The following is a 72,089-nucleotide window of genomic DNA, read 5'->3' as shown; positions in this document are numbered from 1 at the left end:
GGGTATTCCAGGACTTGCCTGTTTTCTTTTGGACCGCCACCCAGGCTCAAAGGGATCATGAGACTATTCATACTAGAAACTTCCGGGTGCAGCCACAAGCTATTATGGTCTCTAGCATAGTTGACTAAGTCGTGCAAACTCTTACAGTGGTAGACTAGCAGATGTAGGTGGTACGGTCTACCCGATCGTAAGGTGTTAGCGCTTCTGAAAGACTATGTCTCGGTCATCCGTCTTCTCAAACACCATGTAGTGCGAGAAACCAAACGGAGGCGATCGAGTCTTGTGGGGAAAAGTGCGCAAACCTCTGCAGAGTGTAATAAACTAATAATGGTTAGCCGTGTCCCCGGTTATGGACATCTTGAGTATCTAGTACTTGGATTATCATGTGAATCTCAACATGTTACTCTAAATTAATTTTGTTGGGTTTTGTTTAATGATGATGCTTAATTGGGATTGAGAATGCTGTCAACCATTCTCAATGTTTAACAACTACCCTGATAGCTAAATAAATGTATTCCTTTGAAGTAGGGAAAAATTGGCTTTACGCAAAACTGTAACCATAGAGCTTTCCACCAGCCAAATATGCATATAGTATAGCTGTTTCATTCCATTACTCTCTATGTGTTACCTTGCCAGCATATTCCATGTGCTGACCTGTTTCGGGCTGCAATGTTAATGTTGCAGACTTTTCAGACGATGATTAAGGAGTTTTTAGGTCGTGGTTCTATACTCAGTGATGCTGTTGGAGTTGATGGACTCACTTACCTTCCAAGCCTTCCGCTGTTATCGTTATTAGATGGCCTTGAGCCATATTTATTGTAATAAGTTCTCTATTGAGACCCTCGATGTAATAAGTGTGTGATTGCTACTCTGTTATAAATCCTCCGAGTACTGTGTGGTGTCAGCATTACTGATCCAGGGATGACACCGGAGCACAGAGATCAGATTGTTTGAGGTCTGGTCGCTATAGACGCCCCCACACTAAGCCTCGGGCTGCATCATAAGTGCTAAGACTCGTACATGCCCATAAATCTAACCTCTCCTCTTTGTCATATTGACATGATTAATTATGCTATTGCAGTCCGGCCCACGATAGCTCCTAGCGATTCTCATCAAGAGGCTCGTTGGACTCAAAGGAGATGGCCAGCGGGACATCACTCGCCGCTTACTCTCCCAAGGACAAGGGAGACGATGAGGTGCTCTCCCAACAGACCTTCCTAGGCCAGGGGGAGGTTCAGGAGGCCGTCAAGGCGGCACCGGAGGGAGATACCTCGGTCGCCGGACACATGGGGGAGCGATCCCCCATGGAGACTGACAATGGGGGCTGGGCTCAATTCGGCCCCCATACGAGCACGGATCCGGAGACCCATAAGGCCACGGAATCCGACAAGCAGCTTCCTTCAAGAGAAGGAGGCATGCCCGTCCCGCCGACGACCACTGTCCAACCAGAGGTGCCGGACAATATATTGGAAGCGCTGCGAGGCACTTCCATATTGGAAGAACACCGTATCCTTATGGGTACGATGATTGAGAAGGTTCAGTCCGTTAAAAGTTGACTAACTGAAGCCTGCAGCAGCCTACTGACAGGTTTTGAGGTAAGCGGCGTTTAACCAAAAAATCGCCACATAGACAGTAGCCTGTGAGACACTGTCCGGTGTTCAGAAAGAAAAGCCAGATAGAGGATCAATTAAATTTCGCAGGAAACTAACCAAACTGTGTCTGCTATGAATAAGTAGGCGTCGCTGCTGGCTGCGACTTCTCACACTGCCGAAGTCGTCGGACTAAAGCAGAAACTAGAGCGGGCTGAAGAAGAGCTCGGCAAGGCGAGGAAGCAGCTAGAAGACCAGCAAGGTATGCAATGGCTCGCTATATATTCGGAAAGAGTAAATGATGTATACTGACCGTAGTGTCATTGTATGTGTAGGGGCGACGACCGAGGTCGCGTCCTTGAAAGAGGCCCTGGTCGAAGCCGAGGGGAAAGCTATCAAGGAGCAGGCTGCTCGCAAGAAGCTGAAGGCCCGGCTGAACGAGCTCCCGGACGCGGTGAAGAAGTACGAGACCCTGGAGGGCGATGTTTTGGCTCGAGAGACCGAACTCTCCAAGGCTCGTCAAAGTGCGGAAGCGGCTCGGGTTGAAGCCCAGGGTGCCCTCCAGGAGATCCAAGAGGCCATGAAGATCGCGGCGGGTAAGGCATTTAGTATGCAAAGCAAATATATAAAGAAGAAGTATTTCTTACTAACCCGGATTCGAAGTTCTCCAGGAGCCTTCGCAGATCTGCCGGGCAGTGTGTCCGATGCCACGGAGTTCTTCCGAGCCGAAGAAGGGAGCTCCATGGAGAAATTGTTCTGGTTGCAGTATCTTGCGCCAAAGCATCCCATGCCCTCCACCGATCAGCTGAAACAGCTGGTGGAGCTGCATAGGGTGGATGAACTAGCCATGAAGGATTTGATAATCCGGTTGTGGCCAGCCGAAGCTATGCCCGGCAGCTACTTCGGACTCGTGAAGCGACTGGTGAACGCCTGTCCTCGGTTGGACGTCGTCAAGCGATCGGCCTGCATTGAAGGTGCATGCATGGCCTTCGCCCGCTGCAAGATGTGGTGGGCGAAGATGGACGTCGTTGAGCTGACCAAGGGGCCGCCAGAGGGCAAGGAGCACCGCACCCCCGAGCAGTATTTTGCAGATGTCCTAGAGGGGTCTCGCATTGTAGCAACGCAGTGTGGGCAAGACATTATTTTTGAATGAATGCATTCATGTAGTCTTTGCCTTGTATGATGAAACAAAACTTTTATGTAATATAATGCTTGTTATGTTTTAAATTTTACCTCCTGTGCGGCCGTGTTGTATGAAATCTGAGGGTTGGCCAGTCGTCGGCTTCTGCCCCCACGTAGGAAATACAGAGGTGTTCGGGATGGAATCTAAACAATCTTGATCCAATTATATGGTCCTTGAAGGAGCTGTTTAGCGCAACGAACCAGGCAATCAGACTATGCGGCTTGAACGCCCTCACTTAGCCATAGGAGTTTGACAATAAAACATAGGCGCAGCCCCTAGTATCCGAACCAGAGTGCTATAAGCGTCTGATCGGGAAGTACCGATCCTTCATGTAATGCGGAAGAAATCTCCAACAATTTGCAACCTCCGAACAGCTGACCGGCTCTCGTCGCATCATGACAGTCAGTTTTCGGCTTTCTCTACTGAGGTGCTCCTTTGGATAAACCAAGGCACAATCGTAGTAGTTCTCCCTTTACTACCTTAGCTGATATAGCAGAACGTAAGGTAGCAAGCACAGGAGCCGGGCAACCCAACTATTGACCAAAGACATGATTCGGAGCCCATGCATATAATGCTAAATTCGGGGTGCCGAACCATACTATAAAAGTGTTCGGACTTTTGTTGTCGTAGTGTGGGGTGCTATGAAGCCCCTGGCAAACATCAAACATACCAAAGTGTACGGGCGCTACCTGATGGGGTTACCCACAGGGAAGAACAGGGGCGGACCCATGACAAAAATGACCCGGTGTCCCGTGTCCATCGCATATGTGTGGATATCAAGTAATAATATACGTAATAGTAACACACTTTAGGATAAAACCTATATAGAATATGTCATAATAGTGAATATGGTTGTGAACAAATCCAAATTGAAAATTTTCACTTGAAATGTTGATTATAGAAAATGGAACAATAGCAGAACATCAAACATGTCCAAATTATGGAGAAACTACGAAAGATGGTGAATAAATGCAACGTTAGAGCTTTGTTAGCCTACAAAACAAAGGAAGCAAGACCACATAGTAACATACTGAGTATAGTTTTGTAATAAACAAATAGTTTAGACAAGTACATTTCTAAGATAGTTTTCTAAGTTCTTTCATGGAATCCAAGCAATTAATTACCGCGTGATTGGTAATCTTCCACATTTCACCTTTCTCCACCTGACAATAAGGTTGTATTTCAAAGCATCGTCACAAAGACGATTGCGCAAATATGTTTTTACAATTCTGCTAGCTGAAAGATCTCTCAACTTTCGCAATGGCAACATGTCATACTAATACTACCTTCAAAAGTCGATAAACAAAAGGATAGGAAATATGGTTTTCTTGCCTCCACTATTTGTTTGAGAGAGCTGACAAATACTCTCTCACTAACTTAATATAAGACATTTTGTGACACACTTGTGTCAGAAAACGTCTTATGTTAAATTACAGAGGGAGTATTACTTAAAAAAGAAGTGATCATCTGCTTGGACATGAACAATGTAAAGTAAAAAATGAAGGTGATGTCTAAGATCCCATAGTTCCCCATCATGAAAATCTTTTTGATAAACATCAAAGAATTGAAACTGAAATCACGGAATGATTCTTTTGGGATTAAAGTGGCCGAGCAGATAGCTTCCATTTTTAAACACCTTTGATTAATTCAGATAATTATTAAAATTAACACAAAGAAGTACTAGGTATATAATTAGACTTACTTGACATTGTGCTTGTGCGTAAAGCTCAAGAGAATTTCAGTCTTTTTTTCAATCTCCACTTAGTGCAGATATCTAATACCAAATAAGTTTAAATTGTCTAGTCTTGTCCAGTAGCCTTAGACGCTAGTGGTCTATGGTTAGAGAAGCAAGCAAGAATTAGATTTTGGATATTATAGATCACATCGCATTGGGGATTTGGGGGTCCGGTGCAGCAGACATACCAATTTTGTTTCCACTAATCCGGTCTGCAACGAGTTGGCAAGATTTGGCGCTGGCGACAAGCAGACGAAGAGGCGGAGGAGCACATATAGATCAGATCGACATCGATCGATGTGGTGTGGACTATGGAGGACCTGGCGACCTATTCGTTCGCGGCCGATGACTCGGATCATGAGGGCGGCTCCATCTGGGCATCACGCGTTGGCTGCACTCCTTCCTGGGTCGCATGCTCACGATGTTTGTTGGGCCGATTGGAGCAGTACTGGTGTCCCTCATCATTTTTTACCAGTGTCCCTCATCATTTTTTACCGGTGTCCCTCTCTATTGGGCTCTATATGGGCATAAGGTAGAGAGATTTCTTACCCAATGTCATGTGCTACCTGCTGAGCCAACATGGGCCCGCCCCTGGGGAAGAAGAACAGAAAAAAAAGGAAAAAAAGAAGGAAAACAAAAAGGGTGCAAAGGGTGATAAGTTGGGGCTTTAAAGCTCCAGCCGCGAACTGTTTTCATTGTAATTTGATTAATACGTCGAGACGCATTGATACAAGTAGTGCGATAAGCAATAGGCTATTTAATATGCCAAAAACCAAGGGAGAGCTGCATGTGGGTCCTAAAAAATAGGTAGAGTGATCGTTAATGAAACCACCTTGAAAATCCCCTGTACGTCTGCATTTCTCGCCGTCATGGTGTGTTTATCCTTCAAGAGGACTGGTGATCAGGCCATCCGATGGGGCCTGTGGGATCGAAACCAGAAAAGGAAACGAATAAAAGTGAAAGTATGTGTGTATCTGGTGTCGGTTGAGCCGTACTATGGATCACAAACTAGATATGCCTCCGCCGATGCCCATGGAATTTTGAGTGCGTAGTTATGTACACGTGGTGTGAATGCCACTACTTGACCATGACTGAGACGGAGGGCGAATTGCTAGTCTAGCTCCTGACGAGCCGAGTTGTCCTGCTGCAGGGTAGTTTGGACCCTCTTGACGGTGTCCGTGGGCTCGGCAGCCGAATTAAGGTTCTGCTTGAGAAGGCCGCTCTATACTTCTGCTGCTAAGGCAGCTGTGTGCTCTTCTGTACGGAGGGAGCGTTCTGTATTTCCATTGACTGTTATGACACCACATGGACCGGGCATCTTGAGCTTGACATAAGCATAGTGTGGCACTGCGTTGTATCGGGCAAATGCGGTCCGTCCGAGCAGTGCGTGATAGCCGCTGTGAAAGGGGACTATGTCGAAGATTAACTCCTCGCTTCGGAAATTGTCCGGAGATCCGAAGACAACCTCGAGCATGATTGAGCCCGTACAGCGGGCCTCTACACCTGGTATGACTCCTTTGAAGGTAGTCTTTGTGGGTTTGATCTGTGATGGATGAATGCCCATATTGTGCACTGTATCCTGATAGATCAAGTTGAGGCTGTTGTCACCGTCCATCAAGACTCGCGTCAGGTGGAACCCATCAATTATTGGCTCCAAGACCAGTGCGGCTGAACCGCCATGACGGATACTGGTCGGATGATACCGGTGATCAAAAGTGATCGGGCATGACGACCATGGATTAAATTTTGGGACGACTGGCTCTATAGCGTAGACGTCCGTGAGCGCACGCTTGCGCTCCCTCTTGGGGATGTGGGTAGCGTATATCATGTTTACCGTTTTGACCTGAGGAGGGAACTTCTTCTGTCCCCCTGTGTTCGGCGGTCGTGGCTCCTCGTCGTCGTCTTCGCTTTGTGATCCCTTATCCTTGTTTTCGGCATTTAACTTGCCAGCATGTTTAAAAACCCAACAATCTCTATTGGTATGATTGGGTGGTTTGTCTGGGGTGCCATGAATCTGGCACGGACGATCGAGCGTGCGGTCCAGGCTAGATGGGCCCAAATTGTTCTTTTTGAATGGCTTCTTTTGCTGACCAGGCTTAGAGCCACTGAATCCGGCATTGACTGTCGTGTCCTCGGTATTGTCATTGTTATTTTGACGTTTGTAACTGTTGCGTCGAGACTTTTCGTTGCTATTTTTAGCTTCAGGGGTGCCGGCGGCGCTTGCATTGTTATTGCTACGGGCCAGCCAACTATCCTCGCCCATGCAAAAGCGGGTCATGAGTGCCGTGAGGGCCGCCATGGACTTTGTCTTCTCTTGGCCGAGGTGACAGGCGAGCCATTCATCGTGAATGCTGTGTTTAAAGGCCGCTAGGGCTTCGGCATCCGGACAGTTGACTATCTGGTTCTTTTTAGTTCGGAACCTGGTCCAGGATTTCCTGGCGGACTCTCCGGGCTGTTGAACTATATGGCTTAAGTCATCGACATCCAGAGGTCGAACGTATGTACCTTGGAAGTTATCAAGGAAGGCTTCTTCCAATTCCTCCCAGCTGTCAATGGAGTTTTCGGGTAGGCTGTTCAACTAGTGCCGTGTTGGTCCATTGAGTTTCAACAGGAGGTATATAATGGCATGAAGGTCATCGCCGCGGGACATATGAATGTGGAGGATGAAGTCTTCGATCCATAGCACGGGGTCTGTAGTGCCATCATATGATTCTATATTCACGGGTTTAAACCCCTCTGGGAATTCATGTTCCATGACTTCGTCGGTGAAGGAATGAGGGTGTGCGGCGCCTCTATATCGGGTTGTATTGCGACGTAGCTCTGATGGGGTCCGCCTGCGGCTCTCAGCCCGCGCATGACTAGGTTTGTCACGTCCGAACAGATGGCCGTCGTCGCATGTCGGGGCACGTCCTCGCGATCCATAGATCGATCTGGTATGTCCTGCTTTATTGTTCAGGTCATGTCGAAGGTCATATCTATGACCGTGAGCTGATTTACCTCTGCCTCTGCAATGAGGCGGGGTGGGCTGGTGTTCGGCTTGAGTTGCCACTTTGTCCCGGCCACGTGGTGGTCGATCAGCCGCATTGCGTGATGGTGGTATGTGTTCCGGCGCCTCGTCGTCAAACTGAGGTAGTAATTTGCACTTCGGGTAGCTTTTGGCCGGGCGCTTGAGGCCGTATTCTTCGGCTGCTAGGACGTCAGTCCATTTATCGTTGAGCAGATCTTGGTCGGCTTGAAGCTGTTGCTGCTTCTTTTTCAAGCTCCTTGCAGTGGCTATTAGCTGGCGCTTGAAGCGCTCCTGCTCAAGAGGTCCCTCAGGCACGATGAAATCCTCGGTGCCAAGGCTCGCCTCATCCTCGGAGAGTGGAAGATAATTATTGTCCTCCGAGTCCTCCTGTGTAGCCTGTTTACCAGGGCTAACCTGCCCATCTTCCCGTTCATCCTGTTTGGTAGCTGCGTCAACAGGGTCTTCGTTGTCTTCGGCACCTTCCGGGGTGTTATCTTCTCATGTGCCGGTGTTTCTATCTTTACTGCGGCGTGACTTAGAGTGGCGCCGCTGACGTCGGCGTTTCGATTGTATCTCGGGAGGTTTATCCTCAACTGGATCTTCTTTGTCATCGCTGCTGTTCTCCTTTGGTGCATCCACCATGTATACATCGTACGAGGAAGTGGTCGTCTAGCGTCCGGTGAACGGCGTGTCCTGGGCCTCTTCTTCTCTGGCATCATCGTCCATACCGTCGATGTCGTCAGAGCCGTAATCGAGCATGTCAGTTAAGTCTTCGACGGTGGCTATGAAGTGGGTGACGGGTGGGGAGCGAAATTCCCTGTCATCAGCTTCAAGTTCGAACCAGATATAGTTTGGCTATGAATCCCCCGCTAAGGATAGATTTTTTAATGAGTTTAGCACATCGCCAAAGGCAAGTGCTGGAAGATGTCTGCGGCGCTGAATTCGAAGATCGATAAACGATCAAGTTCGGCGTCCGCGGACTCACACGGTTCGGAGTTTATTGCCGGAGACAAGTCTGGAGTTCCGGTGACACAGATGTCGTGTGAGGTTAAGTCCATGTGTGGCTCCAACGCCAGGGAGTCTATGGCCTCCGTGGTGGGCTTGAGCCTCCGGTCCTTGGATGGCGCAGTATGCTCCGGATCTAAGGCCAGAGCGGTTACAGGAGCTATCTCCTGGATGCGGTCCGATGACAGATTTAGGTCATGTCCATCGGGGTGACCAGGAGTGGTTGTCGCGGTCTCAAATCCGGCGAAGATCAAGTCTCCACGGATGTCCGCAACGTAGTTCAAGCTCCCAAATCTGACCTGGTGGCCAGGGGCGTAGCTATCGATCTGCTCCAGATGGCCAAGTGAGTTGGCCCGCAGTGCGAAGCCGCCGAACACGAAGATCTATCTAGGGAGGAAGGTCTCACCTTGGACAGCATCGTTGTTGACGATTGAAGGGGCCATCAAACCTTTTGGGGACGGCATAGTGGAACTCTCAATGAAAGCACCAATGTTGGTGTCAAAACCGGCGGATCTAGGGTAGGGGGTCCTGAACTGTGCGTCTAGGGTCGATGGTAATAGGAGACAGGGGACACAATGTTTTACCCAGGTTCAGGCCCTCTCTATGGAGGTAATACCCTATGTCCTGCTTGATTGATCTTGATGAATATGAGTATTACAAGAGTTGATCTACCACGAGATCGTAATGACTAAACCCTAAAAGTCTAGTCTGGCTGTGATTATCAGGATTCGCCCTATCTATGGACCTAGCCCTTCGGTTTATATAGACACGAGAGGGATCTAGGGTTACACAAGGTCGTTACAAAGAAAGGAATCTTTATAGTTGGTCGCCAAGCTTGCCTTCCACGCCAAGGAGAGTCCTATCCGGACACGGGTGGAGTCTGCGGTCTTCGTATCCTTACGGCCCATCAGTCCGGCCCACATCAATAGACCGGACACCCGAGGACCCCTTAGTCCAGGACTCCCTCAAGTGTCTCCTTGAAAGAAAAACCATAGGAATTTTAGTTTCCACTTGTCCTCCTTTTCAAATTCCTGTTCATGAAGCACAAGACTAAGAGATAGTAGCATAATAGCATTATAACCGTACATTTTCTTGTGGTTTGACTTAATCTCACCATGCTTCTTTGAATCGTGTGATCTTCCAATTCTTGTGAACCAAACACTCAGATTGGCAGAAATCATGTGTTTTAAAATTCTCTGTTTTGCATGTGCATTCCTATCCTATTCCTGTCTATTTCCTATCCCTGCATTGTTAGAATCCTCAAATTCACAAGCCCTTACACAATTACTTCTGTTTCAGATATGTGTCAAAGAAAACCGTGTGTGGTTTGTCCTGCTCCTGCTGCGTTGTGTTCCACCCCAGCTGCTCCAACGACGGAAGGGTTCACCACAGCATGGATCCGCTCTCCAAACTGTCTTTTTCCACCTCAGATCTTCTTCCCCGCCACTGGCAGCCACGACAACTGCATTACCATCATCAACTAAGCAGATGACCTTGAGGACTACACGGGTCCGCAAGAGAGGTCGCACTCTTCCGTGTTTGCTTACGTTATGCATCACTTAATATGATGACATGCTACTTTATCGTCGTGTTCGCCTATTCGACTCTGAGTTAGGTCCAAACTAATGCTGAAACATGAGTTTTAAAATGGTTGTGGGGTACATATTGGGGTAGCAAACAGTACTATATGTCTACTATCTATCTACTATCTGGTTAATCTTGGGTGCCTACTATGAGTTTCATGTTGGGTGCAAACAAACATTAAAGGAGCCATTAACTGTATTTTTTAAGTAAAGCTATTATCTGCCTGCTATCATTGGTTTTGGGTCTATCCATAGTTTGCTACCAGCACTCTGGATTTGTGCATGCACTCCTTACATAACCTCACTATGTTTTATTCCTATGCATGTCAGTTATTGTACACAATGGAACCGAACATGTAGAGCAAAAGAGACGAGCCTTGCATGGCAATAAAATTTCATACAGACGTCGCTCCATGGTGGGTGCAAAGGAAGCCCCCCCCTCCACCCATTTCGGATTGTAATCAAGAGGAAGATAACTGTTCTGAGGGGGATTCAGAAGGAGAAGACCACTCCTATTTACCCCCTGAGGTCTTCGCTCTAACTTGGCATGCTGATGTTGGTAATATCATGCATATGGTTCCTTGCATTGCTTACTTTATACATCAAATATGTCATCTTCTTAGTTTAGACATGCTTTGTGTGAATGCCATCTGTTTAGTTTCTTTATCGTATATGTGAATCATGTAATGCCATCTTGTTTAGCCAGGTATCATATATGTGAATTTTTCAATGCCACCCTAGTTAGCCAGACATCTTATATGTAAATTATATCATGCCATCATTTTTTATTACGTGTTAAATTAGTCAACAATTTTAGTACATTCAATTACTCTTCATGTGCATCAGCCATTCAGCACGGTCATGGAAAAATCTGGAGTGGAAACAAGGTCTTCAGAACAGACAATGATGTCTGACGAAGCGCATGTCTTGCTGGTTACGGATAGCTCCTCAGAGGAGGATTCAGAGACAGATGACCAGTCCTATCCCCCCCCCCCCAAGGTGCATGCTCCAACTTGGCAGGGTTATGTTGCTCAAATCGTGCATATGGTATCTTGCATTGCTATGTCATTTGCGTAGTTTAGACATGCTTTGTGTGAATGCTACCTATTTAGTGTCTAATTACCATATATGTGAATTATGCAATGCCATCTTGTTGCAAGACATCATATATGTGAATTATGCAATGCTATCTTGTTGCAAGGCATTATATATGTGAATTGGGAAATGCCATGCAGTTTAGCCAAACGTCATATATGTGAATTATACCATGTCGTCTTTTTTTGTATTTCTCGTTGCATTTGTCGACAATGTTTGTATATTCAACTGCTCTTCCTATGCATCAGCCATTTGAATTGGTGATGGAGAAATCTGGAGTGAAAACAAGGTCTTCAGAGCAGACAATGCTACCTGCTGAAGTAGATATCTTGCTGGTTATAGATAGCTCTTCGGAGGAGGATTCAGAGGCAGATGACCAGTCCTATTATCCCCCTGAGGTGTATGCTCAAACTTGGCAGAGTTACATTACTCATATCATGCATATGTTGTATTGCAATGCTTAGTTTTTACATCATATACACAATATTGAATGCCATCTCCTTAGTTGACACATCATATATGCGATTGCCCTCTGCTCACTTGCTTAGTATATAAATCATATATTTGAATTATATCATGCCATAATGTTTACATAGACAGCATGTATCTGAATTATGGCATGCCAGCCCATTTTCTAAAGACATAATATAGTTATATCATCTCATCCTATTTGCATAGCCATCATATTTTGAATTATGTCATTCTATCCGTGAATTATATCATGACATCATGTTTCCATCGACGTCATGTTTGTGATTTATGGCATGCCAACCACTTTAATAGACACATAGTATAGTTATATCATGTCATCGTGTTTACATAGTCATCATATTTTGAAGTATGTCATTCTATCATGTTTAGTTAGCCATCATACATGTGAAATTGTGTCATGTTATCCTGTTTAATTAGCCATCATATATGTGAAACTATGTCCTGCTATTCTGTTTGGTTAGACAACATAAATGTGAATTATTTCATGCCCTGTTTTCCTCCCTACTGTCCATTGCACATGTCTATCTTACAATGTATGTACATTCAATTACTTTTCTTGTTTATCATCCATTTCAATTAGAGGGGGTGATGGCAGTATCTGTGGGAGTAAAAACACGGTCTTCAGAAAAGATCGTGCTACCTGTCGATGCAGATAGAACCACGGTTGTACTTGCCCAAGAACCAGCCCCACCACACATAACCCAGACTCACGCAGATTGTACTCCTACCCATTTGGACAGAGAACCAGCTACACCCCTTCTAACTCCAACCCCAACATATAGTAACCTAGTTCTAGTTGACACGGCACTGTCTCCACTATAGAGCACCCAAACACGATCAATTAGTAAGGCAACTGCAGTGCCCAAAGCACGAGGACCACCACTCCGAACCCCAAGTCAACGCTTAAAGCAGAAGAAGAACTGTTCTCAGGTCAGGTTCCGTATCTATGGTTCGTACTACTTTGCTCTTGCATCACTGTATTTACTAATACCAACTAATTTCAAATTTGAAGGATGCAATTGAAACTCCAATGGCGCAACAAGTATGTTTTAAACCTGTTTCTTTAACGTGTTTGCTGTTGTAACTTGCTCTATGTTGATTTCAGTTTCAATTGAATAAACAGTTATGTTCTCATCCCATGCACATTACAAGTGTTGTTATTGTTGTGTAGTTTCCCACACTTATCCTCTGTCTATGCTGCTTTGTATTAAATAGATATGATTCGAACTATCTCTATCTTGATTTGGCAACATAAACTAGAATGATATAGACCATACAGTGACCATACTACATAGATATTTGTTTGTTTCGTGTTGTTATCCTGTCCACCTTACTACTGAACTGGTTTACCAAAATGAGTTTCATATACAACATGGTAAACCTGTGATGTGTTTGTTTGTTTCTCTTTTATAACATGGATAAAATATTGGAGAACAGTACCCCGTTATGCAATGGTAAAGGAAGTAATGCAGATAAGGTTCAAGATAGTGAGACATCCCTGTTGGTCTCCAAGAAAGCTGATAACAACTATACTGAAGACACTGAGACAACCCCAAAGTCCTGTCTTGATGTAGTGTCCGAGTTACTCGCTACTACTGCTGGCACCAGCTCTTCGAACTCGCTGCCCGAATCAATCCGGCTTCTTGAGTCTCAACTTCAAGTTGAAAGACATCGATCAGATGTTATGTGACAGGAAGCCGAAGGACTGAGGAAGTCCCTGCAGAATTCAGATGCATACTTTCTGGTGCAACAGCATGTGCTGGAGGATTTAAGCACCAAACAAGAGAAAGTTAATATGCTTGTTAAGGATCGTGCCAGCATTATGGGTACCCAGGATATTATTTCTTGAGCTCTTCTGAAGTGGATTCAGTTCTGTACTTGTTTTGCTGCGGCGTTGTAACACCCCAAAAATTTGGATTTGGTTTTTATCAAATTCTTTATTTAAGTGGAAGGTGGTCATTTAAAAAAAATTCTAAGCGACTCTCCTTCTCAAAATTTTCATTTGTGACAAGTATTTTTTTATGGGTTCTTCCAAATCTTGATCTTTGGTCTTAAGGGTTTTTCATCTTATGTTGGCTCAATGCAAATAACTTTGGAGGGTTTTTACAAATCATTTCCATTAAAAAGAATTCCTATAAAATTATGGATTATTTCTTTCCATTTAAAAAATTTCTCTTTTGCCATGGCCTATGTAGAATATTTTTCTTCCAAAACCCACCTCCCCACTCTGGATCAAGCCAAGCATCCTATTCCAGGAAGTCTCAACCTCTTTTAAATTTTATTTCTATTTATTTGATCCTCAAGATCATTTCTTGTCATTTATTTGGACTATGGTGGTTTACAAAGGAACTACCAAATTTCCTTTGAATCTTGATCCCAAATAAACTATTCTGGCTAGTCCTTAGTACCCTTAACCTAGATCCATCAAGATCTGCTAGTCCACAGTTCAAATTTTTCAAAATTTGCTTGCTGCAAGTTTGGACCAGATTTGCCATTTTTGGTGAAATTCATTCTTTTCTTTTTCCTAAAATTCTGAGATAATTTAGGCAGTCTCCAGATGCATCAAGATATCACCTCACCAAGTCTCAGCTCAAGAAAAATCTTCCACGTGCTCAAATCATTTCGTCAAAAAGTTGGTGTGCACTGTTTCTGTTCAAATTCAGATTTCAGAGTTTCAGTTTCAGAGACAGTGTCATTTTCGTCAGTCCGCGGCGTCAATCTCGCCAGTGCACGCGTTGGCGCCTTGCTCCCTGCTACTCCTTCTTATCCAGTGTGCCGCACGGTCGTTTGGACGGGCGCAAGCATCGGTGGCGATGTGTCTTGCAAGCGCCGGCGTCTTCCGCAGTGGCAGAACCGCCCGTGGCAGTCAGCAGGGACCAGCCCTGCCATACGGCGCCGTCCAGCACCGCCCACACCACCAGGAGCCTCCGTGTGGCCGTCCTTTCCCCCTGTGCGTGCTGCAGAGCCGTCGCCGTGGCCTGAGAGGCGCAGAGCGCGCTCTCAACCGCCGACGAGCCCGTGAGGCCGTTCCGTCGAAACCACGGGAGCAGATCAAATCCGACCAAGGTTAGCCATTGGATGGTGCCAGTGGACCAATCCGCAGCTGCCCAGTCACCTAAACCGCCTGCCCGAGCACTGCCTCGCCGTAATCACTCGCCGGAGTAACCCCATTCTCAGAAACCACCTCGGGCCGGCTATAAATGGAGGCCCCGAGCTCGTTCTCGACCCAGCACCTCCCCTCCTCGCCTCAGAACCTCGCCACGCTCATCAGAAGGCCTCGGGAGAGCCTTCTTCTCCGACTCCGGCCGCCCTGATCCGCTTCGGGCTCCAGCAAAATTTTCTCTAGTGAAGGCACCCCCGCCTCCCAGACTGTGCCAGCAGCCTCCTAGTGCACCCACTCTTCTAACCCGAGCCCCAATCTGATGTTTGCAACCCTCCTCGGCGAGATCCATCACCGCCCGAACCACCATCCGCCGGAGTGGAGGCCGTCGTCGATGTGGTGCTCGCCGACGACCAACTCCACCACCCATAGACGTGGGAGAGCTCCATGAGTCTGTAGTTACCATCCCCTCCCCCTACCTCGCCATGGATCAACGCCGGCGACCACCGCAAGCCTCGGGCGCTAGTGGACTCCGTTTTGAGTTTTAAACCTGGCGGGTGGGACCCCCTCGTCATCCTCTCCTCTCTTATTCGAAGCGTTATCTGAAAACGCCTTTGGGCAAAGAACGTTTTTCTTTTGGGTTGGCGTATTTCTAACCGAAGCGTTTTCTGTTTTTCTAAACTAGCCCCTGAAAAGTTTCTATTTCATCACAGATTAGTCCCTAGACTAAAACCTTTATAACTTTTAAACAAAAGATGATTTTGAGTTGATTCTTTTTCTATCATCTTTATTTTTCCGTCTAGTTTTTTATCATATTTATTTGAAAAATATTTGGAGCAATTTTTATGCACACACGGTATTTACGTTAGTATCCGATTACTTTTATACTGTAGATACCGAAGGAGGTGACGGAACCGCAAACTTCGCTGAGTTAGACTCCAACTACTCCGAACCAGGCAAGCATGTTTGAACCTTTGATATGATGAGTGTTTTGCATGTTTGCTTGAGTAGTTTTCTCATGGCATGTTTATATAAGCAATTGTGAATGGTATATTGCATGCAAGGCAAGCTACAAGCGGACTTCGAAATATGATGTGTTCATATGATGGTGATATAACCTGATCATGTGGTGGCATGATAGGTGGTAAGCTGGTATTGTTCAAGAATGCCAGTCTTATGTCAACCATTTAACTCCAGTATTAATGTGGACCAAGTCATGTCCCGCTCGTCCCTTTTTTGTGCCGCCACATGTCTTCTGCAAAGAATGCGGTCTAGTCAGTTGCTAACCTCTTTCCTTGTACACACCAAATAGAGGGGCCGTGATGAGGGTTCCATGGCCCTAGATTAAAGCCCGTCATCCGGTCAGGGGGTATGGGTGTTTCCGGTTGGGACCGAGAGGGGGGCACCCCTTAGAGCGCGCGAATATAAATTTGATCCCATGCTACTCGAGGTTGTAGCCTCCCCGTCTCAGGGTTTTTCTTGAACGTTGCCTAGGATGATCCCTGGCAGCAGAATTTGGAATGGGTGTGTACTGGTTAGATGTGTTTCTTCTAAAACACCATAAACGGAACTGGTCCTTTGTGCCTACTGAGATCCGTTGGCTGTGGGTAAAGAGTACAAACTCTGCAGAGTCAAAACCATCCGAGTAACCGTGTCCATGATCAAGGACTTTGATCAACATATCAGTGTCAGTCTCAGTGACAGTCTCCGGAGGATAAACATGAAACTGAGAGTGGTAATCCCGGCTGAAAGTTATTCCCGTGGACGGACTAACCAGTTTATTATTATGTACTGAGTATTTCTTTGGGATGATTTAAATTCATGAGCTACTTGAATTCGAATAACTAAAAATTAGCCCTTTATGTGATGTCGCCCAGACGTCCGACTGTGGCATTCTTGTTATTTAGTTTTGATATAAGCCCTTTATGTGATGTCGCTCAGACGTCCGACTGTGGCATTCCTGTTATTTTATTTTGATATAAGCCCTTAATGTGATGTCGCTTAGATGTCCGACTGTGGCATTCTTGTTATTTACTTTTGATATAAGCCATTTATGTGATGTCGCTCAGACGTCCGACTGTGGCATTCCTGTTATTTGCTTTTGATATAAGCCCTTTATGTGATGTCGCTTAGACGTCCGACTGTGGCATTCTTGTTATTTAATTTTGATATAAGCCCTTTATGTGATGTCGCTCAGACATCCGATTGTGGCAACCTCGTTATTTACTTTCATTATAAGCCCTTTTCGAGATGTCGCTTAGACGTCCGACTGTGGCATGTACTGTCATTTACATTTCAATATAAGCCCTTTATGTGGTGTTGCCTTGACGCCCGACTGTGGCATGTTAATTTATTTTTCTTTTCGAGGCGTCGCTTCATACACCTGATCGGCCTTCAGTTATTTTATTAGGATTTCGGGAGGACTACCGCCTGACTTCCTTTCATTTATCATGCAATGCAAATTTATTACCTGACTGTGCATTACTAATCTGCTCATGTGCATCATGTTTGCATTTGTTATATCTTATGTCCAAAATGTCTTGCGAGTACATTCAAAGTACTCACTTGGCTTGTTGATTTGGCTAGATGTTGATGAAGGTGATCTTATGGATGAAGAGTTCGATAGAGAGTCCGACGCCTAGAGGAGTCCCAGTCAGTCCTGTGTGATCCTGGAGTTGGTCACTTGTTTTATATACGCTTCCGCTATCCTAATAAAATCATCGAGGCTCACTCCGACGCTTGATGAGCTGTAAGATTTGGAGTCATGTCACCCACTTCACTGTGGCATACCCACCACCACTTTTATTACGAGTCAGTAGTTATGACACCATACCCCTCTGTGTCATGTCCGCCTTTATGTATAATATCGGCGTGCTTGTAATAAATTGTTGAGCAGCCTCAGCTCAACCTTGTATAATACTTCTGGATTTCTGTATCAAGAATTTGTCTACCAATAAGGAGGATTCTTCTATACTGGTCAGATATAATGGTCAGTTTTTCAATAAATGTTTTATTGGAAAACCGGTCCTGACAACCTTGGTACCAGAGCCAGGCTGACTGTAGGAAGCCACTAGGTGCGATCGCTAATCGGTTATTAGCGTAATAAGTGCTATTTTAACATTTTGCATTTGTGGCAATTTTCCATTGGTCATCATAAATTTATGAATTGACTATCTGAATTTTTGTCTACATTTGTAGATGGCTGGCAGCGACTGTGAGTCACAGGTGTTTGCCAATGTACCTGAGGGATTTATCAAGCTTCTCATCTCAATCACCAAGGTCGCGATCGGGCCATCGGCTCGTCTGGAGTTCACACTCTACCAGCACAAGCTCAGTGAAAGCGTGTCTATGCACCAGGCCGCGGTGCAATTCAAGGGAGGACGTTCCGAATCACGCTGCTTCTGATTTGTTGGAAGGGCCATGCCTACGGAGAGGCATGCCATGCAGATGGCTGCCCGTGAGGCAATAGCTCGTCTCTGGGATGCTCTTCCTTCGATGAAGACTCGTCGCTACCACTACCTCCCATGCCATGTGCCATACACTTGTCACTATGCATTTGCTTGCACTAGGGGAGAGAGAGATGAGGATATTGAGATGCTAGTTGGGTATCTCAAAGCTCATGAGGCAGCCTTTGATAACCTCGTGGACGACTTTGTGGTTGCTCGTATGGACTTCTTTCAGGGTTGTTCCGCCAACAGGAGGGAGCTCCTCCATACAGCACCACCACTGACTTACGTCTCGTCCTCAGCATCCTATGCACCTGCCATCTTAGCCACCGCTCGCCGCCTGCCTACCACTGAGGAGTTTGACCAAGTCATTGCTCCTACTCCAGTCAGTGCTGCACCACCTGCCGTGCCCGCACCAGCTCCTCAAACCAGTACTTCGCGCCTGGAGCCTATTAGTGAGGAGGAGGTTGAGTCTCCAGCATCACTGGGTCTTACCCTCCGCAGGCAGAGGGAAGTTTTTACCATCTCTGACTGAGTGTGCCAAGCAGCCGTGCGATGTACCAGCTTGTATGATATGTTTATATGTATATAGGTTTGGTGAGAAGTAGTTTGTGTGCGCATCATGTAGGAACTCGGAGAAGTGCACTAGCCTAAATAGCATGTCAGGAAGGTGTACTCACATCCTGAGTGATGTATTGTATAATTATGGCTTGCGTGTAAGATATGTACTGAGCAGTCCTTCTCCATGTGAAATCAAGTATTTTTCTTGAAAAAAAAATTGAGTTCTTAAAATTCTGCCTTTGCAAAAATTATTTATTTTTGCCCCTCGGTTTTCTCATGAATTCTGCAAAAATACCCCAGAGTGGAAAATGCCTCGTCCCTGGACTCGTTCCATGCCAAGTCCGCCGGAGAAAAATTATGGTACCCAGACCAGTAACAATTTCACACAAGGGCAGTCAAGTCAGCAAGGCAGTGAAGCAGCATTTCCTCAAATATGCCGCCTTTATGAGCAAAGCCAGCAGCAGCATCAAGAAATGATGAACCATGTTATCAATATGGGAAATCACCGTGAACCATATCAGCAGCATTCCAAATTGTCTAAACTACAAAAGACACGTCCCCCAACGTTCTCTCGCACTGATAAACCTCTTGAGGCCGATGATTGGCTTCGAGACATTGAAAGGAAGTTAATTATTGCACAATGTTCGGACCATGAGAAGGTACTTTATGCACCTCACTACCTCACTGGAGCAGCTGCATCATGGTGGGAAAATTTCCTACACATGCACCCCAATGAAAATAACATCACCTGGGAAGAATTTCAAGAAGGTTTTCGTGGGGCGCACATTCCCAGAAGCATTATGAAGATCAAGAAAAGGGAGTTTGATGACCTCAAGCAGAGAAGCATGACAGTGACTGAGTACAATAGTCAGTTTACTCAATTATCTCATTATGCCAACGAAGAGCATATGACTGAGAATAAAAAGATGGAAAAATTTCTGGACGGTTTGGCACCAGCACTTAAATGCCAGCTGGTCGTACACACCTTTCCGGATTTCAAAACACTTTTGGACAAAGCTATTACATAGGAAAATGAACGCCGCAGCTTGGAGGATTTTCACAAGCGCAAAAGGGACAAAACTACTCATGCTCGCAACAATCGAAACAAGACTGGTTTTTAGAAAATTGGAGCGAACAAATCCCCAACCAGTGCTCCACACCCGAACAAAAAATTTCATGCAAGAGACAAGGATTTTACATATCGCCCAGGCGTTACTTGCTACACTTGTGGAGAGGAAGGACACTATGCCAAACAGTGCCCAAAACCAAGAAACTCGGCCCCCAAGCTGAACAACAGTGGTAATAATTCAACACCCAAGCGTAACAACTTCAACCCCAATAACAATCACAGGAAGGGTCACTTGAACCATGTGACCAAGGAGGAAGCACAGAATGCCCCGGATATCGTACTCGGTACTTTCCCTATCAACACAATACCTACCATGGTTTTGTTTGATTCTGGAGATTCTCACTCGTTCATTTCAAAGAAATTTGCTTTGCAACATGATTTTTCGATGCTTCCCCTGGAAAAATCCATGACCATCAAGTCCCCCGGGATTAAGCAAATCACTCAGAGTTACTGCCAAGGTGTGGTTATTGAGATTGAAGGACTAAAGTTTCAGGCAAACCTCATTGTATTGGAAAATAAGGGACTGGATGTTATCCTAGGAATGGACTGGTTAACCACCAACAAGGGATTTATCAACTGCTTCAATCGGACTGTAATTCTTACTCATCATCACGGGAAGACAATAAAAGTTGCAGCTCAAGAAAGGCCAGTATCACGGCAACCAAGGTTGAACAAGGTGGACGTTTCGGAGTTAAGAAAAGTTCCAGTGGTGTGTGAGTTCCCTGACGTATTCCTCGAAGAACTACCAAGCATGCCACCAGACCGGGAAATAGAGTTCATCATTGAACTAGCACCTGGAACAACCCCCATTTACAACAAGCCCTATAGAATGGCACCCTCCGAGTTGGTAGAATTAAAGAAGCAAATAAAAGAATTACTGGACAAAGGATTTATACGGGCCAGGTCCTCACCTTGGGGTTCACCAGTACTATTTGCCAAGAAAAGGGATGGGACACTGAGATTATGTATAGACTATCGAGCACTCAACATGGTCACCGTCAAGAACAAATATCCGATGCCATGGATAAATGATTTATTTGACCAGCTCGCACAAGCCAAAGTTTTCTCAAAAATTGATTTAACATCAGGGTATCATCAATTAAAAGTACGGACAGAAGATATCCCTAAGACAGCATTCACCTCCAGATACGGATTTTATGAATTTACAGTAATGTCATTTGGACTGACAAACGCCCTCTCATATTTTGTCCACTTCATGAACAAAGTGTTTATGAAATTTATGGACAAATTTGTTGTGGTGTTCATTGATGATATTCTGCTATACTCTAAGACGCCGGAAGAACATGCTGAGCATCTCAGAATTGTACTGGGAGAATTAAGGAAACATCAATTATATGCCAAATTGAGCAAATGTGAATTTTGGTTAAGACAGGTTGGTTTTCTGGGCCACGTATTGACCCAAGAAGGTGTTGCCATGGACCCCGAAAAAGTCAAGGCCATACTTGGCTGGAAGCCACCAGCCAACGTGACAGATGTGCGAAGTTTCCTGGGGATGGCTGGATATTACCGAAGGTTTATTGAGGGGTTCTCCACCCTAGAAAAACCAATGACACAGTTACTCAAGAAGGATAAGAAATTTGTATGGACTGAAGCTTGCGAGAAAAGTTTCCAAGAGCTCAAAAGGAAATTAACAACAGCACCAGTATTAGTTGTACCAGACATACACAAAAGTTTTGAAGTATATTGTGACGCATCCCGGAAGGGCCTCGGATGCGTACTAATGCAAGAAGGCAAAGTAGTCGCATACACTTCTCGGCAACTACGAAAGCATGAAGAAAACTATCCTACTCATGACTTGGAATTAGCAGCAGTCATTCATGCACTCAAAGAGTGGAGGCACTTTTTGCTTGGAAATTGTTGTGAAATATATACGGACCATAAAAGCCTGAAATATATTTTCACACAACTAGAACTCAATTTACGGCAACGGCGCTGGTTAGAATTAGTGAAAGATTATGACGTTGGCATTCACTACCATCCAGGAAAGGCGAATTTAGTGGCAGATGCTCTTAGTCGAAACCCTAGCTCGGGCAACGACAGTCTACAAAACTTGAGACCTGAATTTCAGCAGGAGTTCGCTAAACTCAACTTGGTGATGGTCACTAAAGGCAATGTGTCAAATTTGGAAATACAGCCCACCCTAATGGAACAGATTAAGAAGGCTCGACATGGACACCCCAGCATCGAAGGCATAAAAAGAAAAGTGAGTCTCGGCAAGGCCTCAGAATTCATCATAGACGACGAGGGAATATTATGGTACGAAGACAGACTTTGCGTACCAAATATAGAGGACCTCAAACAGCAAATTCTAGCCGAAGGCCACACCGCTCCATATTCAATCCACCCTGGAGGAACCAAAATGTACAAGGATATTCAGGAAAAAAATTGGTGGCACGGTATGAAGAGGGATATAGCCACATTCATTGCATGTTGTGATTCATGTCAGCGCATTAAAGCCGAGCACCAAAAACCAGCAGGACTATTACAGCCAAACAGGATACCTGAGTGGAAATGGGACGAGATTGGAATGGATTTTATTGTCGGACTACCTCGGTCATGACACGAAAATGATGCCATATGGGTCATCATAGATAGATTAACTAAGGTGGCACATTTCATCCCAGTAAAGACAACCCACACCACTCAGAAGCTTGCCAAACTTTATCTCTCCCGTATAGTTTGTCTGCATGGAATTCCAAAGACCATAATATCCGACAGAGGCACTCAGTTCATTTCTAGATTTTGGGATCATTTACAACAAGCTTTGGGAACTCAACTAGTATTCAGTACAGCATACCACCCCTAGACTGGAGGGAAAACTGAACGTGTGAACCAAATTCTAGAGGACATGCTAAGAGCATGTGTTCTCACCTACGGAACCAGTTGGGAAGAAAGCTTGCCATATGCCGAGTTCGCATACAACAACAGTTACCAAGCCAGTCTACAAATGGCACCTTTTGAAGCATTGTACGGGCGAAGATGTCATACCCCATTAAATTGGTCAGAAACAGGAGACAGTCGTATCTTCGGCCCAGACATGCTCATGGAAGCTGAGGAGAAAGTTAGACTAATCAGGGATCGACTCAAGATAGCCCAGAGCTGACAAAAGAGTTATTACGATCAAAAACATCAGGAAGTCAGCTTTCAACTCGGTGAATATGTGTATCTACGAGTATCACCTGTGAGGGGCCTGCAACAATTCAAAGTTAAAGGAAAGCTAGCACCATGGTTTATTGGACCCTTCTATGTGGTTGCACAAAAAGGCACAGTGGCCTACCAGCTAGACCTACCCAAAGAACTGTCAGACGTCCACGACGTGTTCCATGTCTCACAGTTGAGGAAATGTGTAAGCAACCTAGAAAAGCATGTATCTCACGAGAACATTGACATGCAACCAGACCTCACCTACGCGGAACGTCCAATAAAAATATTGGAGGGATCCGAAAGGAGGACCCGTCAGAAAACAATTAAGTTTTTCAAGGTTCAGTGGAGCAATCACACCGAGGATGAAGCAACATGGGAAAGAGAAGATTTTCTTCGGACAGAGTACCCACACCTATTTGAGGATCAGCTGAAATCTCGGGGACGATGTTTTTCCTAAGGGGGTAGGTGTTGTAACACTCCAAAAAATTTCATTTGGTTTTTATCAAATTCTTTATTTAAGTGGAAGGAGGTCATTTAAAAAAAATTCTAAGGGACTCTCCTTCTCAAAATTTTCATTTGTGACAAGTATTTTTTTATGGGTTCTTCCAAATCTTGATCTTTGGTCTTAAGGGTTTTTCATCTTATGTTGGCTCAACACAAATAACTTTGGAGGGATTTTACAAATCATTTCCATTAAAAAGAATTCCTATAAAATTATGGATTACTTCTTTCCATTTAAAAAATTTCTCTTTTGCCATGGCCTATGTAGAATATTTTTCTTCCAAAACCCACCTCCCCACTCTGGATCAAGCCAAGCATCCTATTCCAGGAAGTCTCAACCTCTTTTAAATTTTATTTCTATTTATTTGATCCTCAAGATCATTTCTTGTCATTTCTTTGGACTATGGTGGTTTACAAAGGAACTACCAAATTTCCTTTGAATCTTGATCCCAAATAAACTCCTCTAGCTAGTCCTTAGTACCCTCAACCTAGATCCATCAAGATCTACTAGTCCACGGTTCAAATTTTTCAATATTTGCTTGCTACAAGTTTGGACCAGATTTGCCATTTTTGGTGAAATTCATTCTTTTCTTTTTCCTAAAATTCTGAGATAATTCAGGCAGTCTCCAGATGCATCAAGAGATCACCTCACCAAGTCTCAGCTCAAGAAAAATCTTCCACGTGCTCAAATCATTTCATCGAATAGTTGGTGTGCACTGTTTCTGTTCAAATTCAGATTTCAGAATTTCAATTTTAGAGACAGTGTCGTTTTCGTCAGTCTGCAGCGTCAATCTCGCCAGTGGACGCGTTGGCGCCTTGCTCCCTGGTCCTCCTTCTTATCCAGTGCGCCGCACGGTCGTTTGGACGGGCGCAAGCGTCGGTGGCGACGTGTCTCGCCAGCGCCGGCGTCTTCGCGGTGGCAGAACCGCCCCTGGCGGTCAGCAGGGACTAGCCCTGCCATACGGCGCCGTCCAGCACCGCCCACACCACCAGGAGCCTCCGCGTGGCCGTCCTTTCCCCCTATGCGTGCTGCAAAGCCGTCGTCGTGGCTTGAGAGGCGCAGAGCGCGCTCTCTGCCGCCGACGAGCCCGTGAGGCCGTTCCGTCAAAACCACGGGAGCTGATCAAATCCGACCAAGGTTAGCCATTGGATGGTGCCAGTGGACCAATCCGCAGCTGCCCAGTCACCTAAACCGCCTGCCCGACCACTGCCTCACCGTAATCAGTCCCGGAGTAACCCCGTTCTCGGCAACCGCCTCGGACCGGCTATAAATGGAGGCCCCGAGCTCGTTCTCGACCCAGCACCTCCCCTCCTTGCCTCAGAACCTTGCCACACTCATCAGAAGGCCTCGGGAGAGCCTTCTTCCCCGACTCCGGCCGCCCCGATCTGCTTCGGCTCCAGCAAAATTTTCTCTAGTGAAGGCACCCCGGCCTCCCAGACTGTGCCAGCAACCTCCTAGTGCACCCACTCTTCTAACCTGAGCCCCAATCTGATGTTTGTAGCCCTCCTCGGCGAGATCCATCACCGCCCGAACCACCATCCGCCGGAGTGGAGGCCGCCGTCGATGTGGTGCTCGCCGACGACCAACTCCACCACCCATAGACGTGGGAGAGCTCCGTGAGTCCCTAGGTACCATCCCCTCCCCCTACCTCGCCATGGATCAACGCCGGCGACCACCGCAAGCCTCGGGCGCCGGTGGACTCCGTTTTGAGTTTTAAACCTGACAGGTGGGACCCCCTCGTCAGCCTCTCCTCTCTTATTCGAAGCGTTGTCTGAAAACGCCTTCGGGCAAAGTACGTTTTTCTTTTGGGTTGGCGTATTTCTAACCGAAGCGTTTTCTGTGTTTCTAAACTAGCCCCTGAAAAGTTCCTGTTTCACCATAGATTAGTCCCTGGACTAAAACCTTTATAACTTTTAAACAAAAGATGATTTTGAGTTGATTCTTTTTCTATCATCTTTATTTTTCTGTCTAGTTTTTTATCATATTTATTTGAAAAATATTTGGAGCAATTTTTATGCACACATGGTATTTACGTTAGTATCCGATTTCTTTTATACCGTAGATACAGAAGGAGGTGATGGAACCGCAAACTTCGCAGAGCTAGACTCCGACTACTCTGAACCAGGCAAGCATGTTTGAACCTTTGATATGATGAGTGTTTTGCATGTTTGCTTGAGTAATTTTCTCATGGCATGTTTATATAAGCAATTGTGAATGTTATATTGCATGCAAGGCAAGCTACAAGTGGACTTCGAAATATGATGTGTTCATATGATGGTGATATAACCTAATCATGTGGTGGCATGATAGGTGGTAAGCTGGTATTGTTGAAGCATGCCAGTCTTATGTCAACCGTTTAATTCCGGTATTATCGTGGATCAAGTCATGTCCCGTTCGTCCCTTTTTTGTGCCGCCAATTGTCTTCTGCAAAGAATGCGGTCTAGTCAGTTGCTAACCTCTTTCCTTGTACACACCAAATAGAGGGGCCGTGATGAGGGTTCAATGGCCCCGGATTAAAGCCCATCATCCGATCAGGGGGCATGGGTGTTTCCGGTTGGGACCGAGAGAGGGGCACCCCTTAGAGCGCGCGAATATAAATTTGATCCCATGCTACTCGAGGTTGTAGCCTCCCCATCTCAGGGTTTTTCTTGAACGTTGCCTAGGGTGATCCCTAGCAGCAAAATGTGGAATGGGTGTGTACTGGTTAGATGTGTTTCTTCTAAAACACCGTAAACGGAACTAGTCCTTTGTGACTACTGAAATCCGTTGGCTGTGGGTAAAGAGTACAAACTCTGCAGAGTCAAAACCATCCGAATAACCATGTCCATGATCAAGGACTTTGATCAACATATCAGTGTCAGTCTCAGTGAGAGTCTCTGGAGGATAAACATGAAACTGAGAGTGGTAATCCCGGCTGAAAGTTATTCCCGTGCACGGACTAACCAGTTTATTATTATGTACTGAGTATTTCTTTGGGATGATTTAAATTCATGAGCTACTTGAATTTGAATGACGAAAAATAAGCCCTTTATGTGATGTCGCCCAGACGTCCGACTGTGGCATTCTTGTTATTTAGTTTTGATATAAGCCCTTTATGTGATGTCGCTCAGACGTCCGACTGTGGCATTCCTGTTATTTGCTTTTGATATAAGCCCTTTATGTGATGTTGCTGAGACGTCCGACTGTGGCATTCTTGTTATTTACTTTTGATATAAGCCCTTTATGTGATGTCGCTCAGACGTCCGACTGTGGCATTCCTGTTATTTGCTTTTGATATAAGCCCTTTATGTGATGTCGCTTAGACGTCCGACTGTGGCATTCTTGTTATTTACTTTTGATATAAGCCCTTTATGTGATGTCGCTCAGACGTCCGATTGTGGCAACCTTGTTATTTACTTTCATTATAAGCCCTTTTCGAGATGTCGCTTAGACGTCCGATTGTGGCACGTACTGTCATTTACATTTCAATATAAGCCCTTTATGTGGTGTCACCTTGACGCCCGACTGTGGCATGTTAATTTATTTTTCTTTTCGAGGCGTCGCTTCATACACCTGATCGGCCTTCAGTTATTTTATTAGGATTCCGGGAGGACTACCGCTTGACTTCCTTTCATTTATCATGCAATGCAAATTTATTACCTGACTGTGCATTACTAATCTGCTCATGTGCATCATGTTTGCATTTGTTATATCTTATGTCCAAACTTTCTTGCGAGTACATTCAAAGTACTCACCTGTCTTGTTGATTTGGCCAGATGTTGACGAAGGCGATCTTATGGATGAAGAGTTCGATAGCGAGTCCGACGCCTAGAGGAGTCCCAGTCAGTCCCATGCGATCCTGGAGTTGGTCACTTGTTTTATATACGCTTCCGCTACCCTAATAAAATCATCGAGCCTCACTCCGACGCTTGATGAGCTGTAAGATTTGGAGTCATGTCACCCACTTCACTGTGACATACCCACCACCACTTTTATTACGAGTCAGTAGTTATGCCACCATACCCCTCTGTGTCATATCTGCCTTTATGTATAATATCGACGTGCTTGTAATAAATTGTTGAGCAGCCTCAGCTCAACCTTGTATAATACTTCTGGATTTCTGTATCAAGAATTTGTCTACCAGTAAGGAGGATTCTTCTATACTGGTCAGATATAATGGTCAGTTTTTTAGTAAATGTTTTATTGGAAAACCGGTCCTAATAGGCGTTTATTTGCACTGGTCGCCAACTTTGACAACCAGTGTATATGATATGCAGCTTTGTTCCCTATATTTGCACTGGTGGTGAACTTTAATGCCCAGTGGATGTAGTATGTGTAATAGCCGTGATAACCTAGCGTAAGTTGCTTGCTTATTTATTTCCTTGTTGTCTTGTTTATTTGTTTGCTTGTAGTCAGTGCAGTTCTTTTTCCGCGGTTTGCTAGTGGCCGCAATAACCTATTTTTTAAAACTAGGCCACAATAACCATGGGCTACATATTTACTGTATTTACCATGGGCCTCCTACGGGCCGTAGAAACAATGGGCATTCTACGGGCCGTATGATCGATCGGCCAAACATGGGCCAATAACAGACCGCATTATGGGCCGTAAACAGGCTAGATTTGAAATCGTCCGTTCATGGGCCGACCATAACGGGCCGTCGTTAATCGGCCGTATTTGATGACGTTACGAAAATGGCCCAAAGGATTAACGGGCCGCAAATGTGCCAATTGTCACCATAGGCTGAATTTGGCCGACAAGCAGAAAAGGCCACTAACGGGTCGTAATTAACCGAATGCTGGAAATAAGCCCAAGAATAAATGGGCCCTGAGAAGGCCAAAAGATAACACGGGTTGGAAATGGCCCAATGGAATAATGGGCCGTTAATGGGTATAAAGCGGTACACTATTCATTGCGGGCCAGATTCACCACGGGTCGTTAATGGGCCAAGAGTTACAAATGGCCTCGTATGGGCCAAAAGATATCATGGGCCGTACATGGGCCGAAAGTTACACCGGGCTGGAATCATATTGGACGACCCAGATGAAGCTACTGGGCTTAATTCCGATAGGCCGTAACGGGCCATGAGTTAGCGGGTCGTAAATGGGCTATATATGAATAGGCCGTTAACAGGCTTTCCATGGGCTGGCCCGTTATGTTTTGACCAAGTCAAACGGGCCGGCCTTTTCACCGGAATGGGCCTCCGTTGGGCCGTGCCACGTGTCGGCATATCATAGGCGCCTCTTGTCCAATGAATGGATGACATCTATCCCAACAGTGAGCCAAGACGTGTTTCCTCTGGCCAATGACAATTTTACATGTGGAAAATCCTCATTTGTCCGGGCTGTTAACGGGTTATCGGATCCAAAGTCGGACCCGATAGCGTAACGGCGACCCGTTATGGTGGATGCCACATGTTGGTCACCCTTGACGAAAGTACTTCTATGACGCGCGATTTATCGTCATGGAAGTGGACATTTCCGTGATGATAATTTTGGTAATGTCATGGAACACTTCTACGAAAGCACAGGTATGACTATCTTGATTCGGTCATAAAATTGTCATGGATGTACATGCATGACAGAAAATGTGACCTATTGTGACAAACACGTATCATCACGGAAGTGTGTTTTTTTGTAGTGCTAGAAGACGGAGCGGGGAGCGGGCCGGCTTCCAGCAGCCGGCCCGTCCTTCCCCTCAGAGTCTGCACTCACCCACTACGACAAGGCGGGGCGTAGCTACAATGCCGCCTGCTACCCCCGAATCCCGGAGGGGCGTGGATACAGTGTGCGCTAACCAGGCGGCCACTTACCCGCATGGCGCGGGACTGCAGCCATGCGACTCATGACACGACCTCCGTCATCAAGGATAGAGATACAACGAAAGGCAATCAACATGGCCCGCAGGCGGTGGGCCCTACCTGTTGGTCGGATTCTCGGCAACCGGCGGGGCCCTCCGGAGGCGGGCCCCAGCAGCCGGCGGAGAACCCGGCGACCTTAGACACTGACGTCCGGGTCCTACACTCGGTCGTATTACCGTTGTACCCCTGGGGGGTTGGCCTATAAAAGCCCTAGGGCTCACCCATGCAAAGGGTTCATCCCTCATTCCACACACCCACCATAGCTAGGAGAAGAGAGGTAGCTCTACCCTTCTTCCTCCTATAGCCACATAGCTCAGGAGCAACCTTGTACACATTTGATCATAGTCAACATTGCAGGAGTAGGGGTGTTATCTCTCCGGAGAGCCCCGAGCCTAGGTACGTCTCCTGTGCTAGCGAGCTCGTGCTCACTCTCGCTTCCGGAACCCGACGACATCCTCATGGCTCCACCCACGATATGCCACCCCCTAGCATCTGACGTGAGATTATCACGACAGTTGACGCCCACCATGGGGCCATCCACGGCGTCGGCCAGAGTTGTGTTCCGTACGGGAACCACTCTTCCCTCCGGTGAGCGTGTCGCGTCTGGCTTGATCAGCCAGCCTGATGCGTTCGTTTGCGCATGCACCAGCACATCGCCTAACATGGGAGCCATCTGCCCTGCAAGCTGCCTCATCGACCTCTTCGGGAAGTTTAGCCTCTCCATGAGCTCCTTGACGCAGCAAGACGCATGCGACCGCGCGATGGAAGCCGGCAAGCAGGACAAAAACCCTCTGCCCCGCTGTGAGAATGGAGCGACCTCCCGGTCCCCTAGTGGCGGCGGCCGCGGGCAGCGGAACCCGGAGCCGCCTGCTAGCTGCAGCTAGCACACTCGCCTGACGGTTGTGAACAGCCGGCAAATTCCTCCAAGGGCGGAGGACCGGCGCCAGCAGGATGAACGTCCGCCTCCACCCACAGGGAGAGGCTGGCCTCTCCAATGCCGGTTGACCACCCGACTCCGGGGGGCTGCTTGGCCCCCGTGAAATAGTCGGCGAGAATGATGCTCCTCACCGGATCGAGCGGCTGGCTTGGTCCCTGGCACTAGAGGAGGAGGATACAGTCGTCCCGGCCTGCTTCGGCCCCCGCATCCGTGACAAGCCCTTCCCCAAAGGGTTCTCGCTCCGTAGAGACACTCCCAAGTACACTAGGGCCGTGAAGCTGGAGGACTGGCTAACTGACTATGCCACGACAGTTGGTACGTCTCCAACGTATCTATAATTTTTGATTGCTCCATTCTATATTATCTACTATTTTGGACTATAGTGGGCTTTATTTTCCACTTCTATATTATTTTTGGGACTAACCTATTAACCGGAGCCCAGCCCAGAATTGATGTTTTTTGCCTATTTCAGTGTTTCGGAGAAACAGAATATCAAACGGAGTCCAAACGGAATAAAATCTTCGGGAACGTGATTTTCTCACCGAACGTGATCCAGGAGACTTGGACCCTACTCCAGGGGGTCAAAGAGGAGGTCACGAGGGTGGGGGCGCCCCCCCCTAGGGCGCACCCCCCTGCCTCGTGGGCCCCTCGGTGCTCCACCGACGTACTCCTTCCTCCTATATATACCTACGTACCCCCAAAAATCAGAACGGGAGCCAAAAACCTAATTCCACCGCCGCAACTTTCTGTATCCAGGAGATCCAATCTTGGGGCCTATTCCGAAGCTCCGCCGGAAGAGGGCCGTCATTACGGAGGGCTTCTACATCATCATAGCCTCTCCGATGAAGTGTGAGTAGTTTACCTCAGACCTTCGGGTCCATAGTTAGTAGCTAGATGGCTTCTTCTCTCTCTTTGAATCTCAATACAAAGTTCTCCCCCTCTCTTGTGGAGATCTATTCGATGTAATCTTCTTTTTGCGGTGTGTTTGTTGAGACCGATGAATTGTGGGTTTATGATCAAGTCTATCTATGAATAATATTTGAATCTTCTCTGAATTCTTTTATGTATGATTGGTTATCTTTTCAAGTCTCTTCGAATTATCCGTTTGGTTTGGCCAACTAGATTGGTAGTTCTTGCCATGGGAGAAATGCTTAGCTTTGGGTTCGATCTTGCGGTGTCCTTTCCCAATGACAGAAGGGGCAGCAAGGCACGTATTGCATCGTTGCCATCGAGGATAACAAGATGGGGTTTATTTCATATTGCATGAATTTATCTCTCTACATCATGTCATCTTGCTTAAGGTGTTACTCTATTTTTAACTTAATACTCTAGATGCATGCTGGATAGCGGTCGATGAGTGGAGTAATAGTAGTAGATGCAGAATCGTTTCGGTCTACTTGTCACGGACGTGATGCCTATATACATGATCATGCCTAGATATTCTCATAACTATGCTTAATTCTGTCAATTGCTCAACAGTAATTTGTTCACCCACCGTAGAATACTTATGCTCTTGAGAGAAGCCACTAGTGAAACCTATGGCCCCGGGGTCTATTCTCATCATATCAATCTCCATCACTTTAATCTTGCTTTGCTTTTTTACTTTGCTTTTACTTTTTACTTTGCATATTTATACCAAAAATACCAAAAAATATTATATCTATCAGATCTCACTCTCGTAAGTGACCGTGAAGGGATTGACAACCCCTAATCGTGTTGGTTGCGAGTAGCTATCGTTTTGTGCAGGTACGAGGGACTTGAGTGTGGCCTCCTACTGGATTGATACCTTGGTTCTCAAAAACTGAGGGAAATACTTACGCTACTCTGCTGCATCATCCCTTCCTCTTCGGGGAAAACCAACGCAAGCTCAAGACATAGCAAGAAGGATTTCTGGCGCCGTTACCGGGGAGTCTACACAAAAAGTCAAGATACCAAGTACCCATCGCAATCCCTATCTCTCGCATTACATTATTTGCCATTTGCCTCTCGTTTTCCTCTACCCCACTTCACCCTTGACGTTTTATTCGCCCTCTCTCTCTATCCTCCCTCTCTATTTGCCTCTTTTGCCCGCTTGCCTTTTTGTTTGCTTGTGTGTTAGATTGCTTGTTTGTCGCGATGGCTCAACCGAGATTTGGTGATCTCCACCTCAAAAGGTTAGATGAGATCGAAACCAACGTTAGGAAGTTTATGGTTTTGCAATTTGAGCATAATAATTTCTTTAGAAACGAGCTTAAGGAACAAAAAAGGTTTATGAGTTATATGAATAAATAGCTAGATGATATGTCTAGAGAATTTGATGGTATAAGATCCCAAATTGCTCGTCTAGAAAAGATGACTGCTGAAATTTCGGATATGCAAGCCACCTTAGTCAATAAGATGGCCGCTAAACCGAATGCCTATGAAAATCAAGATGAAGATCTAAAAGTTATTGATGTGTCCCCTATTAAATCTTTATTTTTCAATATGAATCTTGATGAAACTGAATATGATCTTCCTTTACCTAGAAGGCGTTCTAAAAATTCGGAGTATTTAGATCTTAATGATGAAATTGATGAAAGTGGGATTGAAAGAAATAAAAATCTAGATGTTGCTAAACCCACTATATTGGATTTCAAGGAATTTAATTATGTAAGTTTCTCTTTAATTGATTGTATTTCCTTGTTGCGATCCGTGCTAAATTCTCCACATGCTTATAGTCAAAATAAAGCCTTCACCGAACATATTGTTGATGCCTTGATGCAATCTTATGAAGAAAAACTTGAGTTGAAAGTTTCTATCCCGAGAAAACTCTATGATGAGTGGGAACCAACTATTAAAATTAAAATTAAAGATCATGAGTTTTATTCTTTGTGTGATCTGGGTGCTAGTGTCTCCACTATTCCCAAAACTTTGTGTGATTTACTAGATTTCCGAGATTTTGATGATTGCTCTCTAAACTTGCATCTTGCGGATTCCACTATTAAGAAACATATGGGAAGGATTAATGATGTTCTTATTGTTGCAAATAGGAATTATGTGCCAGTAGATTTCATTGTTCTTGATATAGATTGCAATCCTTCTTGCCCTATTATTCTTGGTAGACCTTTCCTTAGAACGGTTGGTGCGATTATTGATATGAAGGAAGGGAATATTAGATTTCAATTTCCATTAAAAAAGGGCATGGAACACTTTCCAAGAAAGAAAATAAAATTGCCATATGAAACTATCATGAGAGCCACTTATGGATTGCCTACCAAAGATGGCAATACCTAGATCTATCCTCGCTTTTATTCCTAGCTAGGGGCGTTAAACGATAGCGCTTGTTGGGAGGCAACCCAATTTTTTTTTATTCCTTGATTTTTGCTCCTGCTTAGTACTAAATAAATTATTTATCCTCTGTTTTGGTTGTGTTTTTTGTGTTTAATTAGTGTTTGTGCCAAGTAGAACCGTTGGGAAGACTTGGGGAAAGTCTTGTTGAACTTGCTGTAAAAAACAGAAACTTTAGCGCTCATGAGAACTGCTGTTATTTTTATTTGAAGAGTGCTATTTAGTTAATTATTTTTGCATATGATTAATAGATAAATTACTCACGTCCAGCAATTTATTTTAGAATTTTTGGGGTTCCAGATCTTGCGCTATCTACATATTACTACAGACTGTTCTGTTTTTGACAGATTCTGTTTTTCGTGTGTTGTTTGCTTATTTTGATGAATCTATGGCTAGTAAAATAGTTTATAATCAATAGAGAAGTTGGAATACAGTAGGTTTAACACCAATATAAATAAATAATGAGTTCATTACAGTACCTTGAAGTGCTCTTTTGTTTTCTTTCGCTAACGGAGCTCACGAGTTTTCTTCTTTAAGTTTTGTGTTGTGAAGTTCTCAAGTTTTGGGTGAATTCTTGTGATGGATTATGGAACAAGGAGTGGCAAGAGCCTAAGCTTGGGGATGCCCATGGCACCCCCAATATAATCCAAGGACACCAAAAAGTGAAAGCTTGGGGATGCCCCGAAAGGCATCCCCTCTTTCGTCCACTTCCATCGGTACTTTACTTGGAGCTATATTTTTATTCACCAACATGATATGTGTTTTGCTTGGAGCGTCTTGTATTATTTGTGTCTTTGTGTATTAGTATTCCAGAATCATCCTTGATGTACACACCTTTTGAGAGAGCCATACATGAATTAAAATTTGATAGAATACTCTATGTGCTTCACTTATATCTTTTGAGCTAAGTAGTTTTTCTCTATGTGCTTCACTTATATCTTTTGAGCTAAGTAGTTTTGCTCTATGTGCTTCACTTATATCTTTTGAGCTAAGTAGTTTTGCTCTATGTGCTTCACTTATATCTTTTGAGTGTTATAATGTTGCTCTATGTGCTTCGCTTAGATCTTTTAGAGCACGGTGGTGGATTTGTTTTAAAGAAACTATTGATCTCTCATGCTTCACTTAAATTATTTTGAGAGTCTCTTAATAGCATGGTAATTTTCTTAATAATAATATGCTTGGTATTCAAGATTTGTGAAACTTTCTTTTGAGTGTGTTGAATACTAAGAAAAGATTGAAACATGATAATTGTATTGAGATATGGAGGTGATAATATTAAAGTCGTGCTAGTTGAGTAGTTGTGAATTTAAAGAATACTTGTGTTAAAGTTTGTGATTCCTATAGCATGCACGTATGGTGAACCATTATGTGATGAAGTCGGAGCATGATTTATTTATTGATTGTCTTCCTTATGAGTGGCGGTCGGGGACGAGCGATGGTCTTTTCCTACCAATCTATCCCCCTAGGAGCATGCGCGTAATACTTTGCTTTGATAACTTCTAGATTTTTGCAATAATTATATGAGTTCTTTATGACTAATGTTGAGTCCATGGATTATACGCACTCTCACCCTTCCATCTTTGCTAGCCTCTCTAATACCGGGCACCTTTCGCCGGTATCATACACCTACCATATACCTTCCTCAAAACAGCCACCATACCTACCTATTATGGCATTTCCATAGCCATTCCGAGATATATTGCCATGCAACTTTCCACCATCTAGTTCATCATGACACATTCATCATTGTCATATTGCTTAGCATGATCATGTAGTTGACATAGTATTTGTGGTGAAGCCACTGTTCATAATTTTTCATATTTGTCACTCTTGATTCATTGCATATCCCGGTACACCGCTGGAGGCATCCATATAGAGTCATACTTTGTTTTAGAATCGAGTTGTAATCATTGAGTTGTAAATAAATAGAAGTGTGATGATCATCATTCAATAGAGCATTGTCCCAAAAAAGGAGAAAGGCCAAAGAAAAAAAAGAAAATAAATAAAAAGGGGCAATGCTACTATCCTTTTTTCCACACTTGTGCTTCAAAGTAGCACCATGATATAGCGAGTCTCATATATTGTGCTTCAAAGTAGCACCATGTTCTTCATATAGAGAGTCTCATATGTTGTCACTTACATATACTAGTGGGAATTTTACATTATAGAACTTGGCTTGTATATTCCAATGATGGGCTTCCTCAAATTGCCCCAGGTCTTCGTGAGCAAGCAAGTTGGATGCACACCCACTAGTTTCTTTTGTTGAGCTTTCATACATTTATAGCTCTAGTGCATCCGTTGCATGGCAATCCCTACTCACTCACATTGATATCTATTGATGGGCATCTCCTAGCCCGTTGATACGCCTAGTTGATGTGAGACTATCTTCTCCTTTTTGTCTTCTCCACAACCACCATTCTGTTCCACCTATAGTGCTATATCCATGGCTCACGCTCATGTATTGCGTGAAGATTGAAATTTTTTTGAAAAAGTTAAGAGTATGAAACAATTGCTTGGCTTGTCATCAGGGTTGTGCATGATTTAAATATTTTGTGTGGTGAAGATGGAGCATAGCCAGACTATATGATTTTGTAGGGATAACTTTCTTTGGCCATGTTATTTTTACAAGACATAATTGCTTGGTTAGTATGCTTGAAGTATTATTATTTTTATGTCAATATAAACTTTTGTCTTGAATCTTTCAAATCTGAATATTCATACCACAATTAAGAATATTTGCATTGAAATTATGCCAAGTAGTACTCCGCACCAAAAATTCTCTTTTTATCATTTACCTACTCAAGGACGAGCAGGAATTAAGCTTGGGGATGCCTAATACGTCTCCAACGTATCTATAATTTTTGATTGCTCCATGCTATATTATCTACTGTTTTGGACTATATTGGACTTTATTTTCCACTTTCATATTATTTTCGGGACTAACCTATTAACCGGAGGCCCGGCCCAGAAATGCTGTTTTTTGCCTATTTCAGTGTTTCGGAGAAACAGAATATCAAACGGAGTCCAAACAGAATAAAATCTTCGGGAACGTGATTTTCTCACCGAACATGATCCAGGAGACTTGGACCCTACTCCACGGGATCAAAGAGGAGGTCACGAGGGTGGGGGCGCCCCCCCCCCTAGGGCGCGCCCCCGGCCTCGTGGGCCCCTCGGTGCTCCACCGACGTACTCCTTCCTCCTATATATACCTAATACCTACGTACCCCCAAACGATCAGAACGGGAGCCAAAAACCTAATTCCACCGCCGCAACTTTCTGTATCCACGGGATCCCATCTTGGGGCATGTTCCGAAGCTCCGCCGGAAGAGGGTCGTCATCACGGAGGGCTTCTACATCATCATAGCCTCTCCGATGAAGTGTGAGTAGTTTACCTCAGACCTTCGGGTCCATAGTTAGTAGCTAGATGGCTTCTTTTCTCTCTTTGAATCTCAATACAAAGTTCTCCCCCTCTCTTGTGGAGATCTATTCGATGTAATCTTCTTTTTGCGGTGTGTTTGTTGAGACCGATGAATTGTGGGTTTATGATCAAGTCTATCTATGAATAATATTTGAATCTTCTCTGAATTCTTTTATGTATGATTGGTTATCTTTTCAAGTCTCTTCGAATTATCCGTTTGGTTTGGCCAACTAGATTGGTAGTTCTTGCCATGGGACAAATGCTTAGCTTTGGGTTCGATCTTGCGGTGTCCTTTCCCAATGACAGAAGGGGCAGTAAGGCACGTATTGCATCGTTGCCATCGAGGATAACAAGATGGGGTTTATTTCATATTGCATGAATTTATCTCTCTACATCATGTCATCTTGCTTAAGGTGTTACTCTATTTTTAACTTAATACTCTAGATGCATGCTGGATAGCGGTCGATGAGTGGAGTAATAGTAGTAGATGCAGAATCGTTTCGGTCTACTTGTCACGGATGTGATGCCTATATACATGATCATGCCTAGATATTCTCATAACTATGCTTAATTCTGTCAATTGCTCAACAGTAATTTGTTCACCCACCGTAGAATACTTATGCTCTTGAGAGAAGCCACTAGTGAAACCTATGGCCCCGGGGTCTATTCTCATCATATCAATCTCCATCACTTTAATCTTGCTTTGCTTTTTTACTTTGCTTTTACTTTTAAATTTGCATATTTATACCAAAAATACCAAAAAATATTATATCTATCAGATCTCACTCTCGTAAGTGACCGTGAAGGGATTAACAACCCCTAATCGTGTTGGTTGCGAGTAGCTATCGTTTTGTGCAGGTACGAGGGACTTGAGTGTGGCCTCCTACTGGATTGATACCTTGGTTCTCAAAAACTGAGGGAAATACTTACGCTACTCTGCTGCATCATCCCTTCCTCTTCGGGGAAAACCAACGCAAGCTCAAGACATAGCAAGAAGGATTTCTGGCGCCGTTACCGGGGAGTCTACACAAAAAGTCAAGATACCAAGTACCCATCGCAATCCCTATCTCTCGCATTACATTATTTGCCATTTGCCTCTCGTTTTCCTCTACCCCACTTCACCCTTGACGTTTTATTCTCCCTCTCTCTCTATCCTCCCTCTCTATTTGCCTCTTTTGCCCGCTTGCCTTTTTGTTTGCTTGTGTGTTAGATTGCTTGTTTGTCGCGATGGCTCAACCGAGATTTGGTGATCTCCACCTCAAAAGGTTAGATGAGATCGAAACCAACGTTAGGAAGTTTATGGTTTTGCAATTTGAGCATAATAATTTCTTTAGAAACGAGCTTAAGGAACAAAAAAGTTTTATGAGTTATATGAATAAAGAGCTAGATGATATGTCTAGAGAATTGATGGTATAAGATCCCAAATTGCTCGTCTAGAAAAGATGACTGCTGAAATTTCGGATATGCAAGCCACCTTAGTCAATAAGATGGCCGCTAAACCGAATGCCTATGAAAATCAAGATGAAGATCTAAAAGTTATTGATGTGTCCCCTATTAAATCTTTGTTTTGCAATATGAATCTTGATGAAACTGAATATGATCTTCCTTTACCTAGAAGGCGTTCTAAAAATTCGGAGTATTTAGATCTTAATGATGAAATTGATGAAAGTGGGATTGAAAGAAATAAAAATCTAGATGTTGCTAAACCCACTATATTGGATTTCAAGGAATTTAATTATGAAAGTTTCTATTTAATTGATTGTATTTCCTTGTTGCGATCCGTGCTAAATTCTCCACATGCTTATAGTCAAAATAAAGCCTTCACCGAACATATTGTTGATGACTTGATGCAATCTTATGAAGAAAAACTTGAGTTGAAAGTTTCTATCCCGAGAAAACTCTATGATGAGTGGGAACCAACTATTAAAATTAAAATTAAAGATCATGAGTTTTATTCTTTGTGTGATCTGGGTGCTAGTGTCTCCACTATTCCCAAAACTTTGTGTGATTTACTAGATTTCCGAGATTTTGATGATTGCTCTCTAAACTTGCATCTTGCGGATTCCACTATTAAGAAACATATGGGAAGGATTAATGATGTTCTTATTGTTGCAAATAGGAATTATGTGCCAGTAGATTTCATTGTTCTTGATATAGATTGCAATCCTTCTTGCCCTATTATTCTTGGTAGACCTTTCCTTAGAACGGTTGGTGCGATTATTGATATGAAGGAAGGGAATATTAGATTTCAATTTCCATTAAAAAAGGGCATGGAACACTTTCCAAGAAAGAAAATAAAATTGCCATATGAAACTATCATGAGAGCCACTTATGGATTGCCTACCAAAGATGGCAATACCTAGATCTATCCTCGCTTTTATTCCTAGCTAGGGGCGTTAAACGATAGCGCTTGTTGGGAGGCAACCCAATTTTTTTTTATTCCTTGATTTTTGCTCCTGCTTAGTACTAAATAAATTATTTATCCTCTGTTTTGGTTGTGTTTTTTGTGTTTAATTAGTGTTTGTGCCAAGTAGAACCGTTGGGAAGACTTGGGGAAAGTCTTGTTGAACTTGCTGTAAAAAACAGAAACTTTAGCGCTCATGAGAACTGCTGTTATTTTTATTTGAAGAGTGCTATTTAGTTAATTATTTTTGCATATGATTAATAGATAAATTACTCACGTCCAGCAATTTATTTTAGAATTTTTGGGGTTCCAGATCTTGCGCTATCTACATATTACTACAGACTGTTCTGTTTTTGACAGATTCTGTTTTTCGTGTGTTGTTTGCTTATTTTGATGAATCTATGGCTAGTAAAATAGTTTATAATCAATAGAGAAGTTGGAATACAGTAGGTTTAACACCAATATAAATAAATAATGAGTTCATTACAGTACCTTGAAGTGCTCTTTTGTTTTCTTTCGCTAACGGAGCTCACGAGTTTTCTTCTTTAAGTTTTGTGTTGTGAAGTTCTCAAGTTTTGGGTGAATTCTTGTGATGGATTATGGAACAAGGAGTGGCAAGAGCCTAAGCTTGGGGATGCCCATGGCACCCCCAATATAATCCAAGGACACCAAAAAGTGAAAGCTTGGGGATGCCCCGAAAGGCATCCCCTCTTTCGTCCACTTCCATCGGTACTTTACTTGGAGCTATATTTTTATTCACCAACATGATATGTGTTTTGCTTGGAGCGTCTTGTATTATTTGTGTCTTTGTGTATTAGTATTCCAGAATCATCCTTGATGTACACACCTTTTGAGAGAGCCATACATGAATTAAAATTTGATAGAATACTCTATGTGCTTCACTTATATCTTTTGAGCTAAGTAGTTTTTCTCTATGTGCTTCACTTATATCTTTTGTGCTAAGTAGTTTTGCTCTATGTGCTTCACTTATATCTTTTGAGCTAAGTAGTTTTGCTCTATGTGCTTCACTTATATCTTTTGAGTGTTATAATGTTGCTCTATGTGCTTCGCTTAGATCTTTTAGAGCACGGTGGTGGATTTGTTTTAAAGAAACTATTGATCTCTCATGCTTCACTTAAATTATTTTGAGAGTCTCTTAATAGCATGGTAATTTTCTTAATAATAATATGCTTGGTATTCAAGATTTGTGAAACTTTCTTTTGAGTGTGTTGAATACTAAGAAAAGATTGAAACATGATAATTGTATTGAGATATGGAGGTGATAATATTAAAGTCGTGCTAGTTGAGTAGTTGTGAATTTAAAGAATACTTGTGTTAAAGTTTGTGATTCCTATAGCATGCACGTATGGTGAACCATTATGTGATGAAGTCGGAGCATGATTTATTTATTGATTGTCTTCCTTATGAGTGGCGGTCGGGGACGAGCGATGGTCTTTTCCTACCAATCTATCCCCCTAGGAGCATGCGCGTAATACTTTGCTTTGATAACTTCTAGATTTTTGCAATAATTATATGAGTTCTTTATGACTAATGTTGAGTCCATGGATTATACGCACTCTCACCCTTCCATCTTTGCTAGCCTCTCTAATACCGGGCACCTTTCGCCGGTATCATACACCTACCATATACCTTCCTCAAAACAGCCACCATACCTACCTATTATGGCATTTCCATAGCCATTCCGAGATATATTGCCATGCAACTTTCCACCATCTAGTTCATCATGACACATTCATCATTGTCATATTGCTTAGCATGATCATGTAGTTGACATAGTATTTGTGGTGAAGCCACTGTTCATAATTTTTCATATTTGTCACTCTTGATTCATTGCATATCCCGGTACACCGCTGGAGGCATCCATATAGAGTCATACTTTGTTTTAGAATCGAGTTGTAATCATTGAGTTGTAAATAAATAGAAGTGTGATGATCATCATTCAATAGAGCATTGTCCCAAAAAAGGAGAAAGGCCAAAGAAAAAAAAGAAGGCCCAAAAAAAGAAAATAAATAAAAAGGGGCAATGCTACTATCCTTTTTTCCACACTTGTGCTTCAAAGTAGCACCATGATATAGCGAGTCTCATATATTGTGCTTCAAAGTAGCACCATGTTCTTCATATAGAGAGTCTCATATGTTGTCACTTTCATATACTAGTGGGAATTTTACATTATAGAACTTGGCTTGTATATTCCAATGATGGGCTTCCTCAAATTGCCCCAGGTCTTCGTGAGCAAGCAAGTTGGATGCACACCCACTAGTTTCTTTTGTTGAGCTTTCATACATTTATAGCTCTAGTGCATCCGTTGCATGGCAATCCCTACTCACTCACATTGATATCTATTGATGGGCATCTCCATAGCCCGTTGATACGCCTAGTTGATGTGAGACTATCTTCTCCTTTTTGTCTTCTCCACAACCACCATTCTGTTCCACTTATAGTGCTATATCCATGGCTCACGCTCATGTATTGCGTGAAGATTGAAATTTTTTTGAAAAAGTTAAGAGTATGAAACAATTGCTTGGCTTGTCATCAGGGTTGTGCATGATTTAAATATTTTGTGTGGTGAAGATGGAGCATAGCCAGACTATATGATTTTGTAGGGATAACTTTCTTTGGCCATGTTATTTTTACAAGACATAATTGCTTGGTTAGTATGCTTGAAGTATTATTATTTTTATGTCAATATAAACTTTTGTCTTGAATCTTTCAAATCTGAATATTCATACCACAATTAAGAAGATTTGCATTGAAATTATGCCAAGTAGTACTCCGCACCAAAAATTCTCTTTTTATCATTTACCTACTCAAGGACGAGCAGGAATTAAGCTTGGGGATGCCTAATACGTCTCCAACGTATCTATAATTTTTGATTGCTCCATGCTATATTATCTACTGTTTTGGACTATATTGGACTTTATTTTCCACTTTCATATTATTTTCGGGACTAACCTATTAACCGGAGGCCCGGCCCAGAAATGCTGTTTTTTGCCTATTTCAGTGTTTCGGAGAAACAGAATATCAAACGGAGTCCAAACAGAATAAAATCTTCGGGAACGTGATTTTCTCACCGAACATGATCCAGGAGACTTGGACCCTACTCCACGGGATCAAAGAGGAGGTCACGAGGGTGGGGGCGCCCCCCCCTAGGGCGCGCCCCCGGCCTCGTGGGCCCCTCGGTGCTCCACCGACGTACTCCTTCCTCCTATATATACCTAATACCTACGTACCCCCAAACGATCAGAACGGGAGCCAAAAACCTAATTCCACCGCCGCAACTTTCTGTATCCACGGGATCCCATCTTGGGGCATGTTCCGAAGCTCCGCCGGAAGAGGGTCGTCATCACGGAGGGCTTCTACATCATCATAGCCTCTCCGATGAAGTGTGAGTAGTTTACCTCAGACCTTCGGGTCCATAGTTAGTAGCTAGATGGCTTCTTTTCTCTCTTTGAATCTCAATACAAAGTTCTCCCCCTCTCTTGTGGAGATCTATTCGATGTAATCTTCTTTTTGCGGTGTGTTTGTTGAGACCGATGAATTGTGGGTTTATGATCAAGTCTATCTATGAATAATATTTGAATCTTCTCTGAATTCTTTTATGTATGATTGGTTATCTTTTCAAGTCTCTTCGAATTATCCGTTTGGTTTGGCCAACTAGATTGGTAGTTCTTGCCATGGGACAAATGCTTAGCTTTGGGTTCGATCTTGCGGTGTCCTTTCCCAATGACAGAAGGGGCAGCAAGGCACGTATTGCATCGTTGCCATCGAGGATAACAAGATGGGGTTTATTTCATATTGCATGAATTTATCTCTCTACATCATGTCATCTTGCTTAAGGTGTTACTCTATTTTTAACTTAATACTCTAGATGCATGCTGGATAGCGGTCGATGAGTGGAGTAATAGTAGTAGATGCAGAATCGTTTCGGTCTACTTGTCACGGACGTGATGCCTATATACATGATCATGCCTAGATATTCTCATAACTATGCTTAATTCTGTCAATTGCTCAACAGTAATTTGTTCACCCACCGTAGAATACTTATGCTCTTGAGAGAAGCCACTAGTGAAACCTATGGCCCCGGGGTCTATTCTCATCATATCAATCTCCATCACTTTAATCTTGCTTTGCTTTTTTACTTTGCTTTTACTTTTTACTTTGCATATTTATACCAAAAATACCAAAAAATATTATATCTATCAGATCTCACTCTCGTAAGTGACCGTGAAGGGATTGACAACCCCTAATCGTGTTGGTTGCGAGTAGCTATCGTTTTGTGAAGGTACGAGGGACTTGAGTGTGGCCTCCTACTGGATTGATACCTTGGTTCTCAAAAACTGAGGGAAATACTTACGCTACTCTGCTGCATCATCCCTTCCTCTTCGGGGAAAACCAACGCAAGCTCAAGACGTAGCAACAGTCAGCATAGCAAACGGCAACAAGCACATTGTCGTGAAGTATGTTCTGCTCATGCTTCAGGGCACGGGCCGAACATGGCTGAACAGCCTCAAGCCCAAAAGCATCAACAACTAGTTGGACTTTAGCGACATCTTCGTCCGCAACTTCACCAGCACCTACAAGCGCCCCCCCCCAAGCCTCGCCGCTCTCCATGTGTGTTCAGCGTCCGACCGAGTCCACCCACGACTACTTGACACGCTGGGCCACGTTGTGCATCTCCTGCGAAGGGGTACACGAGGTGCAGGCCATCGAGTACTTCACAGGCGGGTGTAGAGAGGGCACCCTTCTCAAGCACAAGCTTCTGTGCAACGATTCGGCTACCTTGGACGAGCTTCTAGTCGTGGCGGACAAGTACGCCACGGTCGACTCCTCCATGAAGTCGGAGATCCGGGTTGACGTGCCCGGGAAGGTGATCCCACCGGCTTCTCAAGCTCCGAATAGTGACTCCAACCGGCGCCAACAGCCGAATGACAACAAGCGCAAGGCCCAGCAGTCGTCTTCCAATAGCCGACAAGTGGCCACCGTCGAGGATCAATAGCCGGCCGGGCAACCCGGTCCCAAGCGTCAGCGGGGCGGCAAGGGTGCCTGGCTGCCTGCCTTCTCCTTCGAGCAAGCCCTCGATGCCCCATGCAAGTTCCACAGCGGCACGAAGCCGTCCAACCATACCACCCGGCAGTGCAGCTGGCTCACCCGAATCACTAAGGGTGAGGGCTTGCCGCTCCTCCTCCCAGCCCGGCGGCTCCGGCTCCCCTGCAGCCGGCCTACCCTGCCAGCATGCTCCAAGATGAATTCCCCAATGAGAATGCCACCTATGTCGTCTTCACCAGCGAAGCCGATGACAAGCACACTCGGTGTCAGCAGTACCGTGAGGTGAATGCCATTGTTTCAGAGGTCCCGCAATTTATGCACTGGTCCGAGAGGCCCATCACCTGGAGCCGTGATGACCATCCGGCTGTGATGCTTCGCCGGGTGCTTATACCATGGTGCTGGACTCCACCTTCTCAACTGAGAGGCAGGCGTGCCACTTCTCCCGAGTCCCTCTAGATGGTGGCAGCAGCATCAACATCCTCTACCGCAACACCATGGAAAAGCTGGGCATCAAGGAAAAGCAACTCCTGCCCAGCCGGACTGTGTTCCATGGCATTGTCCCTGGCCTTTCCTGCTCTCCAATCGGCAAGATCAAGATCGATATCCTGTTCGGCAACAAGACCCACTTCCGCTGTGAGCCAATCTGGTTCAAAGTGGTCGACCTGGACAACCCCTACCACGCGCTCTTGGGTCGACCGGCACTAGCCAACTTCATGGCGGTTCTGCATTACACATACCTGAAGATGAAGATGACGGGTCCCAAGGGCATCATCACCATTGCCGACGACTACCAGAAGTCGCTCACGTGCGCCGCAGCCAGCTCCCTGCTGGCCGGGTCCCTCATCATCACCGCAGAGAAGCGTCTCCTTGACTGGGTTGTGGCCATGGCTAGCGAGCAGCCGGCCATGCCGTCTGACCCCAAGGACATTGAGGCCGATGGATCCTTCCAGTCGGCCAAGGAAGCCAAGAAGATCATCTTGGATCCAGCGCACTCAGAGAAGTACGCTGTTGTGGGGGCTAACCTCGACAGCAAATAGGCAAGCAAGCTCGTCGACTTCCTTTATGAGAATCGGGACATCTTTGCATGGTATCCAAAGGACATGTCGGGTGTTCCAAGGGAGTACGCCGAGCACAAACTGCATGTGCGATCGAATGCTAAGCTGATCAAACAACCCCTCCGCCACCTATCAGAAGAGAAGGATCATTGGTGAAGAAATCGCCCGGCTTCTGGCAGCCGGCTTCATCATGGAAGTGTTCTACCCGGACTGGCTTGCCAACCCAGTTCTCGTTTTGAAGAAAAACAACAAGTGGTGCATGTGTATTGACTACACGAGCCTCAACAAAGCCTGCCCCAAGAATCCATTTGCCTTGCCCCGGACTGATCAAGTGATCGACTCCATGGCCGACTGCGAGCTGTTGTCCTTTTTGGACGCCTACTCCGGCTACCACCAGATCAAGCTAGACCCGACTGATCGGCTAAAGACCGCCTTCATCACCCCTTTCGGCGCCTTCTGCTACATCACCATGATGTTCGGCTTGAGGAACGTTGGTGCCACCTTTCAACATGCATGCAGAAGAGCCTCCTGGAGCAACTCGGCAGGAACTCCCACATCTATGTGGATGACATAGTGGTGAAGACGGAGAAGCGCGGCACCCTTTTGGAGGATATCAAGGAGACCTTAGCTTACCTATGTCATTTTCAGATCAAGCTCAACCCGGAGAAGTGTGTCTTCGGAGTGCCAGCTGGCCAGCTCCTTGGTTTAATTGTTTTCGAGCGCGGGATCGAGTGCAACCCCGTGAAGATCAAGGCCATTGAGCGGATGAATAAGCTGACCCAACTGCGGGACGTCCAGAAGTTCACCGGGTGCCTAGCATCTCTCAGCCGGTTCATCAGCCGGTTGGGCGAGAAGGCCCTCCCTCTATACCAGCTAATGAAGAAAACCACATGCTTCGAGTGGACCGACCAGGCGGACGAGGCTTTCCTCCAGCTCAAGTGGATGCTATCCACGCCGCCTGTTCTGGCCACTCTGGCTGCTAAAGATCCCATGCTCCTCTACATCACCACCACCAACCGGGTCGTCAGCACAGTGATCGTTGTCGAACGCCCAGAAGCCGGCAGGGCGCAGCAGGTCTACTACCTGAGCAAGGTGTTGTCCGCCTCCAAGCAGAACTACCCCCACTACCAAAAGATGTGGTACGGCATGTACTTTGCCGCCAAGAAGTGGAAGTAGTACTTCTAGGAGCACACCATCATGGTCGTCTGCACCGCCCCCTTGCCGAGATCATGGGAAACCGAGATGCCTCGGGCCGGGTGGCTAAGTGGGCCATTGAGCTGGCTCCCCACACCATCCTCTACCAGCCCCACACCGCCATCAAGTCCCAAGCACGGGTCGACTTCCTTGTTGATTGGGCCGAGACCCAGTACCTACCGCCAGTGCCGGATTCCACACACTGGCGGATGCACTTCGAAAGCTTGAAGATGCACACCGGTTTGGGAGAGGACATTGTCCTCACCTCTCCCAAAGGTGACAAGCTGAAGTACATGTTGCAGATCCATTTTGCCACCTCCAACAAGGTGGCCGAGTACGAGGAACTCATCCACGGGCTCCGACTATCCAAGGAGATCGGCATCTGATGTCTGCTAGGACTACGTCGGTATTTCCCCAAAGAGGAAGGGATGATGCAGCACAACGACGATAGGTATTTCCCTCAGTGATGAGACCAAGGATATCGAACCGGTAGGAGAACCAAGCAACTCTACGTAAACAACACCTGCACACAAATAACAAATACTCGCGACCTGACGTGTTAAAGGGGTTGTCAATCCCTTTCGGGTAACGGCGCCAGAAATTGGCAAACGGACGTGAGAGAGTTGTAAATATTGATAGATTGAACGCCAAATAAAATAAAGTGCAGTGAAGTATTTTTATATTTTTTTAATATATCTGAAAATAAAAGCAAATAAAATAGATCGCAAAGGCAAATATATTAAAGAAGAGACCCGGGGGCCGTAGGTTTCACTAGTGGCTTCTCCCGAGAAAAATAGCAAATGGTGAGTAGACAAATTACTGTTGGGCAATTGATAGAACTTCAAATAATCATGACGATATCTAGGCAATGATCATTATATAGGCATCACATCCAAGATTAGTAGACCGACTCCTGCCTGCATCGACTACTATTACTCCACACATCAACCGCTATCCAGCATGCATCTAGTGTATTAAGTTCATGGAGAAACGGAGTAATGCAATAAGAACGATGACATGATGTAGACAAGATCTATTTATGTAGAAATAGACCCCATATTGTTATCCTTAATAGCAATGATACATACCTGTCAGTTCCCCTTCTGTCACTGGGATCAAGCACCGTAAGATCGAACCCATCACAAAGCACCTCTTCCCATTGCAAGATAAATAGATCAAGTTGGCCAAAAAACCAAATATCAGAGAAGAAATACGAGGATATAAGCAATCACACATATAAGAGATCAAATAAGACTCAAATAACTTTCATGGATAAAGAGATAGATCTGATCATAAACTCAAAGTTCATCTGATCCCACCAAACACACCGCAAAAAGAGTTACATCATATGGATCTCCAAGAGACCATTGTATTGAGAATCAAACGATAGAGAGGAAGCCATCTAGCTACTAACTACGGACCTGTAGGTCTACAAAGAACTACTCATGCATCATCGGAGAGGCACCAATGGACATGATGCACCCCCCGTGATGGTGTCTAGATTGGATCTGGTGGTTCTAGACTCTATGGCGGCTGGAATTGATTTTCTTCGACTCCCCTTGGGTTTCTAGAATATTGGGATATTTATGGAGCAAAGAGGCGGTTCAGGGCCACCTGAGGTGGGCACAACCCACCTGGGCGCACCTGGGCCCCCAGGTGTGCCCAAGCGGGTTGTGCTCCCCTCAGAGCACCCACCCCCCCCCAGGTGCTTCTCCAGCCCACTGGATGTCTTCTGGTCCAAAAAAATCCACAAAAAGTTTCGCTGCATTTGGACTCCGTTTGGTATTGATTTCCTGTGATGTAAAAAACATGCACAAAATAGCAACTGGCACTTGGCACTATGTCAATAGGTTAGTACAAAAAATGATATAAAATGAATATAAAACATCCAAGAATTATAATATAACACCATGGAACAATAAAAAATTATAGATACATTGGAGACGTATCAGCATCCGCCGCATTTTGTGCTAAGGTGACTCGAACCTCGTGGTCCAGCAGTTCTTTGGCGAGTGGGACGCCAAGGACACCAACATGGCCAGCAACCGCTTCCTCGTCCAGCAGATCAATGGGCACTTCGACAGGTGCGAGTTCATCCATGTGCCACGGGCCGACAACAAAGCAGCCGACGCCCTGGCACGGATTGGCTCCACCCGGCAGGCCATACCAGTCGGTGTCTCCCTCGAGTGCTTACGCAAGCCGCCTACCCAGCCCTCGCCAGAATCAGAATCCATCTTCATGTCGGGTGACCTTGGAGCAGTCGGATCTAGCTCGGGGACTTCTACAGGCGGCCCAGGGGCTGCAGCACCTAAACCCGGCATGGGGACTCCAGAATCCGGCTTGGGGTCTGCTCTAGCCGGCCTGGGGACTCCCACGACGCAACAAGGAGTGGCCGACTCCGTCCAGCCGCCTCCCAACCCGGCCACCCTAACGTCGGTTGCTGTCATGACGGTGGTGGAAGCGTCGTCTTAGGCGCAGCCCATCCTCAACTTTTTGGTGAGCCGCGAGCTCCCAGCCAATGAAGTCTTGGCCTGGCAGGTGCAACACCGAGCGACCACGTACACGATCATCAACAGAGAGGTCGTTGGGCGCAGTGCGACTGGTGTCTTCCAGCGCTGTGTCGAGCCGGAGAAGGGCATTGCAATCCTCAGGTATATTCATCAAGGCGAATGTGGCCACCATGCCGCCTCCAGAGTCCTCGTTGCTACAGCTTTCCGCCATGGTTTCTTCTGGCCGACTACTCTGGACGACACCAAGGAGTTGGTCCGAAAGTGCAAGAGGTGTCAGCATTTCAGCACCAAGCAGCACCTGTCGGCCTCAGCACACAAGACCATTCCCATCACCTGGTCGTTTTCCATATGGGGATTGGACATGGTGGGCCCATTCAAGACACATGGCGGCATGATCCATCTGCTGGTCGCTATGGACAAGTTCACAAAGTGGATTGAGGCAAGGCCAATCAATAAGCTGAACGGCCCCACATGTTGTTACATTCATCGCGGACATCACCGTTCGATATGGCATCCCGCACAGCATCGTCACCGACAAGGCACGAACTTCGCCAAAGGCGCCTTGGCTCGTTTCTGCGCAACGCGGGGCATCCTACTGGGCCTTGCATCAGTTGCTCACCCGCAGTCAAACGGCTAGGTGGAGCGAGCAAACGGCCTCATTCTTTCTGGCATCAAGCCTCGGCTGGTCGAGCCACTAGAGCGCTCGGCCAGCTGCTGGATCGAGGAGCTGTCGTATGTCCTTTGGAGTCTTCGGACCACGCTAAACAGATCAACCGGTTTCACACCTTTCTTCCTTGTGTACGGGGCCGAGGCCGTCATCCCAACGGACATCGAGTTCGACTCGCCTCACGTCACCCTGTACACGAAGGTGGAAGCAAAGGAGGCCCATGAAGACGGTGTCGACTAGCTCAAAAAAGCCTGGTTGCTAGCACTCAGCCGGTCCGCCATCTATCAGCAGAGCCTGCGCCACTACCACAACAAGAAGATCAAGCCACGTGCTTTCCGCGAGGGCGACCTTGTGCTCCAACTGATCCAGCGAACAGCCGGCCAGCACAAGCTCTTGGCTCCTTGGGAAGTCCACTTCATCGTCAGCAAGGCCCTGGGCAACAACTCCTACTACCTCATCGATGCACAGAAGCCCAGGGCACGCAATAGGGACATAGTCGGCCAAGAGTTGGAGCGCCCATGGAACACGAACCTTCTCCGCCTGTTTTATAGTTGATGCAGTGTATGTACCATGCTATCTTTTGTACTAAGTAAAGACAACAGGTACCCCGAGGCACACTCGGGGGCTACCTTTTTATCTATATGATAAGCTTCGCCCGTGTATGAGCATTCATTCTTTCGCCCTGCCGGGTCCGGTCAGCTAGCCCAGGGGCTCGCCGACTTGGCCCGAGTTGGCACCATCCAAAGTTGGCTTAGTAGTGTGCCGACACCAAAGCCCTCTCTTCGCCCCAGCCACAGCTGGCAGCGCGACTTTCCGGCTGGCAAGAGCTAAAGGCCAGAAACGTTGTCCACACGAAAAACGACTAAGGAAGAACGCCAATGCAGGCCAAGCTGGCCTCTCGCCTCCCCTCTCCGGCTGCTCAGCAGCCGGCCAGACGGCTTCTCGTTTGACTAGCTACGCTTTAGGCGGCTGAAGTAACTTGCCTGTTCTAAATGGCCAAGTCCCTGACCCGGCCACAGACGCAGCGCGGCTGTCCGGCTGGCAGGGTGGCAGCCAAAGGAACACGACAAAGGAAAAAGCCAAAGAAAGCAAAGGCAAAATCGAGTCAGAACTCGGCAAAGCACACAAGCATGTGGGGAAAGTAATTTCATTTACATTGTAGAAGGCCCAAGGTTGGCATTCATCAGAGTTTAAAATATACCCCTAGCGGGTGGAACTGCGCATAACTAACTTGTTCTTGAGTAAAAGACAGAAAAACTTAAAAGATAAAGACGCCTAGGCTGGTGGAACTGCGGGCTGCTCAGACAGGTCGATGGTGGCTGAAGCACCGGCTGCCAGGGCCTCCGGCTAGCGGGTGTCGGTCTGGTCAGCAGCGGCGGCCAACGTGGTCTCCCGCCGCTCGCCGGTCGAGGCCGTATCGGGTTGAGTCCGGCTGGTCGCTCCGTCATCTGGCGTGAGGCCATCGCCTTCCTCGTCCTCGTCCTCGTCCGCGGCTTCGTCACTGGAGACGATCCCCCCGTTCAGGTTTAGCCCGAACCAGGACAGTGGCACCTCGGTGCCGTCTTCTGCCCGCTCCAGGATGAAGACACCACCGTCGGTGTACTTAGTGAGGGCCAACGCGCGAATGGCGATCTCCTCGCGCTCCGCCTCCAGCTCCGGCGCCGCCTCCTAGAGGAAGGTGTCCGGTTGCACCAGGCTCACGCCCGTGTACCACGCCCTCACGAACTCCAGCGCCACCTTGGTGTCGGACCATGTCGCAGTGCCCTTCCAGGCGTCAAGCCGCTCCCCCGCCACCTCCAACCAATCGGCGGTCCGACTGGGAGTCCGGGGGACCTGCCCACCCGGCCAGAGGCCCTCCAAGACCTGAGACCCTGCGCATTGTAATCGGAGGAGCAGGTGGCGTGCTGCCTCAAGGCGCAGCCGAATGGCCAGGAACCGCTCGCCCAAGTTCCAGGGCCGGTCTGGCACAATCTCCATGCCCACTCTCTTTCACTGGTCGCGTCGTGCCTCAATGGCCTGGCCGATGGCACCGGAGTGATCTGGGAAGTACTCTGCTCAAAAGAAGACAAAATAATTAGAAGCCGGCTTCCTATGGTAGCCGGCAACTAACCAATCAAGGAAGAGAGAAGATTTACCTTCGAGCAGATCCTCGATCACCGAGTAACCCTCCGATAGGTACTTCTCCTTTTCGGCCCAGCCCAAGCGATGGGTCTCGAACTCTGCATTGAGGCACTCGTCCTCGTTCTTTAGCCACTGGGCCTACTCCGCGTGCCGGGTCGCCTGGTGAGGGAGTCCTGGACTAAGGGTACTCGGGTGTCTGGCCTATTGGATATGGGCCGGACTGTTGAGCCATGAGGATACAATACTAAAGATTCTCTCACCCGTGTCCGGATGGGACTCTCCTTGGCGTGGATGGCAAGCTTGGTGTCGTGGAATTGTCATGGCAGATGTCCTTAGTGTCAGGACTTAGTCGCGAGGCCAACGCATCTATGTGGTAGCTTGAGAGGGGTTGAGCGGGACGAGAGACGCGATGTTTTACCTAGGTTTGGCCCCTCATGGTGGAGGTAAAAGCCTACATCCTGCTTCATTGATATTGATGATCATGATCATGGTTACAAGAGTGCTCTATCTCGAGAGCTATTGTCTAAACCTAACTTATCCAACTTGTGGAACTTGTGAATCTTGTCCCTTTTGGGGAGCCCTTCCCCTCCTTATATATGTTGGAAGGGCGGGTTACATGTAGAGTCCTATTAGGATTAGGACTAGTCTATATCTAATACAAACTGGATACAAGTCCATGTCTTAACTCCTTGTAAGATAAATGTTCCTTGTGCCTTTCCTCTTAAACCGGCCCACCATTAACATAAACCGGCCTGCTGGGCCTTGGGCCTTGTCATCCATCTGGAACACGCGCCGGGTCACCAATGAGTCTTCAGGCTCATGAATCGTCATACCAGTGAACCGCCAGACACGTAAGTCGCCAATCCTCTGGCGGTTTACCAATGAAACGCCTAGTCCGGCCGGGTTATACTTCCGGCCGGTTTACGCCGCAGGGTATATCCCCGACATTAGCCCCCAAGTTTAGCTTGGATTTATCCATGGTAAACTTATACTGCAAAATAAACACAAGAAGAAAATTGACAGGTTGTGCTCCGGGTTAAGAATTCTTGTAAACCGGCATCTGATGATCCTTAAGTCCTTGTCATTTCCTCCTTCTACAAAATCCGGGTTAACAAGCCAGCTTCATACTCAATTTGCTGACATTGGTTTCTCATAGAGAAATATTGTGAAGAATAATCCACTTGAGTCGGCTTCCAAAGCGCCGGTTTAAGAAATATGGGTCTTGAAATACTTATCTGATATTCAGCCGGTTTGAAGATGTAAAACTTGCCGGTTTAATATTACCAAAATTGCCGGTTTATAAATATTGATGGCACCGGGTCATAATTGTTGTCGACACCGGGTCATGTAATTGATCTTCCTGATTTGCTCAAAACTGATAAAATGAAGACGTTCCTCCTTTATATGCATAATACCTGTAGCCCCCAAGTCTTAAGAGGAGAACATAGTGATAACTTAAGACTTGCTCCAATAAGTGTTTCAACCTTGAAGAAATCCGGTTTTTTCATCTCAATTATATAAACTGAATACTCCATATATGTAGCCCCCAAGTGCCGGGTTGTCGTGCTTGCAGCAACCTGGGACTTGTAATTGCTTATAAAAACTTCAATCAGTGTAGCCCCCAAGGGCCGGTTCAGTAAGATAATATTGAGCTGGGACTTTATATATACTTCATTGAAAATAACATCATATGATGTAACTCCCATCATGGGGCTTGAACCCACGTTCACAAGGACAAGAGCTTTGTGCTTTACCAACTGAGGAGTGAACCCTTCAATATAATGGATAAAAACTTGTGTACCTTGAATTGTTGACAGGAGCAATTGGTAGCCCCCAAGGGCCGGCTCATTACAATGTGATGAGTCGGGTCTTCAATAAAGTGAGCAAAAAATGATTTTGCATTAGCCCCCCAAGTGTCATGGTGCATGCTTGCAGCGACATGAGACTTGCATATTTGATGAAATCTCAACGTGAATAATGTAGCCCCCAAGTGTCGAGTTGTAAGCCTGCAGCGACTCGGGACTATTCCTTCAATAAATCATATCCATTGCTAATATAATAGCCATTGCGCTAACGCGACTTTGAAAACCTTATTCATAATACTGGTTATTGATAACCATAATAAAATCCAGCCATGTTGGCTATTTAAGATAACATAATCCGGTGAAAACCTTATTCATTCAATACCATAATGAAAATTCAGCCAAACTTGGCTATTTGAATAATATAACCCAATGATTTATGAGCGCATGATTCCAATGGCGCAATCCAAATATATATATACTGGCGACTTATAGTCCAAAGCCGGGCCGGTTTAACAAACCTGTTTCTGCATACAACAAGTTTAAAGTGTCCTGGCAGTTTACCACCGGACGGGTCATAATGACCAACATATAACCCGGGTTTATAACCAAGGCTGCACTAAAGAATAATCAAATATGAAATATATCATACCTGTGACATTGAATCACATTGTTGGTTTTACCAACTTTTTGTAGTAAGGGTGATAACCCAAATCTCGAGTACTGATAACTCCTTCCATATTGTGCCGGTTTATGATAAAACCGTGCCGGGTTGTGATAAACACCGTGTTACTCCATAAGAGGATGTTAACAACAAGGATCAAACCAGGCAAATAGTCTCCGGATTGACGTGAACTGTGTTCCGTCAATTGATTGGTTGAAAACTTTGTCGGTTTAAAAAACGCAATAAAAAAGAAAAGAGTATCTTGCAAAGAAAAGTGCGAAGCAAAAGCAAAGACAAAAACGTTTGCAAAAAAGGTTTATTTGAGCTGATAAAATGGTGTTACCATGGCCGAACATGACCAAGCTCCCGTTAGGTGTAACTATGGTTCTAGTCAGCCAGGTCCCCAAATGAAACCGTGGCATTTATGCCGACCAAGTGGCATGGCAATGGTTCGGGTTCAACCAAGCCCCCAAGTGATTCTGTGGACTTAGGCCGATCAAGAGGCATGACTAGTTCAGACGTGACCAAGTCCCCAAGTGATCTGGTGGCTCTCGCCTATCAAGAGTTATGGTATTGGTTCGGACACGACCAAACCTCCAAGTGATATAACATGATGCTTTTAAAAAGCGAACTCAAGGGGTAAACCGGAGGCCGCTTTAGAACAACTCCGTGTAACCACACATGATGTAAAAGAACAGAGACCCCGCTTTATGAAGCAGAAGCCCCCATGTGATCAATAATATGTCAGGCCAGTAAGGCGGGATACCCATGTTTGAACCACGCATCATGGCAGCAGGTCCTCTTTGGCAATTTTTAACTTTTTGCAAGAGATAAATTCTTCTTGAACCGGGATCTTGAACCGGATATGGAGACCTTCAAAGCTTTGTGGGAGACATCTTTCCCTTGAACCGGATTTTAAACCGGAATCTTCATTTTTAGCCGGAAATTTTCTGACGGCCTTTAAACTCGAACTTGCGAGAAGTTAATTCCTTTTTGAAACGGAAATTATTAAACCGGATTTGAGAGCTTCAGAGCTTTATTGGAGAACAAATTTCCCTTGTACCGGATTGTAAACCGGAATCCTTTTCTGATGACCCGAAACTTCTTCATTGAGCCGGGATTTTGTAACTGTCATATACTTTCTAATCCGGAAACCTTCTGACAGCACGATGTGAATCCGGGACCGGGTTATCTTTCCCTCCAACGTATTGGGGTTCTTGACTTCACTGAAAACCGGCAATGTTTGCAAAGTCATATCATTGTAGCCCCCAAGTCTCAAGGTGACTCGAGGAGTTGGCTTGAGATTCTCCATATTTGATCGTGATATAAACCGGCATAACTTGTATATCATTGGTGTTGACAGCATGATGTGAATCCACAGAAGGTTGAGGCGATTGCGGCAGGTTATAAATGATCCCGTATGAGCCGTGTCAGCAACTCGGCCAATGGTTCCTTCCAACTGGATCTTTGAAGTTTAACCAAACTATAGTAGCGGCGACTTGTGTGCATGTCCATTGAACCATCCAGTGCAAACGACGGTTTACGATAATTTGCCTCCAATTTGAAAGAAAAACCGGGCTACCCAAACTGTGACTTGCTCATACCCAATAAACAGCTCATGCAGACAGGTGCGGCCCGGTGTGTTGATGTAGACCAGGCCGCGAGAGACGAACGGTAAAAATGACCGCAGCATCAGAGGCAACATAGATGAGTCAGCCATGGTGCTGTATGCCAGTGCGGAGAAGCAAGTTATCCTCCTCGTTGTAAGCCGGCGCGGACGCGTGAACCGGCCGCGAGAGCGGACGGGCGAGTCATCCATGGTGTTGTAAACCGGTGTGGATGCGTGAATCAATCACAGGCGCAGTCCCAGCTAGTTGATGTAGACTGGGCCGTACGGACGGCAGCTTGTGCACGTCCACTCATCGGGTAATATGTTACGGACTATCGTCGGGCGAAATATTGTCAGCCCGTGCTCCATACCCATGGTATAAACCATATTTGTAGTGAATGACTGTCCTGCATATAAAAATACACAGATCAAAGTAATTGTTCTTTGAAAAAAAATGTGCTAATACAATATACTTTAGATGAATAGCACATGATTTGTTTAGACCGTAAGTAACCCGCCATGAAGTTGATAATCACTAGGTGAAATTGAAATCAGTCACGGGTGAACCGGCCGTAGTGTGGTAAACCGGTATGGACTGGTGACCCGGCCGTGACGTTTGTAAGCCGGCGCGGACAACAAGTCGACCGCATGCGCGGACGGATGTAATCCGAACAGTGGGGGCGGCGATTTGCACGTGTATCCGTCGAGCAGCATGGCACGAACGAACGCCAGTGCAAAGTTTATATTGGTGCGTACTCCATATCAGCTGTACAACACCTTTGTCTTGAATGACTATCCTGCGTAAAAATACTGATGTTGTGTTAGGTGAACGCCATATTCCAGCAATGATAAACTTGCAGCCTCGTTTCTCTGCGGCCCGGAGTAACAGGGTAGGCCGGGGCGGCTCACGGTGTGGGAGACTCGTCGGGGCGGCTCAGTGCAGCCCCATGGTGATGGCGGATTGTAGGCCGGAGAATTGGCAACTCAGCACGGGTGAACCACAGCAGCTACAGAGGTGTCCACGGCGGTCGCTGTGGTCACACAGAAGCCAGAGCAAAAAACCCTCCTCGATCCATGTGTCCACTGAAATCCTTGCTGTTTTTTCCTTCTTCAGACTGACGATAATTTGGCAGCAGTGTAGACGTATTGTTTACGTACATCAGCCTTGGCAACCGGGAGTAGTGAATCAACCTCATCCTTCACGTGAGATGTACCTTTTAGGCAACAATTGGCCTGGGAACTTGTGCCTTTGTAAGTTTACCTCTCCTAGTAGCAATTGCCAATTTAAAAAGTGCAATTTGACTTGTACAACTCGGTCTTTACACCAGAAAAGTAGCAGCAGCAGAGGCGTAACCCGGCGACTCCAGAGGGGCGTCGGCAAGACGGGCCGCGGCCAGGTAGCAGCGGCTCTCGGGGTGACGGCTGTGGAGATCCGTCCAGAGTGGCTCGTACTGTCTCGGGTGTGTTGTGAAGTCCACATGGTAGCCTGCAATTTAATATTCCAGGATGCTTCCATTGGATGGTTTTGATTTTGACTTGGAGTGCTAATAGTAGTACTATTCGGTAGCGATTTGATCTGACACGCTTGCTTTAATTGAATCTTCAAGCGGCGGCTCGCAGGCAGGACCTGACCGAGACGGAACACCGGTTTGGATGCGGCAGCAGTAGGGTCCCGGAGATTTGATGTTCGTCTTGGCTCGCATAATAGCCACTGTAATAGATATTGATTCACCTTCGGATTCGTCGGATCGCCGGGTCATGTTCATCCGCACGTAACCCTAATTTTCTTTTGACCTCAAACCTCACAGATTTACATCTGGATTGATGAATTTGAAGTTGATGTAAATCCTTTCAAACCGGCTCTTCTGACAAAATGCAAACTTCCCGATTCCTGGGAGAGACCCCTTCAAGAACTCAACACTACCGTGCGCAGGCCCCACGGTGGGCGCCAACTGTCGTGGAATTGTCACGGCAGATGTCCTTAGTGTCAGGACTTAGTCGCGAGGCCAACGCATCTGTGGTAGCTTGAGAGGGGTTGAGCGGGACGAGAGACGCGATGTTTTTCCCAGGTTCGGCCCCTCACGGTGGAGGTAAAAGCCTACATCCTGCTTCATTGATATTGATGATCATGATCACGGTTACAAGAGTGCTCTATCTCGAGAGCTATTGTCTAAACCTAACTTATCCAACTTGTGGAACTTGTGAATCTTGTCCCTTTTGGGGAGCCCTGCCCCTCCTTATATATGTTGGAAGGGCGGGTTACATGTAGAGTCCTATTAGGATTAGGACTAGTCTATCTCTAATACAAACCGGATACAAGTCCATGTCTTAACTCCTTGTAAGATAAATGTTCCTCATGCCTTTCCTCTTAAACCGGCCCACCATTAACATAAACCGGCCTGCTGGGCCTTGGGCCTTGTCATCCATCTGGAACACGCGCCGGGTCACCAATGAGTCTTCAGGCTCATGAATCGTCATACCAGTGAAGCGCCAGACACGTAAGTCGCCAATCCTCTGGCGGTTTACGAATGAAACGCCTAGTCCGGCCGGGTTATACTTCCGGCCGGTTTACGCCGCGGGGTATATCCCCGACACTTGGCGTTCGGATATGAAGATTCCTTTCTCCGTAACTGACTTTGTACAAGCCTACTACCCTCAGGTGTCTATATAAATCGGAGGGTTTAGTCCATAGAGGCAATCATAATCATATAGGCTAGACTTCTAGGGGTTTAGCTATTATGATCTCATGGTAGATCAACTCTTGTAACCCCCATACTCATCAATATTAATCAAGCAGGACATAGGGTATTACCTCCATTAAGAGGGCCCGAACCTGGGTAAAACTCCGTGTCCCTTGTCTCCTGTTACCATCAACCTCAGATGCACAGTTCGGGACCCCCTACCCGAGATCTGCCGGTTTTGATACCGACATTGGTGCTTCCATTGAGAGTTTCGCTGCGTCATCTTCAAGAGGTTCGATGGCTCTGTCAATCATCTACAATGATGCGGCCCTGATGGAGGTCTTTCTCCCCGTCCAGATCTTCATGTTCGGCGGCTTTGCACTACGGGCCAACTCGCTTGGCCATCTAGAGCAGATCGACAGCTATGCCCCTGGCCATTAGGTCGGGTTTGGAAGCTTGAACTACGTTGCTGATATCCGCGGAGACTTGATCTTTGACGGATTCAAGCCCACGGCAGCCGCTCCCTGCCACCGCAATGAGCATGACCTAAATCTGTCATCGAACCATGCTCAGGAGATAGCGCCTGTAAGTGCTCCAGCCCTAGATCCGGAGCAGACTATGCCATCCGAAGACGGGAAGCTCAATCCCGCCACGGAGGCTGCAGAATCAGCGGTGTTGGAGCCACACACAGACCCAATTTCATGCGGGATCCGCGTCACCGGAACCCCGGACTCATCTCCGGCCACTGATACCGAACTACGCGCACCCGCGTCCGCTGAGCCTGATAAAGCGCCGATTGTCGAATTCAGTGCCGCAGACATCTTCCGGCACTCACCTTTAGGCGATGTGCTAAACTCATTAAAACCCTCTCCTTAGCAGGGGACTCACAGCCGAATTATATTCAGTTTGAACTGGGGGCTGATGACGGGGAATTTCGCTTCCCACCCACCTCCCACTTAATAGCCACTGTTGAAGACCTAACCGACATGCCTGATTACGGCTTTGAAGACATCGACGGTATGGACGACGATGCTGAAGAGGAGCAGGCCCAAAACCCACCATTTACCGGGCGCTGGACCACTACCCCCTCATATGATGTATACATGGTGGATACACCCAAAGCGAATAGCGGCGATGACAAGGAAGACCCAGTTGAGGATAAATCTCCTGAGATACAATCAAAGCGCCAAAGTTAGCGGCGCCCCTCCAAGTGACGCCATGGAAAAGACAGCAATACCGGCATAGGAGAAAACAATACTCCGAATGATGCCGAAGACAGTGAAGACCCCATTAAGACAACTTCAGAACAGGACGAACAGGAAGACGTGCAAGTTAGCCCTGATGAACAGGCCATAAACGAAGACTCGGAGGACAGTAATTATCTTCCGCTCTCCGAGGATGAGGTGAGCCTCGGCAATGAGGATTTTATCGTGCCTGAGGAACCTCTCGAGCAGGAGCGCTCCAAGCACCGGCTAATAGCCACTGGAAGGAGCCTGAAAAAGAAGCAGCAGCAGCAGCTTAAAGCTGACAAAGATCTACTCAACGATAGATGGACTCATGTCCTGGCAGCCGAGGAATACGGCCTCGAGCGCCCATCCAAAAGTTACCCGAAGCGCAAATTGCTACCTCAATTGGACGATGAGGCGCTGGAGCCTGTACCATCAACACGTAATGCGGCTGATCGACCACTACGTGGCCGAGACAAAGCGGCAACTCAAGCCGAACACCAGCTAGCACTACCTCACCATAAAGGCAAAAAGAAAACAGCTCAGGGGCATACATACGACCTACGGCAGGACCTGGACAGTAGGGCAGGTCAGACCAGTTCGATCTACGGATCGCAGGGGCGTGCCCCGACGCGCGATGACGGCTATCAAGCCGAACATGGCAAGCACAATCACTTCCAAGCCGGAAGCCGTGGACGGACTCCATCTGAACTATGTCATGACCTGGCCCGATATAGAGGCGCTGCACACCCCCTCTGCTTCACTGATGAAGTAATGGAACATGAATTCCCAAAAGGGTTCAAATCCGTGAATATCGAATCATATGATGGAACCACAGATCCCGTGGTATGGATTGAAGACTTTATTCTCCATATTCATATGGCCCGCGACGATGATCTTCATGCCATCAAATACCTCCCGCTAAAACTCAAGGGGGCAGCTCGGCACTGGCTGAACAGTCTGCCCGAGAATTCCATTGGCATCTGGGAAGACTTGGAAGACGCCTTCCGCGATAACTTCCAAGGTACATATGTCCGGCCCCCGGATGCCGATGACCTAAGTCACATTATCCAGCAACCCGGGGAGTCAGCCAGGAAGCTCTGGACTAGGTTCTTAATTAAAAAGAACCAAATTGTCGATTTTCCGGACGCCGAAGCCCTTGCGGACTTTAAACATAGTATCCGAGACGAATGGCTCGCCCGCCACCTCGGACAAGAAAAACCAAAATCCATGGCAGCCCTTACCGCTCTGATGACCCGCTTCTGCGTAGGAGAGGACAACTGGCTCGCTCGTAGAAGCAACAGCACCAGTGGCCCGGGCACTTCCGAAGTTCGAGACGGCAATGGCAAGTCACGACGCAATAAACACAAGCGTCGAAATAATAATGAAGGAACGCATGACATGGCGGTCAACGCCAGATTCAGCAGCTCCAAACCTGGTCAACAGAAAAAGGCATTCAAGGCAAACAAAGACGAGCCATCCAATTTAGACAAGATACTGGATCGGCACTGTCAGATTCATGGCACCCTCGATAAACCCGCCAATCATACCAATAGAAGTTGTTGGGTCTTCAAACAAGCCGGCAAGCTTAATGTCGAACACAAGGGGAAGGGGCCGCCCAGCGACAGCGATGACGAAGAGAGTCGCCCACCAAACACCGGGGGTCAGAAGCAATTTCCCCCCAAAGTAAAAACGGTAAACATGGTATACGTGACGCACACCCCTATAGGGGAGCGCAAGTGCGCACAATGGGACGCCTACGCTATAGAGCCAGTCCCCCCAAAATTTAACCAATGGACGGCCTGCCCGATCACTTTTGATCGCAAGGATCACCCAGTCAGTATCCGTCACGCAGCCCTAGTCCTCGACCCAATCATCAATGGGTTGCATCTCACGAAGTCCTTATGGATGGCAGCAGCAGCATTAATCTACTCTGCCAAGTCACTGTCCGCAAAATGGGCATTGATCCTTCAAGAATCAAGCCCACCACAACTACCCTCGAGGGAGCAGTACCTGGTGTAGAAGCTCACTACACGGGCTCCATCACATTGGAAGTAGTTTTTGGTTCGCTGAACAACTTTCGAAGCGAAGGCTTGACCTTCGATATTGCCTCGTTCTGCATTGGCTACCATGCACTTCTGGGGCGTACTGCTTTTGCTTGTTTTAATGCGGTCCCACACTATGCACATGCAAAACTTAAGATGCCCGGTCCACGCGGCGTCATAACAATAAATGGAAATATGGAACGCTCCCTCCGTACAGAGGGTCATACTACGGCTAGTACAGTCGAAGTACAAAGCAGCCTCATCAAGCCGCATATCTTATTGGCCATTAAGCCGCCGGTCTCTATTAAACAAGACCGATCAATCGCAGGGCTGGATTAGCAGTTCGGCCTTCGTCGTTCGCCTCATATACCTGCAAAGTTTGTACCACGCATACATAATTATGCACTTAAAACACCCTTGTCATCAGCGGAGGCACAATACGGACAGGCCTACAAGCACTCCCATAGCCTCTTTTTTCTTTTATAAACCATTTTTTATCTTTTACCACAGGTGGCTCAAAGGCTGGTCATCTCATGGACTCTTTCGGAGTTCGGCTTCATACACTTACTCAAAGGTTATTCCTGTTAAGGAGTCCTTTCACCGAGGCAAGGCAGCGCAGACGTGCGACAGGAGGTCCAAATAATTCTTTGTAGACCGCACTCTCTATTTCGAACCTGTAAAGTGCCTTTTTCCTCAGCCTTCGACCCCCAGCATGCCAAATTGCCTGGGTTGTGGCGTTATTATCTGTAAGATGGCGATTGACGTATCAATCAGGTCCCGGTGAACATAATCTGTATCCAGTATTCGCTTTTTCTACAGAACAGAATTTTGCTTCTTCGATTGTTTCACACACGCACCTCGGCACAAATTACCAGGGGCTCGATATGGGAATAAGTGAGTCACCGACAAGTCCGAATAGCATTATAGCACACTTCGCCATCACGAGTTTGGCCTTATATGCATCAGCTCCGAATCATGTCTTTGGTCAATAGTTGGGTTGCCCGACTCCTGTGCTTACTACCTTACGTTCCACTCTATTGGCTAGGGTAGTAAAGGGAGAACTATTGCGATTGTGTTTCCGGTTCTTTTGGTCAAGCACCTCAGTAGAGAAAGCCGAAAACTGACTGTCATGATGCGGCAAGAGCTGGTCAACCACTCGATGACTTATCGGAATCTTTCGCGATTCCTTCTGTATTACATGAAGGACCATTCTTAAGGTCGCCTATGTAACGCACTGTATTGGGATAATCGCGTACTGCTACCTCTTGAGCATGCGTTGGTTTTCCCTTGAAGAGGAAAGGGTGATGCAGCAAAGCAGCGCAAGTATTTCCCTCGGTTTTTGAGAACCAAGGTATCAATCCAGTAGGAGACCACGCGCGAGTCACCTCGTACCTACACAAACAAATAAGAACCTCGCAACCAACGCGATAAAGGGGTTGTCACTCCCTTCACGGCCACTTGCAAGAGTGAGATCTGATAGAGATAATAAAAATAAGATAAATATTTTTTGTATTTTTATGATATAAATAGAAAGTAAAGATTGCAAAATAAAATAGATTGGAAACTTGTATGAAGGAAAATAGACCCGGGGGCCATAGGTTTCACTAGTGGCTTCTCTCAAGATAGCATAAGTATTACGGTGGGTGAACAAATTACTGTCGAGCAATTGATAGAATTGAGCATAGTTATGAGAATATCTAGGTATGATCATGTATATAGGCATCACATCCGTGACAAGTAGACCGACTCCTGCCTGCATCTACTACTATTATGTAACACCCCGTATGTAACATGCCATATTTGTATTCCAACTCTTGCCATTTTCGGCACTAAGTTATTTTATTTCCTCGTTGTCGGGTTTTTGTCTTCGGGTTGTTTGGTCTTTGTCATGCATCTCATATCACGTCATCATGTGCATTGCATTTGCATACGTGTTTGTCTCATGCATCCAAGCTTTTTCCCCGTTGTCTGTTTTGCATTCCGGTGCTCCTATGCCCTCCGGTGTCCCTTTCTACCTCTTTTTGTGTGCGGGTGTAAAATGCTTTCGGATTGGACTGAGACTTGCCATGTGGCCTTGATTTACTACCGGTAGACCGCCTGTCAAGTTTCGTGCCATTTGGACTTCGTTTGATACTCCAACGGTTAACAGAGGGACCGAAAAGGCCTCGTGTGTGTTGCAGCTCAACACCCTTCCAAAGTGGCCCAAAACCCACCTAAACCTCCTCCATCACCTAGGTCGTTCGATCACGATCGCGTGGCCGCAAACCGTGCTCAATTTGGAGCCTCCTAGCTCCCTCTACCTCTATTTAAAGAACCCCCTTTTCCAAATCCGGGTCAAACCCTAGCCCCCTCCTCCTCCGCGCGCCGGACAAAAATCCGCGCTTCGGACGTGTCCGCCCGGCTCCGCCGGACGAATCACGCGGTGCCACGTCAGCCGCCCGTGCGCCCCACTTTCCCGCGATCCGCGCCGGCCCGCGAGGCCCGCCGCGGGCCCTCCCGGCCCGGCTCCTCCAGCCGCCCGAAGCTGCCTTCCTCCGCCTCAGCGCCGCCCTGCTCTCCCCGCTGCCTCGCCGGAGCAGCTCGCCACCGACCAGCGCACCTCGCCGCCCGACACACTTCGGCAGCCCGGGCCGACGCCGCTCCGGCTTCCGCACCAACTCCGCCACCTCCTCGTCGCCGCGCGCCGCCCTCCTCCATCTCCGGCCACCGGAGCAAGTCCGGCGACCTCGGCCCCCATCTCCGACGGGAACTCCGGCGACTCCGGCGAGCATCCTCGGGAGGCGCGCCAGCTACAGTGCCCGACCTCGATCCGATCCAGATCTGAATTTGCCTCGGTTGACTTTTTCCTCTGAAACCCTAATATTTTTTGCTATCTTCATCAGTGCATAACTCTGCAACCGTTGCTCTGATTCGTGCGTGTAGCATATCGAAATGTTCGTCTCGATAAGTACATCATTTCATCTCATTGCACCATTTTCATTTGAGCTCATCTTGATGCCCGAAATGCTGTTGGAAGAGGGCATGTGATGTTAGTTTCAGATCAGTATCAGCATTTGCTCTTTTGTCATTTTTGCCATGATTAATGTGTGGATGCTATGATCTTGAGCTCTACATGTGATTTGAAGTATGCCATGCCATCTTTACAGGGGTGTATGCCATGTAATTTTTGTGACCTCTGTGGTGACTAGCACAAGCATGCAAAGTAGCTTACTTAATTTTGCTGATTTCAGGGACTTAGAATTATTCTAAGTCTTGGCCCTGTCATTATTTTTATGCCATGTGTTCATGTTGATGCCTAGTGATCTGTGCCTCTTATGAGCATGAATAGTAAGGATGTTTTGTAGATATTGTGGTGCTCTATCCATCCATGTCTTTGTTTGCATTTATGGAGCACCCTAGCTTGACTCAATCGAGCTCTACTTTTGCTATAAAATGTTCCTGGCAGATTGTTAACATGTTTAGCAATTTTGCCGAGCTTGTTGTAGTTGATCCATGCATGCTATGTTGTTGCTCTTGCCATGTTTAGATTCTATGCCATGTCTACTTGCTGGGTGTATGCTTAGTTTATCATGCAATGCCTTGTGGTGAGGGCATCGAGCTCGTAAACATGCCTACTTGATATCTGTTTTGCCATGTTCCAGTTTTTCACTAAGTCTGAATCTGTTAACGATAATTGCTATGTTCACATGCATGCCATTGTATTTTCTGATCCCTTTTGGCTTATGGTCAGTAAGGGACTTTTGTTGTATGCTTTGAGTAGCTTCATACCATGACTTTCCTTGACATGATATGTTCCTGTAGCATGTTGTTATCTTGCTCTAAACATTGCTTCCTGATGTTAAATTCCTGACATGTTGTTATTTTCACTGTCTGTAACCTGTAATCTTTTGCACTTTTGCCATGCTTGTTTGAACCTGTTATTGAGTGAATTAGCCGTAGCTCAGTGTTCATATTTTGTCAAGAATCTTGAGTGGATCCCTGCCATGTATTTTGTTGCTATGTAAGAGTGTTGTAGCATGTTGTTCTTGATGCATTTAGAGGGCCTTGTGTTGTTAATCGTAGACCGGTGCCATATTTGTTTTGCTCGTCATTTCCAAACCGTGCATCCGATTCCGGTGATCTTTATATCGATTTCGACCGAAATCAACTCACCTTTCCAGTGGCACTCTTGGTTTTCCAAGTTGAGGCCAGGTTCAATCATTCCTTCCAAATCATGCATATGCATCGCATATCACATCCCGCATATCATGCCATGTCTTGCATCATGTTGTTTGTGCATTGCACGTGGTTGATTGTGTCTCCCTTTGCTTGTTGTTTTGCTTGGGTAGATCCGGGAGACGAGTACATGATCGAGGAGCCCGTTGAGTAGGCTTACGAGGATCAAGTCAACTCGGAGAACTTTGCAGGCAAGATGACCATACCCTCGAAATCACTTCTATCTTTGCTTGCTAGATGCTCGCTCTTTTGCTATGCCTATGCTACGATACCTACCACTTGCTTATCATGCCTCCCATATTGCCATGTCAAACCTCTAACCCACCTTGTCCTAGCAAACCGTTGTTTGGCTATGTTACCGCTTTGCTCAGCCCCTCTTATAGTGTTGCTAGTTGCAGGTGAAGATTGGAGTTTGTTCCTTGTTGGAACATGTTTATTGTTGGGATATCATCATTATATCTTGTCTATTGTTAATGCACCTATATACTTGGGTAAAGGGTGGAAGGCTTGGCCTCATGCCTAGTGTTTTGTTCCACTCTTGCCGCCCTAGTTTCCGTCATACCGGTGTTATGTTCCTTGATTTTGCGTTCCTTACACGGTTGGGTTATAATGGGAACCCCTTGATAGTTCGCCTTGAGTAAAACTCCTCCAGCAATGCCCAACCTTGGTTTTACCATTTTCCACCTAGCCTCTTTTTCCCTTGGGTTTCCGGAGCCCAAGGGTCATCTTTATTTAAACCCCCCCGGGCCAGTGCTCCTCTGAGTGTTGGTCCAAACTGAGCTGCCTGCGGGGCCACCTCGGGGAAACTTGAGGGTTGGTTTTACTCGTAGCTAGTCTCATATGAGTGTGCCCTGAGAACGAGATATGTGCAGCTCCTATCGGGATTTGTCGGCACATTCGGGTGGTGTTGCTGGACTTGTTTTACCATTGTCGAGATGTCTTGTAACCGGGATGCCGAGTCTGATCGGATTGTCTTGGGAGAAGGAATATCCTTCGTTGACCATGAGAGCTTGTGATGGGCTAAGTAGGGACACCCTGCAGGGATTTGAACTTTCGAAAGCTGTGCCCGCGGTTATGGGCAGATGGGAATTTGTTAATGTCCGGTTGTAGATAACCTGAAACTTAACCTAATTAAAATGAATCAACTGAGTGTGTGGCCGTGATGGTCTCTTTTCGGTGGAGTCCGGGAAGAGAACACGGTCTCGAGTTATGTTTGAACGTAGGTTGTTCTAGGATCACTTCTTGATCATAGTTTCTCAATTGTGCCTTTGCCTTCTCTTCTCGCTCTCATTTGCGTATGTTAGCCACCAAATATGCTAGTCGCTTGCTGCAACTCCACCTCATACTTTTACCCTTCCTATAAGCTTAAATAGTCTTGATCGCGAGGGTGTGAGATTGTTGAGTCCCCGTGACTCACAGATTACTTCCAAAACCAGATGCAGGGACCGATGATACCGCTCCAGGTGATTCAACTGAGCTCAAGTGGGAGTTCGATGAGGACTCAGGACGATACTACGTTTCTTTCCCAGATGATCAGTAGTGGTGCCCAGTTGGGGCGATCGGGAACATTGTTGCATTTGGGGTTTATCTTTATTTTGGTTCCGTAGTCAGACCTTGAGTGTAACTGGATGAATGTAATGTTATTTATGCTATTTGTGTGACGTGGCGAGTGTAAGCCAACTATGTATCCTTTTCGCTTATTGTATTACATGGGTTGTTGTGAAGATTACCTCACTTGCGACATTGCTTTCAATGCGGTTATGCCTCTAAGTCGTGCTTCGACACGTGGGAGATATAGCCGCATCGAGGGTGTGACAAGTTGGTAATCAGAGCCTTCCCCGACCTTAGGAGCCCCCTGCTTGATCGAATCATTGGCATTGTTGAGTCTAGAAAAATGTTTTGAGTCATTTAGGATTATATATATCGGAGAGTAGGATTCTTTTTATGCCTTAGTCCCTTCGTCGCTCTGGTGAGGCATCCTGACGTAGAGTTTTGACTCTTCTCTTCTCAAATTTCACTAAAAACAATTTAGGATCACGCGGGTATCTTGGAATCGTTCCGATGGTTTTGTGATGAGAACATTGTTCTTGGTGCCTCCTGACATTTAGGGGTTGTGGCAGTGTCCCAGGGAGTTGAGCTCCGAGGTGTTGTCGCCATAATTTTATCGTTGCAATTCTGGAATACCTGAGTTTCGCCGACATCGAAAATCTCTTTTATGCAGTTTTGGTGAGATAACCTCTACGCCACACAGTACTGGGGCAAGAGTTCGGGAGTATTGCCATAATTGTATAACGGATGCTTTTCGAAGGTTGAGATAAATGATTTCCGAAGGTTTCTTGGTTATGTGTTGAAGGATGGATACAGCTGGATGTAGGATTTGCTAGCTTTGGGTGAGATATTATGCTTCCCATGTATCCCCAACACCTGATTGCATAACCGGAAAGGTTCAGGAGTTTCATTGGTGGGAATTCTTGTAGCTCTAGAATTTCTTCCGCAAATATTTGGTTTGTGATTGGGTAATCCTCACCTAGTATTTCTTCTTGTCTGTACCTTGTTCTTTTATTTCTTCTACCTCTATCTAAGTGGCTTCTCAATTTATGGAAGTGTGACCATTTCAATTGGAATGCATTCGTTCATTTTGTTCGGATGTGAAGACTATATGTTGCAATTTCGATCCATTTGATTCAGCTTGAATATATGTCTGTCAAGATGCTAACGGATGTCACCCTCTTCAGGATGGCTCCTCCAACGCGTACGACTACGAATCCTGATCCACCACCACCTCTACCTCCGAAGGCATGGCAAGGTATGATGGCCGCTACCAATGCAAACACACAGCTGATCATGCAAATATTGCAAGAGCGCAACGAAGGGAATCATGGCCATGGCAACAATCAGAATCAGTTTGCTACACTCAACCAGTTCCTCGCTAACAAACCAAAGACCTTCAGCAACGGTGTCGAGGCAACAGACGTTGATGATTGGCTCGTGGATATCTGCAAGCATTTCGAGTGCAGCAATGTCAGGCGTGAGGACTTTGTCAAGTTTGCCTCGTTCCAACTCAAAGACCAAGCTGCAGAATGGTTTCAGCAATACAATGATTCTAGAGGAGGCCGTGTGATTACCTGGGATGAATTCCGTCAAGACTTCAAAGCTCACCACATTCCTCAGAGTGTTGTTGAGAGCAAGCGTGGGGAATTCCGCAACCTGAAGCAAGGCAGCTTGTCTGTTTACCAGTATAACATCATGTTCCAGAAGCTCGCTCATTTTGCCAAGCAGGACATCCCTGATGAGAAGAGCATGATTTACCTGTTCTGAGGTGGCCTCAGAGAAGATTTTCAACTTGCTCTTGTGCTTTTTGAGCCTCAGAACTACGATGAGTTTTACAACATGGCACTGAAACAAGAGAGTGCTCAACTCAAGTGCGATGCTTCCAAGAAGCGAGTCAGAGATGCAACTCCTTCTTCCTCAACTCAAGTGGCTAAGCAGCAAAAGTATTGGTTGCCTCCTCCTCCGTTCTGTCAGCCTTATCAGCAAAAGAGAAAAGGTGGCAATGGATCTTCCCACCCACCTAACCCAGGCTTTTAGAACAAGACTTCATCTCATGCTCCAAGATCAAGTGCTTTGTATCACCGTCCGCTCTCGGAGGTCACGTGCAACAAGTGTCAGCAGAAGGGTCACTATTCCAACAAATGCTTCAATCAGAGGCGTCTTCCTCCTCCTCCTGTGAGATCTGCCAGTACCGCAGTGGTCAAGCATAATCCCAAGCACGCCAAGGTCAACATGATGAACGCAGCTCAAGCAGAGGACTCTTCAGATGTGATTATGGGTAACCTTCATGTTAACGATATTCCAGCAAAAGTTCTTTTTGACTCTGGTGCATCGCATTCTTTCATGTCATTCCCATTTGCATCGGAGCACAACTTTGGCACTAAGGCATTACCTAAAGCATTGCAAGTTGTTTCTCCGGCTAAGCATTTGAGTTCTAGCATGATGGTCCTGGATATTTCTATCATGATGGGTGATTTCAAGTTTCTGGCTTCTCCAATGGTCCTTGGTAACTCGGATATTGATCTTATTCTTGGAATGGACTGGCTTTCTAAGCACAAGGCTCAGCTTGATTATGCTGCCAGGCAGATTCAATTCACACATTCGTCTGAGGATGTAATCGTCTTTGCCGCTCGTGATAATACCATCCGTCTGTTTTCTCTCAATGAGAAGGGCGAGCTGGATGCCATCTTGCAGATTCCAGTCGTTTGTGAATATCAAGACATTTTTCCAGAAGAGCTTCCAGGAATGCCTCCGCACCGGCCAGTTGAATTCGTCATCGGTCTTGAGCCTGGCACGGAACCTGTTTGCAAACTTCCTTACAAGCTTGGACCTGGAGAGTTGAAGGAGCTGAAGAAGCAACTTGATATTCAAGAGCGTATGGGTCTCATCCGACCAAGTTCTTCTCCATGGGGTTGTGGAGTTCTTTTTGTCAAGAAGAAGGATGGAACGGACCGACTTTGTGTCAACTACCGTCCATTGAACAAGACCATAAAGAACAAGTACCCACTTCCCAACATCAATGAGCTTTTTGAACAACTCAAAGGTGCTCAAGTTTTCTCCAAGCTTGATCTCCGTATGGGCTATCATCAGATTCGCATTCGTGAAGAAGATATCCCTAAGACAGCATTCAGAACAAGCTATGGTTCATATGAATACACTGTCATGTCTTTCAGCCTCGTCAATGCTCCTCCAAAATTCTCTCGCATGATGAACTTCATCTTCAATGCCTATACAAATGACTTCGTCTTGGTCTACCTCGATGACATTTTGGTCTTTTCCAAGAACAAGGAGGATCATGCCAAGCACTTGCGTTTGGTGCTGGATAAACTCAGAGAACATCAGTTCTATGCGAAGTTTTCTAAGTGTGAGTTTTGGCTCGATGAGGTTCTCTACCTTGGGCATATCATTTTCGCCAAGGGCATAGCGGTGAATCCTGAGAAGGTGTCTGCAATTGTGAATTGAGAACCACCTCAGAACGTGAAGCAACTCCGCAGCTTCCTTGGGCTCGCAAGCTATTGTCGAAGGTTCGTTGAGAACTTCTCTAAGATCGTGAAGCCTCTTTCCAACCTTCTCCAGAAGCATGTGAAGTATGTCTGGTCGCCTGAATCTGACATCGCTTTCAACACCCTGAAAGAGAAGTTAGTCACTGCTCCAGTTCTGACTCCTCCTGATGAATCCAAACCGTTTGAGGTCTTCTGTGATGCTTCCCTTCAAGGTCTTGGTGTAGTGTTGATGCAAGAGAAGAAAGTTGTGGCTTATACCTCTCGCCAGTTGAAGCCCAACGAAAAGAACTACCCTACTCATGACCTCGAGTTGGTGGCAGTTGTCCATGCTCTTTTAACTTGGAGACATCTCTTATTGGGAAGAAAAGTGGACATCTTCACTGATCATAAGTGTCTCAAGTACATCTTCACTCAGCCAAACCTCAACCTCAGGCAGACTCGTTGGGTCGAAATGATTCAAGAGTATAATCCGAGTATCAAATATACTCCAGGCAACGCCAATGTAATTGCTGACGCATTGAGCAGGAAGGCTTACTGCAACAGTTTGATTCTCAAGCCTTACCAACCCGAGCTTTGTGAAGCTTTCCGCAAACTCAATCTGCAAGTTGTTCCTCAAGGATTTCTTGCCAACCTCCAAGTCTCTCCTACTTTGGAAGATCAGATTCACGAGGCTCAACTTCTTG

The 72,089-nt window shown here is 46.1% G+C and overlaps 2 protein-coding genes across 2 annotated transcripts; both read left to right on the top strand.

The window, feature by feature from the left end:
* Positions 1 to 44,955: 44,955 nt before the first annotated feature.
* LOC147984205 (uncharacterized) lies at positions 44,956 to 45,600 on the top strand. Its single transcript, XM_087541006.1, has 2 exons — positions 44,956 to 45,105; positions 45,154 to 45,600. The coding sequence occupies exons 1-2, from the start codon at positions 44,956 to 44,958 to the stop codon at positions 45,598 to 45,600; spliced, it is 597 nt and encodes a 198-aa protein (XP_087397132.1).
* Positions 45,601 to 48,846: 3,246 nt separating this feature from the next.
* LOC147984204 (uncharacterized) lies at positions 48,847 to 49,284 on the top strand. Its single transcript, XM_087541005.1, has one exon. It carries the CDS (start codon positions 48,847 to 48,849, stop codon positions 49,282 to 49,284), a length of 438 nt encoding a protein of 145 aa, XP_087397131.1.
* Positions 49,285 to 72,089: the final 22,805 nt, after the last annotated feature.

Source organism: Triticum urartu, chromosome 2A, assembly GCF_056163025.1.
Source record: "Triticum urartu cultivar PI428250 chromosome 2A, HENAU_Tu73, whole genome shotgun sequence".
Classification (NCBI taxonomy): Eukaryota; Viridiplantae; Streptophyta; class Magnoliopsida; order Poales; family Poaceae; genus Triticum; species Triticum urartu.
The sequence above is the reverse complement of the archived record's forward strand: the minus strand, read 5'-3'. Positions and strand labels throughout refer to the sequence as shown.

What these genes read in the sequence shown, in the direction of transcription:
- LOC147984205 (XM_087541006.1), top strand. Translation starts at nt 44,956, where the DNA reads ATGGTGCTGGACTCCACCTTCTCAACTGAGAGGCAGGCGTGCCACTTC. An exon ending in AACTCCTGCCCAGCCGGACT is followed by an intron (nt 45,106 to 45,153) that starts GTGTTCCATGGC and finishes CCAATCGGCAAG; the next exon opens with ATCAAGATCGATATCCTGTT.
- LOC147984204 (XM_087541005.1), top strand. Translation starts at nt 48,847, where the DNA reads ATGGCCAGCAACCGCTTCCTCGTCCAGCAGATCAATGGGCACTTCGAC.